Below are 72,089 nucleotides of genomic sequence, written 5' to 3' on the forward strand. Positions count from 1 at the left end.
CCTGCAAAAGTGTCACAGAACTTTACTGTTGCAGAGTTATTAACTGTGGCAGAGCAGGTATTTCCCAGGCAGGAAAGAAATTGGCGCAAGGCTGCACTCAACCGTAGCTGGTTGCGTCTGATTTTTTTACGTTCTCCACGCAGCACACACGTACCCAGAGCCCTTAGGACTGACAGAGGCAGGGCAAATATACTTTCTTCCCTTTTGTTTAAAAGGATAGGCCCACTGCGTCTATTCACTGAATAATAAGTTTAATAACTGACACTGTGTTGCGGCCCTGCAAAAGTGTCACAGAACTTTACTGTTGCAGAGTTATTAACTGTGGCAGAGCAGGTATTTCCCAGGCAGGAAAGAAATTGGCGCAAGGCTGCACTCAACCGTAGCTGGTTGCGTCTGATTTTTTTACGTTCTCCACGCAGCACACACGTACCCAGAGCCCTTAGGACTGACAGAGGCAGGGCAAATATACTTTCTTCCCTTTTGTTTAAAAGGATAGGCCCACTGCGTCTATTCAATGACTAATAACTGTGTTATGGCCCTGCCTACACAATTCTGTGCCTGTAGTATCAATGGAGGGTGCAATGCTCTGCACCGCCGATTTTGAGAAAAAAAAACAAAAAACAACACAGCTAACAGCAGCCTGCACAGTACTCCACACAGTTAAATGTGGCCCTAGAAAGGACCGTTGAGGTTCTTGAAGGCTACACTCACTCCTAACACTCTCCCTGCCTAAGCACCACTTCTGTCCCTAATACCGGGTGCAATGCTCTGCACTGCCGATTTTGAGAAGAAAAAAAAATGTCTCCACTGCTAACAGCAGCCTGCACACACGTAGATGTGGCCCTAAGAAGGACCGTTGGGGTTCTTGAAGCCTACACTCACTACAAATACTCTCCCTACAGCAACTCTAATAGAACAGCACTTTCCCTCAGCTAACTCACAAGACATCTGAGGCGAGCCGCGGGAGGGGCCGACTTTTATACTCGGGTGACATCTGATCGCCCCAGCCACTCACAGCAGGGGGGTGGTATAGGGCTTGAACGTCACAGGGGGAAGTTGTAATGCCTTCCCTGTCTTTCAATTGGCCAGAAAAGCGCGCTAACGTCTCAGAGAGGAAACTGAAAGTAACCGGAACATCGCGTGGTACTCGTTACGAGTAACGAGCATCCCGAACACCGTAATATTCGCACGAATATCAAGCTCGGACGAGTACGTTCGCTCATCTCTAGCCTCATGTCTAGGGGCGGGTTTGATTTGCAAAACCCACACGGGAGATCCACAAATCAAGCCGCCCATAGGGAATCATGGATGCCTGCAAAATGATTTAAGCATGGAGATTTGTTTTGCGGACCTTTTTGGTACTGAAAACAAATCGCAGCATGCTCCATTTTCCTGCGGATCCCATACTGACAGCTTCCATTGAAGTCAATGGAAGCCATCCGATCCGTGGCACACCCGCAGTGAATGACATCACTAAGTGGCTGTGATTGGCTCATCAAGCATCGGCTGTGATTGGCTGGCTGGGGCTCGATAAGCCAATCACAGCGCTTGCTATGCTGCAGGCTGGGTATTCAAAGCCCTGTCATCAGGAAGAAGCTCAGCTGTCAGACGGGGAGGACGCAGTTTGCCGCAGCACCACAGGAGACCATCGGGACACTGCGGACCAGGTGAATATAGATTTTTTTTTTTTTAAATGCAGGATAGCTAGGTCTTATTTTTCAGGGGAGGCCTTATATTTCAAGCACAAATGCACACTAAACTAGAGCATGCTTCAGGGTTTTTTCACATGGCGTAATACACGCGCAAAAATAAAAATGAACCCATATTCTCTGTATATTGTGCGCACAGATTTTGTGTGCACAAATAAGAGTGCAAATACGTCTGAAGGCTGCTCACCGTGATAGTGATTACCGGCCAGGGAACTACGGCTCCCCGGCCGGTAATAACTCAGCGGCGCTGTTAGTGGCGCTGATCCCAGTGCACACTCTGACTTCAGTGTTTGCACCAAGATCCTCCTCCCGAGTCCTCTTCTCCTTAGTTCTGCAGGAGAGAAGAAGGGAGGAAGCTTTCCGGGTGCACACACTGATGTCAGCGTGCACCGGGATAAGCGCCGAGAAGTGGAGGAGCTGCATTGTCTACAAGGAAGAGGTAAGTTTTTGGGTTGGGGGGAAGCTATTACTACTGGCGCTACTGAGGGGGGTAACATTACTACTGCGGCTACTGTTGGGTTAATATTGCTACTGAGGGGGTTATTATTATTACTGTGGCTACTGTGGAATCACTATTACTACTGAGGGCCACTATGGAGGTCACTATTGTGACTGAAGCCACTGTGGGGGTCACTATTGCTACTGAGGCCATTGTGGGGGGGGTCACTATTGGGGCCAAAATGGGGGATGCGACTACTACTGATGCCACTGTGGGGGTCACTATTACTATTGGGGCCACAATAGAGGCCACTATTACTACTGTGGTCACAATAGGGGTTACTATTGGGGACAATATTGGGGTCACTATTACTACTTGTGGGCATGGAGGCTCTAGTACCCTGTGGTACCACCTTTAGTTTGGATACAAGATGTGATACGCGCAAGCATGGAGGCTCTAGTACCCAGTTGTACAGGCTCTAGCTCAGATACAAGATGTGATACAGGTGGGCATGGAGGCTCTAGTACCCTGTTGTACACCTCTAAGTTGAATACAAGATGTGATAGGGACTGACATGAAGGCACTAGTAGCCTGTTGTACCACCTCTAGCTTGGATATATGATGTGATACGGTTAGGCATGGAGGCTCTACTACCCTGTTGTACTGCCTCTAGCATGGATACAAGATTTGATACAAGCAGGCATGGGGGGGTCTAGTACCCTGTTGTACTACCTCTAACCTGGAAACAAGATGTAATACGGGCAAGTATGGAGGCTCTAGTACCCTGTTGTACCACCTCTAGCATGGATACAAGATGTAATACAGGAGGGCATGGAGGCGCTAGTACCCTGTTGTACAGCCTCTAGCTTGGATACAAGATGTGATATGGACAGGCACGGAGGCTCTAGTACCCTGTTGTACCACCTCTAGCTTGAATACACAATGTGATATGGGCGAGCATGGAGGCATACAGGTTCCGTATGGTATCTTTCACATAACACTCCACATTTGCTGTAACTGAGCCTCTAGATCGTGTAAACTTGTAGGCTGTCGTAGTTGGCATCCCAGATGGTCTCATACATGTTCTATTGGCGATAAATCTGATGCCCGGGCAGTCATCGAAATGTGACAGTGTTGTGGGGGCTTCTGTGACATCCCTGTGTGTGTGGCTGAGCATTAGCCTGCTAGAAAATATACAGGAGACGTACCATGCTTCCCCAAAAATAAGACCTACCCTGATTTTCGGGGGGTGGGGGCTAGAAATAAAAGCCCTCCCCTGAAAATAAACCCTAGCTACACTAGCTAGAAAAAAAAACGCAACACTCACCTAGCCGGCGGCATCAAAGTCCCTTGCACTGGTCTCGGGTGCTGCAGTAGGCTGCCGTGTTCTCCGCGCTGACAGCATTCTCTTACTGGTAACGGGGCTTTGAATATCCCTCCAGCAAATGATTTCTGTGATTGGATCACGAGCGCCATTGGTTTAGCCGATCAGAGCTGGCGTTCGATCATTCAGTGAATGACATCACTGAATGGCTGTGATTGGAACATCGAGTGTCGGCTCTGATTGACTCAGCCACAGTGCTGCTTGTGATCCAATTAAGGCACTCGCTTGCTGGAGATGGGTTATTCAAAACCCTGTTACCAGGAAGAGAATGCTGTCAGTGCGGAGACCAGCCCGAGGCACCGAGACGCCGTCAGCTAGGTAAGTAGAAGACCCCCCCCAAAAAAATAAGACACTGTGCCTCTTTTAACCCCTTGAGTGGCGGGTTTCCTACCACCCTGTCGTGCCCACCAGGGCGGGTTTTTTAAAATGGTCTAATCATTGCATTTCAACTAATTTTGCAGTTGCGTCTCAAGAGCCATAACTTTTTCATTTTTCCATTGACATGGCCATATAAGGGCTTGTTTTTTGCGGGACAACTTGTGATTTTTAAACAGGGGGGAGGAAAAAAGAAATGGAGAAAAAAGAAATAAAGGGGCCATGTCATTAAGGGGTTAAATAATGTATTAACTTCCTTCTCTGGGTCATTACGATGCATGGATACCACATGTGTGATTGTATTTCGATTTTTTACAAAGTAAAGGGAGACAAGTGTTTTTATAATTTTTAACTTTTTTTTTTTTTTTTTTTTTAATTTTTTTTTTTTGTCCCTTTAGGGGACTTCCACAGGAACCCATCAGGACCCCTGATCACATTCCGGGGGTCCGATGGTGACAGCCCTTTACATGCTGCAGTGACAGCCCTTTACATGCTGCAGTCACATAGACTGCAGCATGTAAAGGGTTAACACAGCAGAGATCGGAGGTTTTCTCTGATCTCTGCTGTTAGAGCTGGTACCTAGGTGTCCTCTCACAGCCAAGCACCAAGCTCTCCCTGCCACAGAGACCATCGGCTTGCTTCTGACAAGCCGATGGTCTCTATGGCAACCTGTAAACAAAGCAGGGAGATTTCCGGCAGATCGGCAATATCTTCTGCTGGTTTTTCAAAGCCCTTGCACTGCTCTGTGTGGGTCTGTGCAGGCAGAGCACACTGTCACAGCTTGTGGCATTGTGCTCTGCAGCTCCCATAGTGATACATAGCCCGGAAATCTTCCGGGCTTTATCGCTATGGGCAGTGGAGCTCGTCCCGGAAAATTTCCGGGCGTGCCACTCAAGGGGTTAAGGCAAAAATTTATATAAGACTGTGTCTTATTTTCAGGGAAACACCGTAAAACTTATACCAGCTGTACATATCTATTTATATACAAGAGAAATGAGTTCTCTGCAACCCTATCTTACTGCGTGCTCACACATCGTATCTCCCTTTGTTTTCAGTGGGGCTGGTGGCAGCATCGTACAATGTGCTAGGTGCACGTGATGCAATGCACGGTTTCCCCATTGTCGGCCATCGCGAAGGATTGCTACTTCCCCAGAGTGACGCGAGACGTTTTTGATAAAAAAAATGCCTTGCATCTGTGGCAAAATCTCAGGTTGGCGAGCGCAATATTGGGCTGTGATTCACGGCCCTATATTGAACTAATCTCTGTGAAATTAGCCTAAGGGGCTTCAAACAAAGTTTTATGTAGTCCAGGAAATGAGTCATGTTTGGAAAGCTTATGCTAAGGGTCTAGATCCTGTATGTACATTCATTTTGCAGCTGTAGGCAACACCAGGGGCGTACCTAAAGGCTCAGGGGCCCAGGTGCAAAAGTTCAGCTCGGGCCCCCCCCAGGCCCTTTTCCCCCTCGCCCCGTAGCTATGCTGAGGGCCAATGTCCACACGCCGATTTTATTTATAAAATCCACATGTGGACCCGCACCGGAGATCCGTGCATCTTGCTGCCCATAGGGATGCATTGGCATCGCTAGGGCAGCTAAAAGCATGCAGATGGGATTCCTTCCCAGAGTGCGGGTCACACGCACAGGAAGAAATCGCAGCATGCTCTATTTTCCTGCGGATCTGCCACACAGACGGCTCCCGCGGCTTCCACTGAAGCCCATCGAAGCTGTTCGTATCCGCGGCACAGCCGCAGCTGTTTTTGTGCTGTGCCGCGGATACGCAGGAGAACAGGAGATTTTTTTAAATATTGGTGCACATGCACGCGGCACGCTGCCGGCGTGCCGAGCATGTCCATCGACCGGAAGAAAGAAGATCAGGCCTGCACAGAGGGAAGCCCCGCAGTGTCCAGAGAGGTAAGTATAATGTATTTTCCCTCTCCACGTCCGCGGGCATGTACGGATTTCATTGCGGGATTCAGCAGTGAAATCCGTGCATGCAAGTGGGCATGCGGCCTAGGAGTGAGAGATAGATAGATAGACAGATATGAGATACATAAATAGGAGATAGATAGATAGTTATGAGATAGATATGAGATAGATATGAGATAGATAGATAGGAGATAGATAGACAGATAGATAGATATATGGGATAGATAGATAAGAGATAGATATATGGGATAGATACATGATCGATAGGAGATAGATAGGAGATAGATAGATATATGAGATAGATACATGATAGGAGATAGATAGGAGATAGATAGATATATGAGATAGATACATGATAGGAGATAGATAGATAGATATGAGATAGATAGATAGACAGACAGATAGGAGATAGATATGAGATAGATAGACAGACAGACAGAAACATAGAAAGACATACAGACAGGCAGACAAGCAGATACATACCCTGGTGCCCAGACTACCTCTCTGCTGAGGAGAGCAGCTCTACACATTGTCGGCAGGACTGAAGCAGCAGGGAGATGACATCATCCCTTCTCCACTCTATGGCTTGCTGTGCTGTGCCCGTGTGCGGTGAGTCTGCTTCTGTGTTCTCTCTGCTCTTTCCCCCACCCCCTCCTCTTCCCCTGTCTTCTCTTCAAGTCCTCCCCTTCCCTTCTCCTACTCTACTCTCTGGCTAGTGCTGTCGGCCGGCCGGACCGCACTAACTTAGCAAGCGGTGGCTGACAGCGCAAAGTGAAAGTAAAGCAGTATATGCTGGAGGGGGGCCCTGGCACCCCCTGCCAGTATGCCTATGGGCAACACGGTTTACGTATGGCTGCAGCTATAGGGGAGGGGGGGGGGGGGGCGAGCTGAACTTTTGCACCCAGGCCCCTGAGCCCATTGTTATGCCCATGCTTAAGACTAACATCTTTGTTTGCTGTGTGCAAATGAACATGCTTTGCAGGTGCAGAGTATAGTAAAATACGCCGATACACATGCAAAAAAAGCATAGTTCATTCAACAAAAACGTTACTTTAAAGTGCGCTCAAATACACTTACTCATGTGTGAAGCTGGCCTTAGACTTCAGAATATTACTTAAAGGGGTTGTCCCGCGGCAGCAAGTGGGTCTATACACTTCTGTATGGCCATAATAATGCACTTTGTAATGTACATTGTGCATTAATTATGAGCCATACAGAAGTTATAAAAAGTTTTTCACTTACCTGTTCCGTTGCTGGCGTCCTCGTCTCCATGGTTGCCGTCTAATTTTCGCCGTCTAATGGCCAAATTAGACGCGCTTGCGCAGTCCGGGTCTTCTTGTCTTCTCAATGGGGCTCCGTGTAGCTCCGCCCCGTCACGTGCCGATTCCAGCCAATCAGGAGGCTGGAATCGGCAATGGACCGCACAGAAGAGCTGCGGTCCACGGAGGGAGAAGATCCCGGCGGCCATCTTCAACCGGTAAGTAAGAAGTCACCGGAGCGCGGGGATTCAGGTAAGCGCTGTGCTGTTTTTTTTTTAAGTCCCTGCATTGGGGTTGTCTCGCGCCGAACAGGGGGGAGGGTTGAAAAAAAAAAAAAAACGTTTCGGCGCGGGACAACCCCTTTAAATGAGTATTCAGGAGACGCCTAGAGTGATTGCACACTGAGCTGTCAGGGAGCTCCACTGTCGAATAGCATACAGAATGGGAGTAACCTGCAATGCATGAGAATACACCCAAGCTTGATTTGCAGGAATGCTGCCATCCAATAGGTGGCGCTGCAGAGCTATTGTTCATCTTCCTTATTTGCATATATTTCCCAGAGGAGCATGCATGACCTTATAAGTCTTCTCACTCCCCTTCTAGGTGCTCTCCTTAAGGAGTGATGATACTGCTCCTCACCCAAATTCTGAAGATAAACGCTTTAATATTTTTTATAACTACCAATTGAAGATTTTTTTTTAACACAAAAATAACTATAATACAGTAAAAAATTCTATTCAAATGTGACCGTAGCCTTTAAAGCCTGTCAGCTGCATATTTGTTAATATAAAAAGAAAACTCAACCCATTCCACCATTCCCACAGGAAATTTGAATTTCTGAAGCCCTTTTGCTGCAGTGTCCCATTAATTCTGCAGAGAGGGGCATCGGTGGCACACATTGCGCTCAGTACTCAACCAGAAGATGCTGAAACCTACAGAGGCAGCGCACTATGCGGAATCTCTGAACGAGATTATCCCTGATCTCTTCAACAAGATCCAGGAACTGAAAGCAGAAAGTCCATCGGGGCGCACAGTTGAAAACGTTGCCGGATTGATGTATAAATTTGCCTTTGAAAGTAAGTACAGAGATTGCTTATTCATTAAAGGGGTATTCTTATGTTAAGCATATATTAAGCCATAAATGGCTCACAGGTATGTGTCCTAACTCTGGGACCCCAACCTACTTTGAGAATGGTGGTCTGGTGACCCTAGTTCATCAGTTCCCATTCTGCTTGACAAAGGCCGTTTGCAATGGCCGAAACATTGCGTGTATTTTACTGAGGATGGAATACAGGGAAAGAACCTGTTTTATTGCACCTAAGTGTGTCTGCTGCCATTCGTATAGGATTTCGAGATTTGTGACAAGTGGAGGATTGGAATCCATCTTCCGGAAGTGTCTGTGCAGCAAAAACCTCCCCTTGTGCAAGGGTATTCGGTTTGTGCTGCAGGCGTCTGATTTGGATAGGTATAGGTACTGTCATATTTGAGACTCGTATTGGGTGTTTGAAAAAAGAGATTCCAGAGGAAACCCAAAAATTCATAAATTCTATCGGCATTATGCTAGAAAGTCAGAATGTATTAGAACGACTTCCAAGCTGGCTCACATATAGGCTGCCTTACTGGAGAAGATTTCTGGAGTCCTGCGATATAATATTCAATTATGGTAAGTAAAACTGCATCATGTGACCATAAAAGTAGTAACTATAAATGTAGATAATTCAATTGTCTATGGAATCGAAATGAATTGTTGGTCATTTTATGGATCGTTCTCCTCCATACAGATCTACTGATTAGTGTTGCCTTTAGTTCACTCAGGCTCATGGTAGTGTCAGATTTTGCAATATCAGGCCAAGGAGTTCTTGGGCAGTCTTGTTCTTCCATCGATTATTTCCAGCCTTCTCAAGTGAATAGCAGTGCATGCCATGGCCCCAGTAGGATAACGTAGCCCAAGTAGGATAATTCCTGCTTGATGATCTTGGCTTTTAGGGAGGTATTTCGCTTGATGCAATCCAGGACCAGGTCATTTTTACTGTCCATTAAATGCCCAACGGTCTCCTACAACACCACAATTCAAATGTGTTGCTCTCTCTTCTATCTCCATCATCATCTAAGTCTCAAACCCATAGGTATCTATGGGGAGGACAACCGCATTGACTAGCCTGCTTTAGTTGGATTGCTGATGTCCCTACTTTTCTAGGTGGCAGTCATGCTCACCCATTGCTTCCTTTCAGGGACAAATCCTCTCTTGGTTTCAGATATTGTGTCCCCATTTCTGTCAATCTTGAAATCATGGAAAATAAAGCCCTACTCTGTTGTCGATTTCTTCATTGTAGAACTTTATGCTGCATGTTCCATTTTTGGAAGTCTCATAACCTTTGTGTTCTTGATGTTCAATCGCAATCCAATCTTTTCACTTTCTTCTTGAACTTAAAGGGGTTGTCCCGAGAAAGCAAGTGGGGTTATACACTTCTGTATGGCCATATTAATGCACTTTGTAATATACATCGCGCATTAAATATGAGCCATACAGAAGTTATTCACTTACCTGCTCCGTTGCTGGCGTCCCCGTCTCCATGGATCCGTCCAATTCTGATGTCTTCTTGCTTTTTTAGACGCGCTTGCGCTGTGCGGTCTTCTCCCCTTCTGCTTGGTCCAGGCATGAGCGGCGTTCTGGCTCCGCCCACTTCTACGCATCATCGCGTAGCTCCGCCCCGTCATGTGTGCCGATTCCAGCCAATCAGGAGGCTGGAATCGGCAATGGAACGCACAGAGCCCATGGTGCACCATGGGAGAAGACCCGCGGTGCACCATGGGAGAAAACCGCAGTGCATCCCTGGGAAAGGGCCGGCGGCCATCTTAGGGAAAAGATTTTTTAAAGTCCTTATTTCGTTGGATCGGTAAGTAGCAAGCGGTTTAAAAACTGCTTTAATTTGCTATTTTATGCCAAGGGGGTGACAGGGGGAACGGGGTAAGGTAAAATTTTGAGGTTTGCCGCGAGACAACCCCTTTAAAGGATAAGTCGTTCCAGACCTTTTCTACTTTCAGCCAGTAGGGTAGTGTCATTGCCATATCTCAGATTGTTGTTTGTACCACCAATCTTAAAGGGGCTACCCAGGCAGCACCTGCCGGGATGCACAGGGGTTGGAGCGGAAGTGCTGCTTTGACCCCTCTGTAGTGGTCAGCGCTCATAGTCAATGGGAGCTGCAATTACAAGAGCAACTCCCATTGATGTCAATGAGGGCTGTGCTTGCAATTAGAAGCGTTGACCACTACACAGGGGTCAGAGCTTATGCCTCTACTCCGACCGCAGCGTATCCAGGCAGGCACTGCCTGGATAACTCCTTTAAGGCCAATTTTGATGTCTTCTGGAATTTATTTTTTTTATGGCTGCTTTTGTGTACAGGTTGACGATTGGTGATGATAGAATGCAACCTCGTCTTGTTCTTCTCCATACCACCATATGCAGTTCTCGGGGTCCTTTCACACAAAACGGAATAGGCCGCACAACGCAAGCCAAAGTAAACTTCACACCAAAATCTACCAGCCACCTGCAGATTTTGATGTGGAATTCCGCAGCTGTGGATTTGGCTGCGTCCTGCAGAGTAATTACGTCCCGTGTGAAAGGTCCCTCTCTGTGGCTTCTTGCCCCAAATAAAGTGATCAGGTCAGCTGGATATTTAGACAACTAATGAAAAAGTTAGGAAAAAAAAATGTCTAAACTTGTTGTATTAGTACTAATGAACCATTAATTATCATCTAAATTTTTAAAAATGTAGATTTTTTTGGATAAATGTCCGCAAAAATCTAATTGTGAACTAGCTTTAATTTCTACTAGTATATCTATATTATCACTTGGAATTTCAGGGACAAATCTAATTAATAAGAAAATAAAGGACATTGAAGGACGCTTGCAGCGCGGTGAGGACTTGGGAGAAGCTTATCTCACATATCTGCTCACTAATGGAAATATGAATGTAAAAGAGGTGTATGGGGCTCTGCCAGAGATGCTGCAAGCTGGCGTGGACACGGTTTGTAATCTTTGGATGGTAGTTGTAGTTAGAGGCATAATTTAAAGCCCCTGAGCCTCCACCAGTCATGTGCCAAAAAAGTGCAGCAACCATGTCATGGTTCATGCGATACGCAAGCAGATTGTCTTCCTCCGCTGACCTTTCCTTGCACTAGTGAAAAAGCAACTTTGCATAAAGTAGTAAAAAAAATGCAATCTCAGATTCAAGCCTTCCAGCTTTCTGATACATGATGATTGCATAGAGTCTCTTTTAAAGGTTTTGGAAAAATGACAGAATGTGGAAATTTGAAACATACTCACCATCCAACAGGATTTTGGAATTCTTTCAAGCGTATCGTCCATCGCTTCCAAGAGTCAAAATGCGAGTTTTTTTGGCCTGCAAGAGAAAAACATAAGATCATGTCAGTAAAGACATAGGAAGATAAGGGCATTATAGGAATCTATTGAAATCAAAGTATTTAATATAGATACATTGTATACTTACTTTGGCTTAGTGTTCACAAATGATGAATGCAGGCCTCAAATGTTCTTCAAGTAGCTTGCTATTGTACTCAAGCTTGATGGAAGGTCCAAAATGTCTTCTAATATCCAAAGGTGGAAGATGCTCCTCCGAAAGACACAGCAGAACCCTTCCATGGCTCCACAAAAGTGCAGCAACCATGTCATGGTTCATGCGATACGCAAGTAGTAAACGCCCAAAGCTGTGTGCATGCACAACATTTCGGAGAACCTTTCCACTCTCATTCCCGAAGAGGAAAGGGGTACGAGAGGGATGCAATACCACTGGGCCCTGGTGAAAAAAGTGATGCTAAAGTTCCTATCTGACAGCGCTAGTGGCAGAAGACGCAGTTCCGAGGGCCAAGTAGCAGGGGAGGCGCAGGGATCAGGCAGCATGTCCAGCACAGGCATGGGAACACTCTCCAAGGCCTTTGCCAGCTTTATGGCTCCCCAGCAAGACTGTGTCACCACTCGCCAGTCAAGGCTGAGTCGGAGGGAGCACTGTAAAAAGATGGTGAGTGAGTATGTAGCCGATCGTACCACCATCCTCTGGGATGCCTCTGCTCCGTACAACTACTGGGTGTCAAAGCTGGGCACGTGGCATGAACTAGCGCTGTACTCCCTGGAAGTTCTGGCCTACCCTGCCGCTACCGTCTTGTCAGAGAGGGTGTTTAGTGCAGCTGGGTGAATCATCACGGATAAGCGTACCCGCCTGTCAACTGCCAGTGCTGACAGGCTTACACTCATAAAGATGAACAAAGCCTGGATTTCCCCAGACTTCTCTTCTCCACCGGCGGAGAGCAGTGGAACCTAATGATTCTTTTCACCACAACTGGAGAAAAAAGCATTCTCTATCACCAGAAAAAAGAGGGAATTAGCTTTGTCAATCACTCTCGGATATTATTACTCCTCTTCCTCCTACTCCTCCTCCTAAAACAGCATGTCATCACGCTGAACTGCCAATTTTTCTGAGGCCCAAAAGGCTCTGTTTATAATTTTTTACAATTTTTCAAAGTTTCAAAAGTATTGATACTTTACCAAAAAACAAATTTTTTCACAGGGATGCCACCAGGATCTGTTACAAATTAAGCAACAGCGAGCTGTATCTTTAAAAAATGTTTAAGGGTTTCACCTGCCCTCGTGGTTGAGCAATTTTTCAGGGGTGCACTTGTACTCTTGGTACACCAATTTTTCTGGCCCTCGCCTGTACTGTTATCTAACTAATTTTTCCAGGCTTCGCTTACACTAATGGAACACCGATGTTTAAGGGTTCCCCGATACTCTTGCTACAGAAATGTTACTGCGGTCTGCCTATACTTCTGCTACAGGAATGTTACTGGGTTCCGCCTGATCACAGCTGCACTAGCATCGGAGTCCGCTTTATGCCCACGATTACTAAGGGTGTGAGCCGAGGTGGAGGTCCTTGGCACGGTGAAACTGCCTTGTTTGGGCTCTGTGAATTTTTTATGTGTAATACTTTCCTTGCGTTCCATTGGCTTGCCTCTGGTATGAGTGCACAAAGACTTCCCATAGCGATGTTTTACTGGTCTGGCACAAATACACTGACTGACTAGGGTAGAAATGTGGGCCGAGGTCCTTGGTGGGTTGAAACTGCCAAATTTGGACGCTGTGATTTCTGTATGCGTAATACCATCTTTAAGTTCCTTGGCCTCGCCTATGCTGTAGGTGCACAAAGTCTTCCCATTATGTTGTTTTACCTGTCTGGCACAAATACACTGACTGACTTGGGTAGGTTGCAGAATGCAGATGGCTTTACCATTGCATTGTTCAGCTATCTGACACCTACACAGAATGAATTGTGCGGGGACACATGGATTTCCCATTGCTATGTAACTTACGACACCTTGGGTCACACAAGGTGGAGACTGGGACTGAGCCTGACCCAGTGCCCGCTCACATACTTCCCACACAGAATATTGTGGGTCCTACCTCGGTCATGATTTCTTGGCCTTGTTATTCCACCTCCTCCTCCTGCTTGGGGTCAGGGGATCAGCACTGGGCAACATGTATTTGCACTTGTGTTACCACAGTTATCTAAGACACTGGTTCAGGCCAAACAAAAAAGTGTAACTGATTTAATGAGAGTTCACAGGTATACTAGCATTAGAGTCCGCTTTATGCCAACGATTGCTGAGGGTGTGGGCAAAGGACGAAGTCCTGGGGAAAATGCAACTGCACCGGGTTTGGCCTGTAGAACTTCTTCCTGGTTCATTCAGTCTTTGGAACGATGAAAGCAACTGTAACTGATTTAATGAGATGTTCACAGGTGTACTAGCAACAGAGTCCGCTTTATGCCCACGGTTGCTGAGGGTGTGGGCAGAGGACGAAGTCCTGGGGGAAATGCAACTGCGCCAGGTTTGGCCCGTTGGAACTTCTTCCTGGTTCATCGAGTCTTTGGAGCAATGAAAGCAACTGTAACTGATTTAATGAGACGTTTACAGGTATACTAGCATTGGAGTCTGCTTTATGCCCACGATCGCTGAGGGTGTGGGCAGAGGACGAAGTCCTGGGGGAAATGCAACTGCACCGGGTTTGGCCTGTAGAACTTCTTCCTGGTTCATTCAGTCTTTGGAACGATGAAAGCAACTGTAACTGATTTAATGAGATGTTCACAGGTGTACTAGCATCAGAGTCCGGTTTATGCCCATGATTGCTGAGGGTGTGGGCAGAGGACGAAGTCCCGGGGGAAATGCAACTGCGCTGGCTTTTACCTGTGGAACTTTTTCCTGGTTCATCCAGTCTTTGGAGCGATGAAAGCAACCATAACTGATTTAATGAGACATTCACAGCTATATTAGCATTGGAGTCCGCTTTATGCCCACGATTACTGAGGGTGTGGGCAGAGGACGAAGTCCTGGGTGAAATGCAACTGCACTATCGCCCACACTTTCGAAGAGGGTCGCTGCCTGGCCCTGCCAACCCTCTGCAGTGTATGCCTCCGGTTCCTCCTCATCGCAGACGCACTTAGAAATAGACATGTGGGTGGTGTAGTTATGAAGCGAGCATGTGGCATGAGGGCAGCTGAACACTGCGCAGGGAAGCTTTTGTGTGCGCTGTGGACGTAGGGTCGTGCGGGGGGTTGGACAGGGCCAGGCAGCGACCCTACGTTGTGCCTTGCTAATGAGGGTTTGTCCCAAGTAAATTGTTAGGGGGTGACAGCAGATTCTTGCCCCCATTTTGGCTTAATAGTCGGATTTATAAAGTCGTCACTGGGACAGGGGGATGTCAGTAGGGGCTAGGACGCCGTGAAGTGCAGACATAGAGGTGTTTGAGGAGTGCAAGGCTCTTGCTAGAGGCTACAATTAAGCATAGTCTCTACCAACTCTAAGGCGTGAATGCACTTCCAGACTTCCAACTAGATAAGCACAGATTGCCCAAAACTGAGAGATATGTTACCTGAATTTCTCAGGGCTTTATCTGTACTATCTTAAGTGTATGCTCTGACGACTATCAGTCCTCCTAGCCTAAAAACGGAGCACTCTAATACTGCTGTATTAAACAGTACGATCTTTAGCCATTGGGCATAAACACTTTGGAGATGTGTGTATAAGCATCAAATACCACATCACCCACATATTTGGTGCAAGTGCTAACATCGGCTCTGATCGCAAAAAGAGGGGATATCCTTGCATAATTGAGTTACACTCCTTACCCTCTAAACTACTCCATCACAAGTACTAGAAACACTTCAGGCAATTCTGTGCCCAGGCAAATATACCACCATGTTAAATACAGTATAAATTAGTGGTATTATCGGTCGCAGGCTCCGACCACTTGTACCTCTAGAAGGACAATATAAATAATCACAAACTAACTAAATATGAGTGTTATAAGCCCTACAAACCATTTTTCATTTGGGGCATTTGAGTACAAAAGACAGAGGCTATTTGTCTTGATCCTGATGAATCGGCTCACTTATTACATCAGGGCCGTAGAAACGCGTCGATTAAATATTATTTGTCCATCATCCTTAGCCTTCTGAAATAAAATTTATACTGTTATTACCACTGTATAAATAGTAATATAACCGTATCTGTAAATCTATTAAGGGAACGGTAATTAACATCGGTATAGCGGATCACCACGATAAGGTGATATACCTACCCCCTGTCCTGCATGTTCTTTGGGTGTTTGTATGTTTATGTTCTTCTAGTTTCTTGATGTGTGCTGGGCCATTTGGTGGTGTGATATAGCTTATTTTAATTAAAGTCCTATAATAAAAGTTATATTTTAATAATAGAACAGATTATCTAATCTAATATTTCTGGGGCACTTTCACAGTGAAATAGTCGATTTGGGAGCCTCAGATGCAGCCATGCATGCTGCCCCTGCCCTTCCCTATCCGTTTCTGTGGTGTTTCCATGACTTTTTGATGTTTTCCAGTGTTTCACAAGTCATGACCTATGCGGAGCATCGGTCCCATACAAAAATGCTCGAGTCGCCCATTGACTTCAATAGGGTTCGTTACTCGAAACAAGCTCTCGAGCATTGCGAAAAGTTCGACTCGAGCAACGAGCACCTGAGCATTTTGGTGCTCGCTCATCTCTATTTATGATCAATTTGTTGGCATTTGTAAACCTACTACATTATCACTGTAATAACAATAATAAACTTTATTTGAATAGCGCCAACGTATTCAACAGCACTTTGTATGTTGAGTAAGAAGAACTGTTTCCACTTCATGGTCTCAATCTGGGTAACGGGCTGTCAATTCAGTTCTTGCACCAATAACAACTTCTAATATTCCACTGTTTTATTCTAACATGGTCCACAGTTCTTCTGTGAATATAAAGCTTTTGCCACAATTTTCTGTCACAATATTGCTTTCTAATTACTTGCATAACGGAAGCTCTAATGTTTGGTCTCTGTCTTTTTCTAGTAGTATAGTGTCTTATACCAAGATGATCATTGTTAACTTACATATTAAATCTAGTGATGGGAAAAGAAGGGCTTTCTACATCTGCTCATCTCATCCTATAGTCCTCACCATGTACTATGTATGGCACATGGATGTCTGCCTACCTAATATCATCAATTAAACTGACCAATTCTGTCCTATATACAACTATTACTGCTATGCTAAACCCTATGCTATATTATGCTAAACCCTCTAATAAACAGCATACGGAATAAAAATGTAAAGGAGAAGAAGAATAAGGTGATAAAGTAGTAGCAGAAGAAGCATAAAAGGAGAAGAAAAATGAAAGTGAATAAGATTTCCTCCTCCTCTTCCTCTTCTTCTTCATCATCTTCATCTTTTATCATCTTCTTCATCTTCATCCTCTTCATCTTTTATCATCTTCTTCATCTTCATCCTCTTCATCTTCATCCTCTACATCTTCATCTTCAGCCTCTTCATCTTCATCTTCTTCGTCTTCTTCTTCATCTTCTTCTTCATCTTCTTCTTCTTCGTCTTCTTCTTCATCTTCTTCTTCATCTTCTTCTTCATCTTCTTCTTCATCTTCTTCGTCTTCATCTTCTTCGTCTTCGTCTTCATCTTCTTCGTCTTCTTCTTCTTCGTCTTCTTCTTCTTCTTCGTCTTCTTCTTCTTCTTCCTCTTCATCCTCTTCATCTTCATCTTCTTCTTCATCTTCATCCTCTTCATCCTCTTCATCTTCATCCTCTTCATCCTCTTCATCCTCTTCATCCTCTTCATCCTCTTCATCCTCATCTTCATCTTCATCCTCTTCATCCTCATCTTCATCTTCATCCTCTTCATCTTTATCTTCATCTTCATCCTCTTCATCTTTATCTTCATCTTCATCCTCTTCATCTTTATTTTCATCCTCATCTTCTTCATCTTCATCATCTTCATCCTCTTCATCTTCATCCCCTTCGTCATCCTCTTCATCTTCATCCTCTTCATCTTCATCCTCTTCATCTTCATCATCCTCTTCATCCTCATCTTCATCTTCATCCTCTTCATCCTCATCTTCATCTTCATCCTCTTCATCTTTATCTTCATCTTCATCCTCTTCATCTTTATCTTCATCTTCATCCTCTTCATCTTTATTTTCATCCTCATCTTCTTCATCTTCATCATCTTCATCCTCTTCATCTTCATCCCCTTCGTCATCCTCTTCATCTTCATCCTCTTCATCTTCATCCTCTTCATCTTCATCTTCATCATCCTCTTCATCTTCATCTTCTTCGTCTTCATCCTCTTCATCCTCATCCTCTTCATCCTCATCCTCTTCATCCTCATCCTCTTCATCCTCATCCTCTTCATCTTCATCCTCTTCATCTTCATCCTCTTCATCTTCATCCTCTTCATCCTCATCCTCTTCATCTTCATCCTCTTCATCCTCATCCTCTTCATCTTCATCCTCTTCATCCTCATCCTCTTCATCTTCATCCTCTTCATCTTCATCTTCATCCTCATCCTCTTCATCTTCATCCTCTTCATCTTCATCCTCTTCATCTTCATCCTCTTCATCTTCATCTTCATCCTCTTCATCCTCATCCTCTTCATCTTCATCCTCTTCATCCTCTTCATCTTCATCCTCTTCATCTTCATCCTCTTCATCTTCATCTTCATCCTCTTCATCCTCTTCATCTTCATCTTCGTCATCTTCGTCCTCTTCATCTTCGTCCTCTTCATCTTCTTCATCTTCATCCTCTTCATCTTCATCCTCTTCATCTTCAGCCTCTTCATCTTCAGCCTCTTCATCTTCAGCCTCTTCATCTTCTTCATTTTCATCCTCTTCATTTTCATCATTTTCATCCTCTTCATTTTCATCATCTTCATCCTCTTCATCTTCGTCCTCTTCATCTTCGTCCTCTTCATCTTCGTCCTCTTCATCTTCGTCCTCTTCATCTTCGTCCTCTTCATCTTCGTCCTCTTCATCTCCGTCCTCTTCATCTCCGTCCTCTTCATCTCCGTCCTCTTCATCTCCGTCCTCTTCATCTCCGTCCTCTTCATCTCCGTCCTCTTCATCTCCGTCCTCTTCATCTCCGTCCTCTTCATCTCCGTCCTCTTCATCTCCGTCCTCTTCATCTCCGTCCTCTTCATCTTCGTCCTCTTCATCTTCGTCCTCTTCATCTTTTTCATCTTCATTTTCCACATCTTCATCTTCATCCCCTTCGTCTTCATCTTCATCCTCTTCATCTTCATCTTCTTCCTCTTCTTCCTCTTCATCGTCTTCTTCCTCTTCATCGTCTTCTTCCTCTTCTTCCTCTTCATCGTCTTCATCCTCTTCATCTCCATCCTCTTCATCTCCGTCCTCTTCATCTTCATCTTCCTCTTCATCTTCGTCCTCTTCATCTTCGTCCTCTTCATCCTCTTCATCTTCATTTTCCACATCTTCGTCTTCATCTTCATCCCCTTCGTCTTCATCTTCATCCCCTTCGTCTTCATCTTCATCCCCTTCGTCTTCATCTTCATCCTCTTCGTCTTCATCTTCTTCCTCTTCATCGTCTTCATCGTCTTCATCCTCTTCATCCTCTTCATCCTCTTCATCCTCTTCATCCTCTTCATCCTCTTCATCTTCATCCTCATTTTCCGTTGTTAGCACTGCTTCTTTGCAGTGCTGAAGTTTTAGGTTCAAACTTGACCATGGACAACATCTGGATGGAATTTTTCAAAGTCCATGCAGATGTTATACTACTTGGGATTTAAATAGAGATGAGCGAGCATGCTTGGATAAAGCAGTTACTCGAGCGAGCATCGCTCTTCTCGAGTAACTGCTTACTGGTTCGGGGGGGCGGCCTGGGTGAGCAGGGCGGCGGGTGTTTGTGAGGGGTAGAGAGAGAGAACTTTCTCACTCTCCCCTCCCCATTTATTCAATGACCAGCCTTATATAAATACAGTATAGGAGCATCAAGAAGGAAGTAATATTGATAGTAGTCATGAAAGCAAATCCATTTCATCCTCTTGGATCAGCAAAGTTCTACCCTGATGAGATGCTTCTTCTATAGATTCCTGGCCATATCCATACCTTATGGACTATGAAAGAAAGGAAAAATATATTTTCTGTGGAGTTACTCTTTAAATAAATACTCATATCTTAGGAAATATAACTTAATTTTACAAAATATGTCGTTTTTTATTTTATTTTATTCTAGATTTATCCAATAGAAAATCAGATTTCAAGTTGTAACAATAAAAACATCACAAACATAAATGTAACAAGAAAAATAGTAAAACTAAAAATGTAAAGAATAAAAAATATGAATAATAATGGCATTAAAATGTAACAATTAAACAATATGGTAAAAATGAAAAGAATTAAGAAGGATAGTTTTTATTAGCTTAAGGGCTTAGTTACATGGGTGCATCAGCGCCCGTGTTCCTGCACGAAAAGGACGGCCGCACTTCAGCACGAACGTCTTCTGCAGCGCCGGAAAAAAGAACACATGACCGGCAATGGAGCCGGTCACATGTTCCTTCTTCCGGCGCTGCAGAGATTCGTCTGCATCTGCAGTGCGGCCGTCTTTTAGTGCAGGAACACAGGCGCCGATGCGCCCATGTGACTAAGCCCTAATACTGTATCAATCATGCTAATAAAGTCAAGGAATACAAAATGTTGTGGTAATTAATTACCGTAATCATTCCAGCATGAATAATTGATAAAAGGGATTTGGTCTATGATATGACATTAATTTAATTAATTTGGATGTTAATAAACTTAATAGATGATGGATAATTTAAAAACCATCTGTAGCCCACAATTTATAAAAGGCAGTATAATAAGATCTCCAGATGCTTATAATCCATTTTATTTTATATTTATATTTGTCTGAATTGCAGCAAAGGGAGAAGAAACAAAAACAACATTTTAATTACCAAACTGTCGGTCCTACCTGCAAAAAATCCCATAGCACCGTTGTACGCTCACTACACAGTATATATACAGCACCTCATTCATATCATGGGAACTGCCAAAATGAACCACATCAAAATACATTCAGAGGTAAGATAATCCTAAAGAGTGCAGATAACCTGAGTAAGTGATTAAAGTGCCACCATAAATATGTGTGCATTGTAGGCTGTATACCATTCAGAAGAAAGATTCTGTTTAAAAGATGTTTAAATCTTCAAAAAATGCCTAGAGCCAACCTTACGGCCGATAAACACCTTTGTAAAACCTTTTTTTTTTTACTTAAATGCATATTTTTTTAAATGTATGCTTTATCTTAAAATCTTTATTTCTAGTTTATTTAATTATTTTTGGAATTTGATTGCTTGAATCCTTTACTGTTAGGGTAAATTAATTAAAACATATAATATGAAAACATTGTGTTTTTTCTTAATAATAAATGTGAAAAGGTTTTAAAAGCTTAGAAATATTGGCTTTAAGTAATGTAATTAAGGTCTCTTTCACACAAGCGTGTTTTACGAGCATTAACGAAGCGTGAAAAGGTCCTGCTGTAAAGATTGCATGAATGGGCTATTGCAGATTTTTACTATTATATTTTTGTATTTTACTTTTTGAAGTTTAAACAATAGTAACAATCATCAGTTTTAATTGCTTTTTTCCTATATAATGAATTTTCTCTACCTAATATTGTATGACCAGATTTTTCATTGCATGCTTAGAGTGAAGTTTAGCAAAATCAGGTTTGTTCTTTTTATAGTTTTCAGAAATTTTCTTTTCAAAGTTAGACTTACTGATGGGTGTTTCTTCATGGACAGAGCCTGAAACGTGAGATTCAAATACAGCTGCAAAACAAAGTCATCGAAATCTACCCGTCTGAAAAGCTTTAAAAAGCCATTGCTAAGACTCTAGGATTCCAGTAAACAACAGCGAAAGACATTATCCTTAAAAAGAGTAAACTTGGAATAGTGGTGAACCTTCCCAGAAGTTGGATTGATAAGTCATCCGGGAAGTCACAAAGAACCCAAACATCTAAAGAACTGCAGGACTTAATTGTCTCAGGTAAGGTCAATGTACACAATTCCACAACAAGAAAGACGCTGGGGAAAAATGGCTTCCATAGAAATGTTGCAAGGTGCAAACCATTGCTGACCAAAAATGACACAAAGGCTTATCTCGCCTTTGTCAAAAAACACGTAAATCATCCATAAGACTTTTGGGATAAAATTCTGGGGACATAATGAGACAAAGATGGTACTTTTTGGAAGACATGGGTCCCTTACATCTGCCATAAAGCTAACACTGTATTCCACAATAACAACATCATACCAAAAGCCAAATATAGTGATGGGGGTCTGATGGTCATGGGGTGGTTTGCTTCTGCAGTATCTGGACAACATGTCATAATATTAGTGATTTGGTTTTGAATAAATCTTTATATTCAGTAATGATTTTATGGAAGCCACATTTTGTGTGCACTTGTGCTGTCTTCATCTTATATTAAATGTGACAAAATTAGCAAAAATAAAAAAAAATGTTGTGGAAATACTTTTTCACAACACTGTACATGCCTTTTTTTTACAGGCAGAGCACATGGAAAATTACACATATAAGTTCTTTATTTTGACTTTTACTGCACATGAGGCAAATAAGCCATTTTTATCCTTTTTATTTATCCTGCTATATGTGACTGGACTACTTGCTAATTCCACTACCATTATGGTAATATATAATCATCAGCACTTACACACCCCCATGTATCTATTCCTGTGCAATTTATCCATTGTTGACATTTGCTACACAACTCTTACAGTCCCGAAATTGGTTCACATGTTATTGAGTGGTAACTATTCATTGTCTTTCACTCAATGTTTCATCCAGATGTTCTTCTTCCTCCAAGTGGCTGCAACGGAGGATCTACTGCTCTTCATTATGGCTTATGATCGATATGTTGCTATTTGTAAACCTCTACACTATCATCGGATGTTGAGTAATAAAAACTGTATACTGTTCTTGTTTGTCATTTGGGTAATTGGATGCTTAAATTCTATTGTTGTGACACTGACTACATCAAATGTACCATTGTGTTATTCTAATACAATCTCGCAGTTCTACTGTGAATTCAAAGCTTTTGTCAAAATTTCCTGCCCCAATGCAGGTTTACTAGTATTTGCCAACATGGAAGCTGTGCTATTCGGGCTCTGTCCTTTTCTGTGCAGTATAATATCTTATATTAAGGTCATCATCGTTATTTTACATATTAAATCTAGTGATGGGAGAAGGAAGGCTTTCTCTACCTGCTCATCCCACCTCATAGTCCTCACCATGTTTTATGGCACTTGGACATCTGCATATCTAATACCACGATTAAAAGATCCCCGGGTCTTCGAAATGACGTTTGCTATATTGTACTTAATTGTTACTCCCATGTTAAACCCTCTGATTTACAGTGTACGGAATAAAGATGTAAAAAGGGCCCTTCTGAAAATGTTGGGGTGCAAAGCCAGAGAAGATCAGCGTCAATCTTTAGGGTGATATGCTTAGATTTGATCAGAGAAGTCTTTTGAGGGGTCATGATAAAACCTTCTGACCGTTTCTAATTCAATAACATGGACTCGTTGATCTTTGTCGTGTGCTAATTATTGATCCAGCAAACTTCCCAAAATAATTGTTTACCTCTCACTATATTCATCAAAAATATATGACTCGATCAAAAACAGTTATCTAAAATGTGCTGTAGAAGATCAAACTAAGGGCTAAAATTGTGCAAGATTTGTCCATTGTGAGACACACAAATCTCGCACAAATATGAAACCCATTCTTTTGAATGGGTTCATTCACATTTGAGATGTTTTCCTGCATAGCACCGCATTGCGATGCTGCACAGAAAACAAATGGCAGCATGTTCTTTCTTTTAGCAATATCGCCCGTTGTTTTCAATGGGGCCGGCGGCAGCAATGCCGGCCAAATTGAAATTAATGGGAGGATATCGCGAAATAGCCCGCAGGGCTGAAGAAATCCCCCATAGCAAGCAGAGGGGAAGGGGCGAAGCTACAGGGGATCTATTTGGAGAGATAGGGGGTGGGACTAGAAGGCTTCTCTGAGAGTGGTGGTGGTGCTAGAGGGGGTTCTCTTAGTGATTCCTCTCTAGCCAAGAGGGGGTGGGGCTAGAGGGATCCATTCTCTAGTCATGCACGCTCTCCAGTCATGCCCCCTCCTGTCCCCGTTCTCAGGAAAGCCCTGGTGGAGCCCTCTAGCCCTGCCTCCCTATTACTCCAAATATGGGGAGATCTTTAGGAAATCATCTGTAGCTCCACCTCCCTCTCTCTCCTTGCTATGGGGATTCCTTCAGCTCTGCAGGGATGCGAGGCTTCGTCCATGTAAAAATGCCTCACATCCAGGGGTTTTCAGAAGGACTGTGAGTGCAATATTGGGCCTTAAAGAATGGCCGGATATTGCCCTTGCCAGTGTGCAGGAGCTCTAAAGGTTGGCTTGAGTATGATCTGGACATAAGGTTTGTGTTTTAGTATAAATTGAAGGGATTAATATGATGTGGATCTACACTAAAATCAACATCATATGCCATGGATTTTGAGGCAGATTTGCTGCAAAATGTTTCCATTGCAAAAAATCTACAGCAAATTACTTGTAAACACCCCCTTAGAAGGGAAAAGGATATTCAAAGAAGAATTGCTTGGATTATTCTTTAGAAATGTCTTTGTTTTTCTACTTAATAGCTTTAATTCTCGGATTCTCAACTATTAATAAATTCCTGAATCTGCTAACAGCACACGGCTAAATTGAAGGGATTAATATGATGTGTATCTACGGTATATTCCGGCATATAAGACGACCCCTCAACTGTCGCCTTATACGCTGGGAAAACGGTGTAGGAAAAAAAAAGTAGTGCTCACCTCCCACGGCGTTCTGCGGTGCTGCTGCAGGCTGCCGCTCCCTCCTCCTCGCCGACAGAGCATTGCTTTCTGGATTCGGGGCTTGAAATCCCCGCCTCCAAAAAGCTAATGCTATGATTAACTAACTCAAGGGGCGTCAGCCAATGAAAGCTGGTGCTGCGTTAGCAAATCATAGCCATTCAATGATGTCACTGAATGGCTGTGATTGGTTGACGCCGCCTGAGTTAGCCAATCACAGCATTAGTTTTCTGGAGGTGGGGATTTCAAGCCCCGCTTCCAGAAAGCAATGCTCTGTCGGCGAGGAGGAGGGAGCAACAGCCTGCAGCAGCACCGCAGAACGCCGTGGGAGGTGAGTGCTGTGTTTTTTTTTTTTCCCGGACAACGGTATACCCGGCATATAAGATGACCCCCGACTGCAGAGCAGATTTTTCAGGGTTAATAGGTCGTCTTTTACGCCGGAATATACGGTACACTAAAATCAACATCGTATGGCATGAATTTTGAGGCAGATTTGCTGCAAAATGTTTCCACTGCAAAAAATCTACAGCAAATTATTTGTAAACACCCCCTTAGATGGGAAAAGGATATTCGAAGAAGAATTGCTTGGATTATTCTTTAGAAATGTCTTTGTTTTTCTGCTTAATAGCTTTAATTCTCGGATTCTCAAGTATTAAGAAATTCCTGAATCTGCTAACAGCACACTGCTAAAATCGATAGGTCTATATTATTGGATGAAAAAAGTTCAGGTTTTGTCATGACATGTCCAAGAATACATCCCTTATAATGGGATACTGTTAATCGCATCAATATCATTGGTAGAACCACCATTGTAGCAACCATAGTGGCTGCAATGGGAACTGTGGCACCAAGAATGTCCAGCATGCCAGAGTTTGACTCCTGCATTGGGCAGCATCAGGTCCTTTTTTTTACACTGGCTAACTTTAGGTAGTTTAGAAAAGTAGGCGTTAGTGCAGTCTTTTGTGTGTATACATTAACCATACACACTGTGCTGCACCAAGTATACATTGGCAATGTATTCCATGTAACCGTATACACTAACTGTACTCCCTATATACTGTGCTTTACTCCATATAAAAGTATACACTAATCCTGCACCACATATACACTGTGCTGAAACCATATTACTGAATACACAGACCCTACACCCCATGTCTTTGCAGAGCCCTGTAATTGACTTTTACCATAGAGCAGCTGCAACAAAGAAGACTCCAGAAGACAGCACTGCTACGTTAACCCGTTGGATGCCGTGGTCATGTAGGTGGTTGGATGGAGAAAGGGTTCCCTCTGTAACTCCATTGGTGACAGAATTATATAAGTGAAAAACAGATCACATTGTGCAGTCACCTAATGGAACTAAGAAAAAGATTTAATAAAAGTTTAATAAAGTTTATTTAAGAAAAAGTGTTCATAGTGTTTTTTGCAGAAAAAGGGTTGTTATTTTACAAAAGTATACAAAAAATACATATAAAACCTGGTTACCTCTAAACATTGGTATTATAGTGTTTTCCTTTATCTGATTTCTCTTATACACAGAACCTTTGGCAAATGTGTCATTTTTCAATCATCACACTAGAATTATTACCAGTGTCCTACATGAGGGGGATCTGGAATAAATGTGTACAGACAGGCATCAATTGGCTGCCTGGGACACCTGCCTCCCAGCTGACCAATCCATCCACATACCCACAGAAAAATGTTCATGTCAGCATCCAGCGCCAAAATCCCACTGAGCATACACCGGAATATGGATCATGTGGGCTGGGGATAATGCCGTGCAAAATCTAAAACTGGGCCCCCAATTATAAAGCTTCATTGATAGTATGTGTTTGTAATATGGGGAAGAGAAATTTTATGGGCCCCCTAGGGCATCTGGGCACAGGTGCGACTGCACCCCCTAGACAACACCAAGGTCCTAATTCGGCACGGCTGGTGAGCTGTGACAGTACCCATACTCTGAGGAGGTCCCCAGTTTACTGGGATTCCTCTCTTAAAAAGATGATCTGCATTAACATCAGCAGCAGGAACCCAAGTTCTCAGGGCTTAGTCACACGGGCGCATCAGCACCCATGTTACTGCAGGAAGAAGACAGCTGCACTTCAGGATGGACGTCTCTCTGCAGCGCCAGATGAAAGAACATGTGACCGGCTTAATTGCTGGTCATGTGTTCTTTCTTCGGTGCTGCGGGGAATCGTCCGTCCTGAAGTGCGCCCGTCTTCTTCCTGCACTAAGGGCTCAGTCACACGGCGCCGATGTGCCCGTGTGACTAAGCCTCCAGGACAATATCCATGTCAGTGTAGAAAATATTGTCAAGAAATCCTAAGACACAACAAATAGAGATGAGCGAGCACCAAAATGCTCGGGTGCTCATTACTCGAGACGAACTTTTCGTGATGCTCAAGGGTCCGTTTCGAGTAACGAACCCCATTGAAGTCAATGGGCGACCGGAGCATTTTTGTATATCGCCAATGCTAGCTAAGGTTTTCATTTGTGAAAATCTGCAAAACCCAAGAAAGTGCTGGAAACGACACAGAAACAGATAGGGCAGGCGAGGGGCTACATGTTGGGCTGCATCTCAAGTTCCCAGGTCCCACTATTAAGCCACAATAGTGGCAAGAGTGCCCCCCCCCCTCCCAACAATATTTACTTCTGAAAAACTCTCATTAGCAAGGCATACCTTAGCTAAGCACCACACTACCTCCAACAAAGCACAATCACTGCCTGCATGACACTCCGCTGCCACTTCTCCTGGGTAACATGCTGCCCAACCCCCCCCGCACGACCCAGTGTCCACAGTGCACACCAAAGTGTCCCTGTGCAGCCTTCAGCTGCCCTCATGCCACACGCTGGCCTCATAGCCACACCACCCTCATGTCTATTTATAAGTGCGTCTGCCATGAGGAGGAACCGCAGGCACACACTGCAGAGGGTTGGCACGGCCAGGCAGCGACCCTCTTTAAAAGGGGCGGGGCGATAGCCCATAATGCTGTACAGAAGCAATGAGAAATCGAATCCTGTGCCACCTCCATCTGGAGCTGCAAACGTGGGCATAGCAATGGGGAACCCATGTGCCACACACTATTCATTCTGTCAAGGTGTCCGAATGCCCCAGTCAGACCGGGGTTTTCTATAAATAGTCACAGGCAGGTACAACTCCGCAATGGGAATTCCGTGTGCATCCACAGCATGGGTGGCTCCCTGGAACCCACCGGCTGTACATAAATGTATCCCATTGCAGTGCCCTGGACAACAGAGCTAACGTCAGATTAAATGCAGGTGGGCTTCGGCCCACACTGCATGCCCCAGTCTGACCGGGGTTTTTAATACATAGACAGTGGCAGGTACAAATCCCTCATGTGAAGTCCCTGTGGACCCACAGCATGGGTGGGTCCCAGGAAGCCACCGGCGGTACATAAATATATCCCATTGCATTGCCCATCACAGCTAAGGTAACGTCAGGTTTAATGCAGGTGGGCTTCGGCCCACACTGCATGCCCCAGTCAGACTGGGGTTCTTTAGAAGTGGACACATGCAGTTACAACTCCGTGTGGACCGACAGCATGGGTGGGTGCCAGGAAGCCACCAGCGGTACATAAATGTATCCCATTGCATTGCCCATCACAGCTGAGGTAACGTCCGATTTAATGCAGGTGGTCTTCGGCCCACATTGCATGCCCCAGTCTGACCAGGGTTTTTAATACATAGACACTGGCAGGTACAAACCCCTAATGTGAAGTCCCTGTGGACCCACAGCATGGGTGGCTCCCTGGAACCCATCGGCGGTACATAAATGTATCCCATTGCAGTGCCCTGCTCAGCACAGCTAACGTCACATACAATACAGGTGTGCTTCGGCCCACAGTGCATGCCCCAGTCAGACTGGTAATATGTACCTTAACAGTAACCGCGTTGGTGGGAATGTGGTGGCGACTGCCGACCTAGTGGCGCGGTTTTATTTAGTTGGTTTTCGGAATGTGACCAGGATTAAGTGGACCGTGGCGGGGGGATGGGGGGGTGGGGCTCTCTTGTTGTGTCGGTAAAGGTGAAATACTTGGACTGCCACCAGACGGACCAATGCAAAGGTATTTGCCAAGAATGTTTTCTTTGTTGGAGGAAGGGGGGGGGGATGTTTTTGAGGCACTACGTGTCCTCTCCACGTGTCCGTGGTTTTATGCACCTTAACAGTAACCGCGTTGGTGGGAAATGGCCTCGCCGCCATCATGTCTTTGGGAAACCTCCATTTCCACACCCCAGTGACATAGCATTAGCCGCGGTATAGGTAGAGCCCAGAATTAGTAACATTTCAGCGGTAGCATTAGGGACAGGCCCCAGTAACATATCACTAGCAGCATTATAGGGGGAGCACAGTATTAGTTCCATTTCAGTAGTAGTAGCAGTCCAGACAGGCCCCAGTAACAATTCCAAAGCACCAGTATAGGGGGAGCACAGTATTAGTTCCATTTCAGTAGTAGTAGCAGTCAAGACAGGCCACAGTAACATTCCCGTTGCAGCAGTTTAGGGAGATAACAGTCTCTTTCACATTTCAGTAGTTGCAGTATAGACAAGGCCCCAGTTACATTTATGTTTATGTAGCAAAAGTGTAGGCCAACCCCACACACCTTGCTGTACCATGAGTGCAGGCGAAGCCCATACAAATTACTAGGATCACACTGTAGGCGAGGGCCCAAAAAATTGGTGTACCAACAGTACTAATGTACCTCAGAAATATTGCCCATGCCCAACCAAGAGGGCAGGTGAAACCCATTAATCGCTTTGGTTAATGTGGCTTAATTTGTAACTAGGCCTGTAGGCAGCCCAGTTAAAATAAAAATTGGTTCAGGTGCAAGTTTCAACGCTTTAATGAGAATTGAAACGTATAAACATTGTTTACAAAAGTAATATGACTGAGCCTTGTGGGCCTAAGAAAAATTGCTCGTTCGGCGTGATTACGTGAGGTTTCAGGAGGAGGAGCAGGAGGAGGAGGATGAATATAATACACAGATTGGTGAAGCTAAAAGGTCCACGTTTTTGATGGTGATAGAGATCGATGCTTCCATCCGCGGGTGCAGCCTACGAATTGTTTAAGTACCGCTGCTGTCCGCTGGTGGAGAAGAGAAGTCTGGGGAAATCCAGGCTTTGTTCATCTTTATGAGTGTAAGCCTGTCGGCACTGTCGGTTGACAGGCGGGTACGCTTAACCGTGATGATTCCCCCAGCCGCACTAAACACCCTCTCTGACAAGACACTAGCCGCAGGACAAGCAAGCACCTCCAGTGCATACAGTGCGAGTTCAGGCCACGTGTCCAGCTTCGACACCCAGTAGTTGTAGGGGGCAGAGGCGTCACGGAGGACGGTCGTGCGATCGGCTACGTACTCCCTCACCATCCTTTTACAGTGCTCCCTCCGACTCTGCCTTGACTGGGGAGCGGTGACACAGTCTTGCTGGGGAGCCATAAAGCTGGCAAAGGCCTTGGAGAGTGTTCCCCTGCCTGCGCTGTACATGCTGCCTGATCTCCGCACCTCCCCTGCTACCTGGCCCTCGGAACTGCGCCTTCTGCCACTAGCGCTGTCGGATGGGAATTTTACCATCAGTTTGTCCGCCAGGGTCCTGTGGTATAGCATCACTCTCGAACCCCTTTCCTCTTTGGGTATGAGAGTGGAAAGGTTCTCCTTTTACCGTGGGTCGAGCAGTGTGTACACCCAGTAATCCGTAGTGGCCAGAATGAGTGTAACGAGAGGGTCACGAGAAAGGCATCCTAACATGATGTCTGCCATGTGTGCCAGGGTACCTGTACGCAACACATGACTGTCCTCACTAGGAAGATCACTTTCAGGATCCTCCTCCTCCTCTGGTCATACACGCTGAAAGGATGACAGGCAAGCAGCATGGGTACCCTCAGCAGTGGGCCAAGCTGTCTCTTCCCCCTCCTCCTCATGCTCCTCCCCCTCCTCCTCCTCAACGTGCTGAGATATAGATATGAGGGTGCTCTGACTATCCAGCGACATACTGTCTTCCCCCGCCTCCGTTTCCGAGTGCAAAGCGTCTGCCTTTATGCTTTGCAGGGAACTTCTCAAGAGGCATAGCAGAGGAATGGTGATGCTAATGATTGCAGCATCGCAGCTCACCATCTGGGTAGACTCCTCAAAGTTTCCAAGGACTTGGCAGATGTCTGCCAACCAGGCCCACTCTTCTGTAAAGAATTGAGGAGGCTGACTCCCACTATGCCGCCCATGTTGGAGTTGGTATTCCACTATAGCTCTACGCTGCTCATAGAGCCTGGCCAATATGTGGAGCGTAGAGTTCCACCATGTGGGCACGTCGCACAGCAGTCGGTGCACTGGCAGAATAAACCGATGTTGCAGCGTCCGTCTTGGACTTGCGGAAATGTGCGGTGAACCAGCGCACCTTTCCGATCAGGTCTGACAAGCGTGGGTAGCTTTTCAGAAAGCACTGAACCACCAAATTAAAGACGTGGGCCAGGCATGGCAGGTGCGTGAGGTTGCCGAGCTGCAGAGCCGCCACCAGGTTACGGTCGTTGTCACACACGACCATGCCCGGTTGGAGGCTCAGCGGCGAAAACCAGCGGTCGGTCTGCTCTGTCAGACCCTGCAGCAGTTTGTGGGCCGTGTGTCTCTTCTCTCCTAAGCTGAGTAGTTTCAGCACGGCCTGCTGGCGCTTGCCCACCGCTGTGCTGCCACCCTGCGCGACACCGACTGGTGGCGACGTGCTGCTGCTGACACATTTTGATTGCGAGACAGAGGTTGCGTAGGAGGAGGAGGGTGGTTTAGTGGAGGAAGCATACACCGCTGCAGATACCAGCACCGAGCTGGGGCCCGCAATTCTGGGGGTGGGTAGGACGTGAGCGGTCCCAGGCTCTGACTCGGTCCCAGCCTCCACTAAATTCACCCAATGTGCCGTTAGGGAGATATAGTGGCCCTGCCCGCCTGTGCTTGTCCACGTGTCCGTTGTTAAGTGGACCTTGCCAGTAACCACGTTGGTGAGGGCGAATACAATGTTGCGGGAGACGTGGTCGTGCAGGGCTGGGACGGCACATCGGGAAAAGTAGTGGCGACTGGGAACAGAGTAGCGCGGGGCCGCCGCCACCATCATGTTTTTGAAAGCCTCCGTTTCCACAACCCTATACGGCAGCATCTCCAGGCTGATCAATTTGGCTATGTGCACGTTTAACGCTTGAGCGTGCGGGTGCATGGCTGCGTACTTGCGCTTGCGCTCAAACAGTTGCGCTAGCGACGGCTGGACGGTGTGCTGAGAGACATTGGTGGATGGGGCCGAGGACAGCGGAGGTGAGGGTGTGGGTGCAGGCCGGGAGACGGTAGTGCCTGTGTCCTGAGAGGGGGGTTGGATCTCAGTGGCAGGTTGGGGCACAGGGGGAGAGGCAGTGGTGCAAACCGGAGGCGGTGAACGGCCTTCGTCCCACCTTGTGGGGTGCTTGGCCATCATATGCCTGCGCATGCTGGTGGTGGTGAGGCTGGTGGTGGTGGCTCCCCGGCTGATCTTGGCGGGACAAACCTTGCACACCACAGTTCGTCGGTCGTCTGCACTCTCAGTGAAAAACTGCCAGACCTTTGAGCAGCTCGGCCTCTGCAGGGTGGCATGGCGCGAGGGGGCGCTTTGGGAAACAGTTGGTGGATTATTCGGTCTGGCCCTGCCTCTACCCCTGGCCACCGCACTGCCTCTTCCAACCTGCCCCGCTGCTGCACTTGCCTCCCCCTCTGAAGACCTGTCCTCAGTAGGCTTAGCAAACCAGGTGGGGTCAGTCACCTCATCGTCCAGCTGCTCTTCCTCCGAATCCTCAGTGCGCTCCTCCCTCGGACTTACTGCCCTTACTACTACCTCACTGATAGACAAATGTGTCTCATCATCATCGTCCTCCTCACCCACTGAAAGCTCTTGAGACAGTTGCCTCATCCCCCGGACCCCGGGAACTTTCCAAAGGTTCGGCATCGGTCACGACAAACTCCTCCGGTGGGATAGGAACCATTGCTGCCCATTCTGGGCAGGGGCCCGAGAACAGTTCCTAGGAGTCTGCCTGCTCCTCAGAATGTGTCATTGTAATGGAGTGAGGAGGCTGGGAGGAAGGAGGAGCAGCAGCCAGAGGATTCAGAGTTGCAGCAGTGGACGGCGTAGAAGTCTGGGTGGTCGATAGATTGCTGGATGCACTTTCTGCCATCCACGACAGGACCTGCTCACGCTGCTCATTTTCTAATAAAGGTCTACCGCGTGGACCCATTAATTGTGAGATGAATCTGGGGACCCCTGAAACTTGCCTCTCTCCTAATCCCGCAGCAGTCGGCTGCGATACACCTGGATCAGAAGCTCGGCCTGTGCCCACACCCTGACTTGGGCCTCCGCGTCCACGTCCTCTAGGCCTACCCCTAGCCCTCAGCATGGTGTATTACGAGTAGAGCAGAAACAGAACGCTGTAATTAAATGTGTCGCTTATTGGCCTGTGGTTGGAGGCTGACTTCGCTTACGGAACGCACAGCAGAGCCAGGAAACAATTTTGCGCATGCCTGTAGTGAGACGTAGGTGCGCATCACTCAGCTAGTGTAATTCACAGCGCAGAAGCAGTCAAGTCGCCAAAGGGCAGTGGTACGCCTTAAGTATTTGGCTTCCCTTTTTTTAAATGGTGAGCTGAAACAGCAGACAGATACTGTATGCAGCGTATATTATGTTTACTGTTTCCCTCTGGCGCTATCACGGCGGTGATGTAACGGAGACAGCAGAGCCAGGAAACAATTTTGCGCACGTCTGTAGTGAGACGTAGGTGCCTAGGACTGAGCTAGTGGAATTCACAGCGGAGAAGCAGTCAAGTCGCCAAAGGGCAGTGGTACGCCTTAAGTATTTGGCTTCCCTTTTTTTAAATGGTAAGCTGAAACAGCAGACAGATACTGTATGCAGCGTATATTATGTTTACTGTTTCCCTCTGGCGCTATCACGGTGGTGATGTAACGGAGACAGCAGAGCCAGGAAACAATTTTGCGCACGTCTGTAGTGAGACGTAGGTGCATAGGACTGAGCTAGTGGAATTCACAGCGCAGAAGCAGTCAAGTCGCCAAAGGGCAGTGGTACGCCTAAAGTATTTGGCTTCCCTTTTTTTAAATGGTGAGCTGAAACAGCAGACAGATACAGTATGCAGCGTATATTATGTTTACTGTTTCCCTCTGGCGCTATCACGGCGGTGATGTAATGGAGACAGCAGAGCCAGGAAACAATTTTGTGCACGCCTGTAGTGAGACGTAGGTGCCTAGGACTGAGCTAGTGGAATTCACAGCGCAGAAGCAGTCAAATCACCAAAGGGCAGTGGTACGCCTTAAGTATTTGGTTTCCCTTTTTTTAAATGGTGAGCTGAAACAGCAGACAGATACTGTATGCAGCGTATATTATGTTTACTGTTTCCCTCTGGCGCTATCACGGTGGTGATGTAATGGAGACAGCAGAGCCAGGAAACAATTTTGCACACGCCTGTAGTGAGACGTAGGTGCGTAGGACTGAGCTAGTGGAATTCACAGTGCAGAAGCAGTCAAGTCGCCAAAGGGCAGTAGTACGCCTTAAGTATTTGGCTTCCCTTTTTTTAAAAGGTGAGCTGAAACAGCAGACAGATACTGTATGCAGCGTATATCTTGTATACTCTTTCCCTCTGGCGCTATCACGGCGGTGATGTAACAGGCACAGCAGAGCCAGGAAACAATTTTGCGCAAGCCTGCTGTAATGCTTAGCTGGGTATTAATTAGCGACTACTACCCCCAGCAGACATGCAGTACACTGAAGACGGTCACAGGCAGCCCAAATATAGTATTTTTCCCCAATTTTTTTGAAAAAGCCCACTGCCTATATAGACAGTATATCTCTTTCACCTTTCCCACTGTCCCTGCCTCACCAGTACTGCCCCTATACTGAGTAAAATGACTGCAGACTGAGGACGCAATGGTCTGCACGCCCGATATACAAAAAAAAAAAAGATGTGGCCCTAAGAAGGACCGTTGGGGTTTTTCAAGCCTAAAATAACACCTAACGCTCTCCCTATAGCAGCAGCATCACCAGCACTTTCCCTGATCTCTGTCAGAATGCATCTGTGGCGAGCCGCGGGCGGGGCAGATTTTAATACTCGGGTGACACCTGATCTCCCCAGCCACTCACTGCAGGGGGGTGGTATAGGGCTGGAACGTCACAGGAGGAAGTTGTAATGCCTTCCATGTCTTTCTATTGGCCAGAAAAGCGTGCTAATGTCTCAGAGATGAAAGTGAAAGTAACTCGAACATCTCGTGGTACTCGTCTCGAGTAACGAGCATCTCGAACACCCTAATACTCGAACGAGTATCAAGTTCGGACGAGTACGCTCGCTCATCTCTAACAACAAATCAACAATTTGACAAATTTTGTACAACAGATTGACATCCACCAATACTGGAGTAGAAAGGGATGCCCCCTGAACAGGAGGTATATATTTCTTGATTGCAGATTAATGAAAAACATCAGAGATTTCGAATGAAGGAGGAACATCCAATTTAAAAGAAGATGGATCAATACTTTCCTTGATTCCTTGTAGTGTGAAGACGACTTTCACTTTGCAACTATGGACATTACAGCTTTATATTCTAACATCTGACACAATTTACGTCGGGCTTATGTTGATTATTTTCTGTCACAGAATCCCACGGTTCCAATTCATCAAAAAGGAATTTTTGCCTGGCTGTTTAAAAACTATTTTACATAATATATAATAACATTTTTTGTATAATGATCATTGTTTTATTACCAGAGGATTGGCAATGCGATGGTTCTAAAGTAGCCCACGTGTATGCCAACCTCTTTATAGGTGTCTTTGAGAAAATATTTATTACGCCAATTCATTGACATATAGAAAAGCTAACTCTCAACAGCAGATAGATTGATGATTTCCTTGGTTTGGAAGGGTGAAAAGAGTTCATTAAGGGATTATTTTGAAAAATCAATTCCAATAGTTGGGGAATTTAATTATTATTGGATTATGAGGACAGTATTATTTATTTGGATATTAATATATTTCATGAGGGTCATGGAATTAGAACATCCACTTTTTAAGCCAAAAATGATATTACTGCTTGCATGAAATGAACAATAAGAGAGTTAATTATCGTTCATCGTTCAATCATTGGCTGCATTTACACTGAACAATTATTATTCATTTTCACTTGTTTAAACTATTTTTTGAGTGATAACCGCTCAATGCAGAAGAACCTTAACTATTCACCTCCTGAAAGTCAATAATTTTGTTGTAATTACCAATACAAGTCTCTCAGGTCTCGATTTAGATTAAAGGATTCACCTCCAAATTACTCAAATGCAGAACTGGTGTGGAGTTAGAGTTCCTGGGAGAATCTAAGAATATCCATTTAGCTTTTTTCTATTGGTTCCTGATGAGGTTGTAACAAAAACGTGTTGAACCAGAACTAGTAAAAAAATTGGGATATAGAGCCAATGTATCATCAGGAGATTTGAAACTAGTATGATTTTCACCAACTTTCTTATTAAAGAGTGAGGTCATTTAGGAGGGGCTGTTTTAACATTAGTCCTTTGCTAGAACTGGGGAATTATTTTGCTCCCTAGTCTAAATGATCTTTTGCAATAATCACCCCAGGGAGAATTGTGTTGCTTTAAGCTATAGTAGTTGTAGGCACTAACGGTGCGTGTCCTTATAGTATGCATGTAGTAGCCTGTGGCCTTATGCATTTGACTCATGAATTTGGTAAAGTCAGGCACACTACTATAGCTCATACTAGTTCTTACTGGAGAAGTCCAATTAACAGAGGCAATATTTCACAGCTCAATGAAGCTTAAAGGATCTGTTTCTAATGTCTTGATTAGAGATGAGCGAGTGCCCAAATGCTCATGTCCGCATTATTCAAGTCGAGTTTTTCGTAAAATTCGAGAGCTCTACTCGAGTAACAACCCCCATTGACTACAATAGGAGTCTCTCTCTCTCAGATTTATTCCTTGAATTTGATGTTTATGTTGGTCAAAATTCACAGTCCGTTCAGTATAAAATCTCTTCTATCATACAGGGCGACCACATCATGCTTCTAAAGAATCACAACCCCACTGACAATTTCTACATTCTTCCATACCTCATCAAAGCTGAAGCAAATTCTCCGATTTCCGCTGGGTTTGTATTAATTTACATCTTCAAACTGATGTGGAATGGGGATGCCATCATGGTCTTTACTATGAATTCCCATTTACACATCTACGTGTAACTATTCCTCTGTAATCGATCATTGGTGGATATGTGCAACACAACAGTCACTGTCCCTGTGCTGCTGGACATTTTGTTGTCCAGGGACTACATGGGCAACAAAACTCAGGGCTTGAGTGGGATAAAAAGCACCCCTGGTACACAGACTCCACCATCCCACCATACCATATCACCCCTGCCCCATATTGCGTAAAAATAGTGATGCTCAATGCATGATGCGACAAATTTTGCTTTACTCTTTGAGCTAAAAGTTTCATTGACTGTTATCATTTGATTAATTCAACAGATCATGACTTCTCCACTTTTCCTAATTAAGGCTCAGCAGCATGTATAGAATGTCCTGTTACAGGTCAGTGTCAGAATGGTTAGGAGGCGGTACTTGTAGGATTAATATGTAGATTATTAACAACAGATTTTCTGCCTGACTGGTTAAAGTATGTGCATGCGGTGCCTGAAATATAGTTCACTTCAGAAAATTGTCCCTAGAGTAATAGTCAAATTGCTTTTGCAGCTTAATGTTTTAATACATGGATGTACCTAGACCTTGCGGGAATGTGTGCATCATTCCAAGTTACCACGGGAGGTGGTGAGTCCTCCTTCAATGGAAGTGTTCACACAAAGGCTGGATAAATATCTGTCTGGGATGATTTAGTGAACCCTGCACTGAGCAGGGAGTTGGACCCTATGACCCTGGAGGTCCCTTCCAACTCTACCACTCTACCATTCTATGACTCTGGCTGTGCCACCACTATTTTAATGGTTTGTATGCTTCGTGTTACCAATAAGGATGATCTATTCATATTTAGTGATCTATATATATTATTTTATTGGCAATAGCCACTGATTTAATACACAGACATTTAAAAATTAAACACTAAGGAAAATCTGACAATGGAAAATAGTATTATCCATTAGCTTAATATGTATACCCATCACACAATACAACATATTGAGGTGATTATTTAAACATAGTTCCACCAGCATGAGCAACTGATACAAGATGTTTAAGGTCCTTTTACATGGGTTGACTGCCTGACTGTCACCCCTGTGCTTACACATGAGTGATAGTCGTTCAAGGGAATGGAGGCAGAGTCGGCCAGGGTCATACCGGCCCACCCACCTCCATTCACAGTAAACAGAAAAATCTTGAATATTAAGCGACTGCTGTTTCCATAGGCAAATAGTCAGTGTGCACAGGACAATTATCGCTAAAATTCACTGTGCTAGTCTATAATATGGCATTAATGGAATTAACTTGGAGATTTAACAGGGTTAAACATGGGTTATTTAAAAACTGATGTAATACAGAAAAAAATAACTGCAATAAGATCCCCAGATGCTTATCATTAACTCTATTTTATATTTATATTTGACTGAATTGTAGCAGCGGGAAAAGAAACAAAAACATTTTAATTGCCAAATTGTTGATTTTTGCCCTACAGAAAATCCCATAGCGCCGTTGTACGCTCACTACTGTGTATATATACAGGTATCTCATCTTTATCATATGGGTACTGGCAAAATTATATTCACAGGTAACAATCTTAACATTGCAGATATCTCTATCAAATGACTAAAATGATACAATGAATATGTCTACATCGAAGGCTATATGCTGTCCAGAGGAAATATTATAACAAAATATTTAACATTTTTGAAAGCAGAAATTACTGGAGTCAAATTTTAATCTATTAACTCAACATTTGAAAGAACTATGGGACAAAAGCTTTATGCCGTTTTGCAGGTTTCATTGGATACCATTAAGGCATTTGATAGCATAGATTAGAGTTTCTTATAGAAAATTTGATATTGTACATGATTTTATGAAATGGGTTATACTTTTATATTGCAATCCTTGTTCACGTATTGCATAAATGCTGATTTGATTGATTCTTTTCCTTTACCTAGCTGAACTGACAAGGGTGTCCTCCCTCGAATTAATCATTTGGTAATAATGGTTATGGATGGGATGATATAAAAAGTTATGGATGTTTGGGAAATAAGGATAGAATATCTTTTTTTTTTTAATGTTGACAATGTTTTGATTTTTCTTGAGAAAAAGGAAACATTCCTCTATATATTTCAAAGTTTTGAAAGACTTGTCTTTTTTTTTTGATACCTAAGAATTAAGCCACCTAAGTGGGTGTTATTGCGTCTTGACAAGGATATGTTATGATCAACTCTAGAGATGAGCGAGCGTGCTCGTTTAAGAATACTACTCGAGTAGCAGTCTTTTCGAGTAACTGTGTACTCACCAGAGCAACATGTGGGGGGTAGAGAGGGGCAGCGGGGGGTAGAGATCTCTCTTACTCTCCCCCCGCTCCCTCCCGCCGCCCCCCTACATGCTGCTCTGACGAGTACACAGTTACTCGAAAAGACTGCAACTTTCTCGAGTAGCAGGCTTAAACGAGCATGCTCGCTCATCTCTAATCAACTCTAAGATTGGGGATGCTTTTGATTAGTGATAATTTTGAATATTTGAATATTTTTTGTCTCAAAAAAGTGATAGAAATGTTGCAATATGAATTGATATGGGCCGAGGAGCATGCAAATGAGTCAAGTTTACAAAAGGCATTCTGGAAGCACAGGGTGGATTTTCTTTTCCAAATATGCAATTGTACTTTCTCCCATCATACATAAGTTCTTGGCTTGCTGGTGTGTAGGGGACAGCATGAAAAAATATCTAACATTACAGAATCAGATAAACTGTCACATGGGATAATTAAGGAATAATCCTTATGTAAAAGGTTAGAAACAACATTAAGTGTAGAGATGAGCAAGCATACTTGCTAAGGTAAATTACTCGAGTGAGTATTGCCATTTTCGAGTACATGCCCGCTTGTGCCAAAAGATTCGGCCGGCGGGGGTGAGCGGTGAGTTGCGGGAGTGAGCATGGGGTTGCAGGGGGGGGGGGGAGAGAGAGATCTCCCCCCGTTCCTCCCCGCTCTCCCCCGCCAGCCCCCGAATCTTTTGGCACGACCGGGCATGTACTCAAAAATGGCAATACTCGCTCCAGTAATTCACCTTAGTGAGAACGCTTGCTCATCTCTAAGTGCTTTTTTTAAAAGAGGCCTTTGGTACACAGCCCAATATGGCACAACTCCAACTTTAATGGATTTTCTTGTTCTTGAAAGTGTAGAATTTAGGGGGAAAATTGTGTGTCTTTCATGTCCCATCTGTTGCAGAATGGAAACTTTAAGTCATTTTGATGTTTTACAATATCCACTGGTAAAGCCATATTTAGAATGGAAGTATTAATTAAAGGTGGCACATTTTTATTTACTGCCATAAAACACAGAAAAGCAAATCTTTTCTCAGATATATTTAGGTACATACTTAAAGTTTACACTGATAGGATCATTTTTTTCAGGGGCTGTATATTGGAGAGGCAAATTAATGGTGCATGTTGGAGTCTGATTTTGAAAAATATTTGAATTCTTTTATTCTGTGCCAATTTAATTGTATGATACAATTCAATATAGTATATAATCTGTACTATACGATATGTCAGCCTTTCTGGGAAAGATTAGAAGAAGAAATATTGTCCTTGAATTCAATTTTTTTTCTTCTTTTTTATCTCTTTTCTTAATTGTCCATGCCAGAGTGGGGGAGATCTTAGATGGGATAAACAAATGCATGTATTGTTATTTTATATGATGTTTATTTGGAGATATGAATATATTTATTAAAAACAGAAAAAAATCTAAAGTAATCATAGATTTCTAAATTTTTATTTTTAATTTTATTTATTACATTTTACTTTTTTTTTTTTAATTGACACCTTTGAAATTAGCAAGTTTGGCCAACTTGAATCCAATATGCCTGGCCAGTTTTAGTAATTTAAAATTGTAAAAAAACATGCGATTGATTTTATCTTTCTTCAAACTTATTATTCTTCATGAATCTGCAAAATGTTAAAAGTACATTTTTTTATTCAAACGTTCAAAGAAAACCATATCCAAATTAATGATATGCATGGCACGTGCCTTTGTCTTACAGGAATACCTCATGGAGAATTACACATATCAGTTTTTTGTTTTAACCTTTACTACAAATGAAAAGAATAAGCCCTTTTTATCATTTTTCTTTGTCATGATATACCTGACAGGATTCCTTATTAATTTGGCCACCATTGCTGTGATATATACTGATCCGCATTTACACACCCCTATGTATCTATTCCTGTGCAATTTATCCATTATTGACATCTGCTACACAACTCTTACCGTCCCAAAGCTGGTTTACATGTTACTGAGTGGTGACTATACATTGTCCTTCACTCAATGCTTCATCCAGATGTACTTTTTCAGCCATGTGGCTACTGCAGAGGACCTCTTGCTGTTCGTGATGGCGTATGATCGATATGTTGCCATTTGTAACCCTCTACATTATCATCACATTTTAAGTAAGAAGACCTGTATCCTGTTCTTGATAATTGTCTGGGCCATTGGTTTCTTTAACTCAATTTCTGGGACATTGACTGCATCTAATATACCATTGTGTTTTTCTAACACAGTCTCACAATTCTACTGTGAATTCAAAGCTTTTGTCAAAATTTCCTGCCTCAATGCTGGTTTACTAGTATTTGCCAACATGGAAGCTGTACTATTCGGGCTCTGTCCTTTTCTGTTCAGTATAATATCTTACATTAAGGTCATCATTGTTATTTTACATATTAAATCTAGTGATGGGAGAAGGAAGGCTTTCTCCACCTGCTCATCCCACCTCATAGTTCTCACTATGTTCTATGGCTCCTGGACTTCTTCATATCTAATTCCACGATTAGAGGATCCCCGGGTCTTCGAAATGACTTTTTCTATTTTGTACTTAATCATTACTCCCATGTTAAACCCTCTGATATACACTGTTCGGAATAAAGATGTTAAGAAGGCTATGCTGAAAATGGTTGAATGCAAATAGGATTGCACATCTTAATCAGATGGGCAATAAAATCATTCTGATTTTCACCAAATCAGATGAAGTAAGTCCAAACTGATTTTTGACAAAAATCACTGGAAGATCAAATTTCCCATGATGCTTGCTGCGGGGGTCTGGGTGCAGTCAATCAGTAGCTAGGGTGCCCAGATGATGTCACCAAACATGTCCTCCATTCTGCTTATGGGACTATTACAAATCTCTGTTTGTGGCCTCAGCCGTCATTTATAGTTGCCAGTCCATCCACTACAAATTATTTGCAGAACTAATGCAGCTAGCAGTGAGGTTTGGAGAATTCAACTACACTGTGCCAAACAGGGACAGTAGACAAATATTGTGTGGTCTCCTACTCTGACATATCATGCAGCCCAAGGATTGCAGCTTATTTAGTGGGTGGACATTTTTTTGGTAATATGAAACAAAAAGAAACCCAAACAGGAAAATAGAAAATAAACACAATGCATGTCAGCCCCCTCAGACATTGCTCAGTCACGAGTCTGGCCACTACAAATTATTTGTAGGCTTACACAGCTAGCAATGGTTTTCTGCAAACTACAAAATTTGCTGAAAATGTACATAAAACTACTCTAAAAAGAAAACCAAAAAAGGACTAAGTAAAAAAATATTAAAAGGAAACAAAGAAAACAAGGGATAGAGATGTGTCAGTTGTAGTACTGCTACTGCTCTCCTTTTCTGCTTCCACCATGTTTCCTCCCCCTATTTCCCCCCAAATAACAACTATGTCGATATGGAGATACAAAGTTACAGCTCTTATGTTTCCAAGACGGGCACACTCTGCTCTTAAGGTGCTATTGCTGTTGTTGGTGCTGCCTCTGTTCTCTTTCTCTTGCTTCCACCATGTTTCAGCCTCTTCCTCCTTTTCTCAAAATGAAAGTTTTCTAAAGCACAAGAAACAGCTGTAGAGCTACAGCTTTTCCTTGGAGAAGGTCCGTACTTGGCTGTTCTGTTCACCTGGTAGTATTTGTATTTGCAAACCTTATGATATTGCTCTTAAAACAAGCACCACACCTACTGTCTCCCTTGGTGTCATTTTGGGTAATTCTACTGCTGCTTCTTGGAAGAGAAGGAGTAGAAAGGTAGCTCTTCAGCTCTTACTTGGAGCGCACCTATATTTGAGGCTTGTATTCGCCTGGCAGAATTTGTCCTTGTAAAATTTATGATGTTGCTTTTAAAATGAGCAGCCCCGCTGCTGTCTTCCTTGGTGCAGTTTGCGATCTAGAAGACTCTATATGAGCCTTCATTTGTGTTCAGTGACACTTGTGTGCTATAATTGACCCGTACACTACTGTACACTATTTTGACCAATGTTTGGGAGGAGCACAGTTTTCCCCAGATGTTTGGCTCTATTACCATGCAATCTGGGGAGATTTGGTTGCATGAGGTACCTTCTGGAAGGCAAATAAGTAAAACCGGTTTTTACTTTCTAATAATTTTAATGGGTGTCGGAATCAGGCATCCTGATTAGAGATGAGCGAACGTACTCATAATGAGTACTTACGCACCCGAGTACCGCCATTTTCGAGTACTTCAGTACTTGCGCGTAAAGATTCGGGGGGCGCCGGGGGGCGGGGAGAGGCGCGGCGGTGCGGGGGGTAGCAGCGGGGAACAGGCGGGAGCCGTCTCTCTCTCCCTCTCCCCCCCACTCCCCGCCGCAACCCCCCGCGCCGCCACGGCGCCCCCCGAATTTTTTCGCCCGAGTACGGAAGTACTCGAAAATCGCGGTATTCGGGCGAAAAAGGGGCGGGGCCGAGCACGTTCGCTCATCTCTAATCCTGATTCATTATGATATTTGTGAAATTGGCCAAGTAACTACATTGATTAATTATTCCACTAATTGTTCCTTACTAGATGCAAAGTCAATCTTTAACCCCTTAGTGACGAAGCCTGTTTGCGCCTTAGTGACTGAACCAAATTTTGGAAATCTAGCATAGCATAACTCCGTAAAGGTTTTGCATATCCCAGTGATTCTGATATTGTTTTTTCGCCACATGTTGCCCTTCATTTAGGTGGTAAAATTAGACCAATAGAACTGTGTATATTTATTAAAAGCGCCACTATTGGGAAAATTCTGAAAAAAAGAAGCATTTTTTCACATTTTCAATTGCAATATGTCAAATATGTGCAAACATACTGTATACAAGATATATATTTCCATCTGTTTACTTTATTCTGGGTGCACACTTTAAAAAAACTTTCATTCTTTTTTAACCATTTAGAAGACATACCAATTTAACATTGATTATCAACATTTTGAGGAACACTTTGTTTTCCTGCACCAAGCCAAGATTACGAAGGCTCATAGGTGTCAGACTGATATATACCCTCACAAATAACCCCATTTTAAAAACTACACCCCTTAGTGTATTCACTGAGGGGTGTTATGAGTATTTTGACCCCACAGTTTTTTTTTTGCAGGAGTTAATGCAATTTAGAGAAGAAAAAAAAAAAGTCATATTTTTTAATATGAATGAAGGTGGAGTGGGTCCTTGGGGATTATTCCGGCTCACCCATTTGCATTCACAGTAAGCAGGCAGTTGTTCATCATTCTCATTCAACATTATGTCATTGCATGCATTTGCAATGAATAATAATTGTTTAGATTCTAAGTAGATCGCAGGAATCTGAACAATTATCAGCCCGTGTAAAAGCACCTTAATGACTCTTTCACACTGAACGAGAACCTCACGATTCACTCATGCAGTCAGTTTAGACAGGCAAATCATCATTGGGAATTATGAAATTCCTGTTCAGTGTTTCACATTACTATGTGAAACAATAAACGATCAGTGTCTAAATGCAATGAGAAGCCAAGGAGCCAACAATGATTTATACCAGCTAACACTGAATGACGAACAAGAACTGCACAATTCTAGTTCGTCCTTCAGTCAATGGCTCCCATTTCAACTAAACATTTATCATTCACTTTCATTTCTTTGAATTATTTTTAGAGCAATAATAATTTTGTCTAATTGCACCTTAAGCCCAAGATCATTAGCAGAGGGCACAGATGAAGTGGTAGACAGAGATAAGAGTGCGGATACAGGGTGGTGCAGTACTGTGAAGAGCTTTATGGGTGAGAGTGATGAGTTTCATTTATATTCTATATTGGATGGGCAACCAAGTTTTACTTAGGACAAGTCCTTGGACATATTGTGATGAAACCATCTGACCAATTGTAAATTCCCCATAGTATTCTAAACACTAAACAGGAAAAAGGGGCGATTTACAAGCAAACAATCAATCATGTAAACTTCTAGATATAAAGTAGCTACAGACCCTCATAGTGATACTTTATATGTTCATATGATTAATGATTTATTCATCAATCTCTCCTATTTCCTGTTAAGGGTCCTACATACTGGGAGATATTTACATTTTTTTAACTTCCCACATGTTCATTGTTTTCATTAGCTGTCATGTTGTAGTGTAAGTTTTGAATTACATCTCCATTGTAATGTTAAAGGGGTTGTCCCGCGCCGAAACGGGTTTTTTTTTTTTTAAACCCCCCCCCCCCCCGTTCGGCGTGAGACAACCCCGATGCAGGGGTTAAAAAAACAAACCGGAGAGTGCTTACCTGAATCCCGGCGGTCCGGCGTCTTCATACTCACCTGCTGAATATGGCCGCCGGGATCCTCTCTCTCTGTGGACCGCAGGGCTTCTGTGCGGTCCATTGCCGATTTCAGCCTCCTGATTGGCTGGAATCGGCACGTGACGGGGCGGAGCTACACGGAGCCGGCATTCTGCATGAGCGGCCCCATTGAAGACAGCAGAAGACCCGGACTGCGCAAGCGCGTCTAATTTGGCCATCAGAGGCAACCATGGAGACGAGGACGCCAGCAACGGAGCAGGTAAGTATAAAACTTTTTATAACTTCTGTATGGCTCATAATTAATGCACAATGTACATTACAAAGTGCATTAATATGGCCATACAGAAGTGTATAGACCCACTTGCTGCCGCGGGACAACCCCTTTAAGGGACTTGCTTACATACAACATTACTTATATCGTATATTGTATATGCAGTTCCTGCATACATCATGACTATGCCTTGTTTTTCAATTGGCTTTATGAAATGGTATACTAATAAAGATGTACTTCTATTATTATAGTTTGTTATTCTGTGTATTATGTATAAGTTGTATATATGTTTCCTATGCAGTTAAAAGGAAAAAAGTATACAGACATATACTAGCCCAAGATCTGCCAAAAGGACACTCTTTAGGCCTCTGATGGATAAATGCATTTGACATATGCACTTTGCATGGCATATATGCCAAATTTAGGACACTGGACAGAGCCAAAACCTAAAAATAAATTACAAAAGGGAACAGAAGGAAAACATTTCACAAATGTTCAATTTTTTTAGCTGACCAACACCTGAGGGCTTCATAGAGGAGCGTGGCTTAGGATAACTTTACACTTCATTCAGATAGTTGCTTAGAAAAGCCACTGAGGGTTATGAACAATGGTTTGAAAGCTTTTACACAAAGCGCTTATATTAGTTGTTCCCCAAGATATTGTTCATAGGGATATCTCCATGCAAATTTATTCACAGGTCGTTCAAATCCGTCTAATTATGACTTCGCACCACACAACACTTGGTGTAAATCTGCTCTTGCATCCCTGTATTAGTATATCTGTAAGCATGTCCAACTTCTGTGGTTTTTCTGTTTAGAAATGACAATTATTTTTCTGCATAAAAAATAATATTTTTTATTTTAATGTGCAGTTATGACATTTGTATCTTATTTACCATAATCACTTTCATTATAATTACATCAATGCTTTGAGATTTGGAACAGTTAATCTGTGTCTCAGATTTTTTCATTTGAGGTCAACTTCCCCAACAAGGTGTTTATATAAAATGATATATGCCCTCAATATTTCCAAGTTGTTTTGAACTTTTCTAAAATGCTCTGTGCATGAGATCTAATCTTCTGTCTTGTATTCTCACCAGTGTATGAGATACTGCAATGAATTGCAAACAAGAGTCTAAAATCTTTTGAATTTCCAATAGCAAATTACTATCAACAATAACAGATGGAGACTGAATAGCATCATGGATCTGATGATGATCTTAAAGGGGTTTCCCCATGACTTAAAATTACTTCACAACAAGTCTGTCCTCCTTGGTTGTTACTGTCCAGGACATGTGACTGCTGCAACCAATTACTGTCTATTCAAAGTCACTGATATGGCCACTGATTGGCTGTAGCAGTCACATGTCTTAGTCAGCAACACCCAGGAAGGACAGAGTGGTTTTAAAGTAATTTTAAGTCATGGAAAAAAAACCTTAACACTACAAGATGTAAATTTACATCCTGGCTTTGGATTATTTAATGAAACAGGACTTAAATGTATGTCCTGTGGATGGTGCAGGATCAGAATAGAGCCCACGCCCTCCTGCAGCGGGAGCCAGCCTTGACTGACAGCTGAACTCCTGCTGCTACAACAGGGATTGATGAGAACAGCGGTTAATCCCCTACATGCTGCGATCAATGTACATTGCGGCATGGAAAGGGTTCACAGAGGGAGCGTGCTCCCTGTGACATCATCAACCTTTAGCAAAGTAATCGTGGAGGGCCAATGGGTTGCCATGGTAACCGGACTCCAGACACTGGTGTCTGGGCCTGCCATGGCCTACGATCACTATTGCAAGCGATAAGGCATTGCAGTACAGAAGTACTGTTTACTTTATTCTGGAAGCACATTATTAAAACTTAGTTTTTTTTTTAACAATTAAGCAGACGTACAAATTTAACATTAGTTATTAAAATTTTGAAGAACATCTTGTTTTTATACACCAAGCCAAGATTGCAAAGGCTCATAGGTGTCAGAATCATAGATAGCCCCACAAAAAATACACATCTTAATGTATTCACCGAGGGGTGTCGTGAGTATTTTGCTCCCACGGTTTCTTTTCACAAGTTAATGCAATTTAGTGGAGAAAAATTAAAATTTCATATTTTTGCAAATATGTAATTTTAAAGACAGTTTTTTTCTATAGTGCACATGAAAATGAGGATTTGCACCCCTAAATGGATACCATTTTTGTCCTGTGTTCAGAAACATACCCATTGTAGCCCCAGTCTGCTTACTGGACACATGGCTGGGCCTATAATGGAGGGAATACCCATTGGACTTCATGGCACAACTGAATAAATTCGAGGCCCCATTGCTCACTTGTGCAGCAAAAAAAATTGACTCCCTAAAATTAATCCCACCCCCACCCCTCTTTTTGGCATTCCCTAAATCTTAGATAAAAGTAATAATGTAAAGTGTGTGGTATGTCTGAAAACAGTAGTAATTATGGATGCCTGATTGGGATGGGCACATGGGGCAATAAAACCGGGTATCCCTCCTCCTCAGTGGCACTTTTTTGGGGGGTATTTCTTGAGCTTAGTGACAGGGATGGGGTGTAAAAAGTGTCCCTCTGTGAGGCTTATAAGCTTGCTGAGCTGTGGTGGATATACACAGAAGGTGCTCAACAAGCTGCTCCTGGAACTGCCGGAGGGAGAGCATTCTCGGGGCTTCTTGTAAATTTCGTAGGCATTACAGGTAGTGATCAAAATAATGCTGGGCTCACACGACCGTATGTGGAATCCGCTTGCGAGTCCCGCAGTGGATCCTAGCTGTGGCCCTGCGAATGGCCACGTAATATACTGCATATAACTATATACTCACACAGGCGGTCACACACAGTGCACCTTTTTTTGTTTATATTTCCCACACCGCAGATTAGCGATGATGCAGGTACCCTCAGTCCGTAGTTTCGTATGGGTTGCGGATATATCCGCGTCCATAGAGCACAATGTGCTTTATGTTACGGATATGTGCAGTAAAATAAAACATGCTGAGTTGTGTTTTCTGTGAGTGAATTTCATAATTCTGACCCGCTAAATGTGAGCGGAAATGTTTAATCCAATGCATTTGATTAATTTGAGTATTACGGCGGATCAAACACATGCGGAATCCGCAATTCCTATCTGGTCACGTGAGACCAGCCTAGGGTAGGTCCATGGAGGATGATCATGTTGGAGTTAAAATGTGGAGGCCTCTAGTAAAAAGTTTCATCTCCCCTCACCGATGCGATCGGTGAGGGGAGATTAAGCTTCCACTTTTTAAAAAAATTATTACGCGATCACCATTATTCATTAGATAACGGCAATAATGCAACCGGGGACTGTTCACCGTGGCCGTTGGTCAGTGCTCCAGGCTCTCGGCTACCTTTAGTAGATTTTAAATTTCCCTAGCTCTCCCCAACTTCTGCACTTGCGTTCACCATTTTGCACTGAAGCTGGGGAAAGGTTCATGGATAAGGATCCCATCTGGAGACATCACCGGAGGCCTCAGGTAAGTAATTTCACCTCTCATCAGGGATCCGATCTGTGACGGGAGGTGAAACAAAATTTTTTTTTACTTTTACATGATCGCCGTTATCCATTGGATAACGGCAATCACATGACCAGGGACCTCATACTACTCCCCCCCATCCCCAGTGAAATCTCCAGGCTTTCGGCTACGTTTCATAGCCAGGAGCAGGAAAATTTTAAATTACCTCGGCAATCTTCAGCTTATGCGCATGCGTCCATTATTTTCCCTGATTTTTTAAAAAGCTTTTTTTTACTTTTCATGATTGCCTTTATTCATTGGACAATGACGATAATGTGACCGGGGAATGCATACCGGTGACATCTCTCTGCTCTTGGCTAGTCATGAAAACAGAAGACAGCGTCAGATCGTGGAAGGACCAACACGCCGTGGGACGGAAGTGAGTACTTTCAGCTCCACTCATGGATCTGGTCCATGAGGGGAGCTAAAACTTTGACTTATTTTAACTTTTTTTTACACTATTATGCGATCACTGTTATCCATTTGACAACAGCGATCGCTTGATCAGGGGTCGCTCACTTCGACCCCTGATGACAGCTCCAGGCTCTCACCTACCACCAGCAGCCGATAGCAGGGAGATGTTGCCCGCACAGAGCCCGTGGCTTTAATCCAGAGGGCGAGCGTGTTTTTACGGCACTGGGGATTAAAGCCCAGAAACCCAGGATGCAAAAACACTTATGGGTGGTCACATAGGGGCTAAAGGGAACTTTTCCAGAGCCAAGAAGTATGACCAATCCTCTTTTCTATCTGAAACAAAATATTGCTCCATGATTCAATCTTTTCTTCTGCCCATTAGTTTCAGGATTTAAAGAGATTTAAAGATCTCAAAGAGAATGTCACAAAATTGATACAAATTTCGCCAAGGTTCAAGACTATATTAACTGGAAATTCATGCAATTTTACAATATTGCCAATTGGCACTTGGAAGTCCTGGTAAAGCTAGTAAGTGAAATATTTTACTAAATCTGTTGTCAACCACCTAAACAATAATATTTCCACCTGAACTCAGTAGATTCATGACAAATTCCATAGATAAATGAGACAAAGGTATCTTCAGAACTAGAAATGGTAACAATTCTCCTGCTGGAGGGGTTCAAAAAGACTAATGCCCCTTTTACACTGGCTGAGAATCTCACAATGCTCATTTGCCCAAGCGAACAAGATGGTGACGTCATGACCAGCTTGTTCATGCTTGGGCAGCCTGGTTATATTGCCCAATTCTTGGGCACTAATTGTTCAGTGTTTCACATTCTAATGAGAGGACCAAAATCACTATTCTGTTGGCCAAAATGAATGTCAGTAGCTCCTAGAAACCTGCAAGAAAAAACTTCCAGACAGGGTATCAGCCTTAACATTTTTACTTTCTGTGGCTACAAAAACGAAACAAGAGAAAAACAAGCACCCACAGGGTTGACTCTAGGTAAAGAGGGTCCGGTGAGCTGTGTTTATACCCATAGGGTCCCCTGTTCCAGTGCTGTGCCCTCATAACTAAGGGCCTCTGGGTGGCCAGTCATAGGGGTCTGACTTCATCCTGGTTGATAAAATGCCCGCTTATGAAGACCACCAGCTGTGGAAAGATGCTCTTTCCCAGCCAGGGAGTCAGCTCGAGTACAATCACAATCACAATTACTGAGGCCATGGTAAAAAGAAAAACTCTATAACATGGCATCCTAAGAACTGAGGGACACTTACAGTTCACATTAAACATAGAGCCCAACATGCTGCAACAGCAACTTTTGCAGCATGTTGCCTTGAAATCGAAAGCAACATTGTTCTGTTAGATAGCCTCCGATTACTTAGATGAGTTATTAGCTTGAACAGTTACAAACACTCTTAACAAACGAGTAATTGTTTAACAAGGGTAGTCTCTACTACTAGTGATAGAAGTTTGATAGAAACACTCACATATATGTATAATCTTGTTCCTTAGTAGTCACCTTGGTTGTTGAGAAAGTCCCCAAAGTCCAAATGCCTTTCTAGTCTTCAAAGCTTAAGTAGAGGGTGGTTTCCACTACAGAACGAGGACTCAACAAGTTAGACCGCAGCAGAGCATGGCTCAGCACAGACTCGAGATGCTTAGTACATGTATATTCACACATATAGGGGGTTCTTACATAAAGCTGTTCACTAGAGTCAGCTTGGTAGCTGGGTTCCGGCATTTGCAACAGGGCCATATTAGAGGGCTTGGTACAGGAGTCCAACGGGTAGTCAAACATATCCATCTCCTACTTCAGTCTAGCAATCCAGCTAGGAGGAAACCTGCTTCCTGTGTCTGGCTGAAAACATGCTCTCCTGCAGCCAATGAACATCAGCATATATTCGGCTATGGGGACATAATTTGCACATACAAAATAGCCACAAAAGGGCAACACAATACAAAATGAAGGATGCTGTTGAACAGTAACCCTCCTTCACCCCCGAGAAATCAGCACGTGCACACAGCATGCCTCAGAAGGCTATCTTCACACACTCTCTCATTGATCTCTATAGGAGAGCCAATACATGCATTGCCATTTGAAAAAATTTCACAAAATTTTCTTTTAAAAGGGTGGTTTATGCCTGTTTTTGGCCAAGAGAGAGAGCATAAAAATGGCCCAGGGCATTGACCGGGCACATATGCATACTTGTCAACTATCCCAGAACATCCAGACAGCTTCAGGAAAAAAGGGAGACCTCTCAGACTCTCAAAGACATTGTCAAGTCTTTTGGACACGGCTAAAGGCTCCTGGGAGTTCTGCAGAAACTTGCCCTTTGCCATGGCACTAGATGCTGCATCATCAGGCTTAGCTCCAATATCTGGTTGTATGAATTGTAGATGCTGCCTTTCTAGGATATATATTCTTTTATGGTGGTAAGGTTTGATTGTTTTCAGTAAGAGAAACTAAGTAATCTTGTAGATATCATATCTTGGAATGGCTAGCAAAAATACATGATGTTACAGCAAGCTTTCGGGTCTTCTATTGATCCTTCCTAAAACAAAAAAAACTGGTTTGGATGGGAAACATATATAATATACAAATGCAGAGACGACACCCCTCTTGATTTAAATACAAAGATTCACACACAGAAATTTGAGACTGTTTTGCACTCAAAACTCCAAACACCAGACCAGCTGAGCTAAAAGTTAAATACTTAATCAGTCCACTGAGCTTAGGAATGTGACAGTTTTATGATGTGTATTATCTCTTCTTCAACCTGCATATAGAAGATGAAACAATACATATGCAGCCCCAATCATTGGATAGCAACATTTTTACAAGTTAATTTCTGAATTTTTATGCAGTTTATGACTAGTCATCAGTGTCCTTCACTTGTGTTACTTGTTCCTCCGTTTAGCAGTCTGACTGTCTGCATGTTGATGGATAAGTGGTGTCCATACCTGCCCTCTCGTATCAGTATTCACACTTATTCAGCTCTTCTTCCCAATTTCTCTCTCTCTCTCTCGTGATACTCGAGTCAATTGCATTTCCTTCAGCGCATGTTTAGCGCCATTTTCTAGCCAATAGACATGCGGGGAAGGCATTACAACTTCCTGCTGTGATGTGCCAGCCCTCTCCCCCACCACAATAGTGAGTGGCTGGGCCGATCAGGTGACCGCAGAGTACTTAAACTTGTCCCGCCAGCGGCTCGCCTCAGACGCATGCTGGCAGAGGTTAGTAAAAGTGCTGCTTATACAAGGATAATGTTAGCGTAAGATCCTGTCTTTAAGAACCCAACGCTCCTTCTTAGGGCTACTGCTCATCGTGTGCATTACTGTTGTGGCTGGCTGGGAGCAGTAGTGCACCAACTTTTGTATTACACATCTAGGCCTGTTCCCACCCTTTCAGTAATAGCGTTCTCAGCCTGCAGTGCCGTACAACCAGTTCTCATCGTGACACTGCACTCTAAAATTTCCTAGCCTACTGCAAAGTAGTTCAGTTAAACCGTTCTGTGTGTGCTGTGTATAACGAGTTTAGGGACAGAGCTGCTTCTATAGGGAAAGTTATACAGTCCGGATCCCCCGTACAAGAACCCCACGCTCCTTCATAGGGCTACATCTCACCGTGTGCTTTACAGTTGTGGCTGGCTGGGAGCAGTAGTGCATCAATTTTTGTATTACACATCTAGGCCTATTCCCAGCCTTGCAGTTATAGCGTTCTCAGCCTACAGTGCTGTACAACGAGCTCACACTGTGAAACTACACTCTAAAATTTCATAGCCTACTGCAAAGTAGTTCAGTTATATCATTCTGTGTGCAGTGCATAACGCAAAGTTTAGGGACACAGCGACTTCTATATGGAAAGTTTTACAGAACTCCTGATCCTCTGTGCAAAAACCCCAATGGTCCTTCTTAGGGCTACATCTGACCATGTGCTTTACAGTTGTGGCTGGGAGCAGTAGTGCACCTACTTTTGTATTACGCATCTAGGCCTGTTCCCAGCCTTTCAGTTATACCGTTCTCAGCCTACAGTGCATTAGACAGAGGTCTCACCGCTAAACAGTATTGTAATATTTCCTGGGCCACTGAAAAATATTTCAGTTATACCGTTCTATGTCTGCAGTGCATTAGAAAGAGGTCTCACCGCGAAACAGTACTGTAATATTTCCTGGGCCACTGCAAACTATTTCAGTTATAGTGTTCTATGTCTGCAGTGCATTAGACAGAGGTCTCACCGCGAAACAGTACTGTAATATTTCCTGGGCCACTGCAAAGTATTACTTAAACTTGTCTCTCCTCAGACGCATGCTGGCAGAGGTTAGGGAAAGTGCTGCTGCTTATACAAGGATAGTGTTAGCGTAGGATCCTGTCTTCAAGAACCTCAACAGTCCTTCTTAGGGATACTCCTCATCGTGTGCATTACTGTTGTGGCTGGCTGGGAGCAGTAGTGCATCAATTTTTGTATTACGCATCTAGGCCTGTTCCCAGCCTTTCAGTAATAGTGTTTTCAGCCTGCAGGGCTGTCCAACCAGCTCTCACCGTGAAACTGCACTCTAACATTTCCTAGCCTACTGCAAACTACTTTAATTATACCATTCTGTGTCTGCAGTGCATTAGACAGAGGTCTCACCGCTAAACAGTACTGTAATATTTCCTGGGCCACTGCAAAGTATTTCAGCTCTGCTACTGTGCAGAGCGTCTCACAATATGCTTTCTTTGGTGGGGTCGAGATAGCCACAGTTACCAGCACTATCCATTGGCTTTAGAGTCTTCTCCCACTCCATACAGCCTCTCTTATCTACAAGACTCTGCGAGCGGTAAATTACCCGCAGGTATCAGCGCAAGATAGCTGGTTAATTTTTTCAAGTCACAGCATAGAGCCTCCGCTATCTACAAGTCTCTGTGTGCGGTGAATTAGCCACAGTTGTCAGTGCTGTACAGTGGGGTAATTTATTTGGGCCCTGCTCTATTATTAATTCGCCATGATGAGGAGTAGGGGTAAGGGTCGAGGACGCGGGCGTCAAAGTGAGGGTGTGGGCACAGGCCGAGTTCCTGGGTGTGGTGAATCACAGCCGGCTGCTGGGGATTAGGAGAGAGGCAAGTTTATGGGCTTCCCAGCTTCATATCACAATTTACGGGTCCGCGTGGTAGACCTTTATTACAAACAGAGTAGTGCAAGCAGGTCCTGTCGTGGATGGCAGAAAACGCATCCAGCAATGGATCGACCAGACAGTCTTCTACGCAGTCCACTACTCCCGGCCTAGGGACTGCAACTCTGAATCCTCTGGCTGCTCCACCTTCCTCCCAGCCTCCTCACTCCATTAAAATGACAGATTCTGAGCAGGCAGATTCCCAGGAACTGTTCTCGGGTCCCTGTCATGAGTGGGAAAAAATGGTTCCTCTCTCACCTGAGGAGTTTGTAGTGACGGATGCCCAACCTTTGGAAAGTTCCTGAAGTCCGGGTGATGAGGCTGAGGGCTTCCGGCAACTGTCAAGAGCTTTTTGTGGATGAGGATGATGAGACACAGTTGTCTGTCAGTGAGGTAGTAGTAAGGACAGTAAGTCCAAGGGAGGAGCGCACAGAGGATTCGGAGGAAAAGCAGCTGGACGATGAGGTGACTGACCCCACCTGGTTTGCTAAGCTTACTGAGGATGGGGCTTCAGAGGGGGAGGCAAGTGCAGCAGCAGGAGAGGTTGGAAGAGGCAGTGGAGTGGCCAGGGGTAGAGGCAGGGCCAGAGCGAAGAATCCCCCAACTGTTTCCCACAGCACCCCCTCACGGCAAGCCTCCGTGCAGAGGGCTAGGTGTTCAAAGGTGTGGATGTTTTTAATGAGAGCGCGGACGACCGACGAACAGTGGTGTGCAACCTGTGTAGCACCAAGATCAGCCGGGAAGCCACCACTACCAGCCTGACTACCGCCAGCATGCGCAGGCCAAGCACCCCAAAGGTGGCCATTCACCGCACCCAGTTCACACCACTGCCTCTTCCCCTGTGCCACAACCTGGCACACAGATCCAATCCCCCTCCCAGGACACAAGCAAAAGCGCCTCCTGGCCTGCACCCTCACCTCCACTGTCCTCCACTCCATCCAGCAATGTCTCTCAGCGCAGCGTTCAGCTGTCGCTAACACAAGCGTTGGAGCGAAAGTGCAAATAAGCCGCCACCCACCCACATGCACAAGCTTTAAACATGCACATTGCCAAATTAATCAGCCTGGAGATGCTGCCATACAGGCTTGTGGAAACGGAGGCTTTCAAAAACATGATGGTCCCCAGTCGCCACTATTTTTCCTGGTGTGTCATCCCCACCCTACATCAGCACGTCTCCCGCAACATTAATCGTGCCCTCACCAACGTGGTAACTGGGAAGGTCCACTTAATCACGGACACGTGGACAAGTACTGGCAGGCAGGGCCACTATATCTCCCTGACGGCACATTGGCTGAACTTGTTGGAGGTTGGGACCGAATCAGAGCCTGGGACCGCTCACGTCCTACCCACACCCAGAATAACGGGTCCTACCTTGGTGCTGGTATCTGCGGCATTTTATGCCACCTCCTCCAAACTCTCCCCCTCCTCTGACACCTCTATCTCTCAATTAAGAAGTGTGAGCAGGTCGCCAGCAGTCGTAGCACGCAGCGTGGTGGCACGGCTGGGGGAAAGCGTCAGCAAGCCGTGCTGAAACTAATCAGCTTAGGTGACAGGAGGCACATGGCCCCGGAGCTGCTGCAGGGTCTGACAGAGCAGACCAACCTCTGGCCTTCACCGCTGAGCCTCAAACCGGGCATGGTCATGTGTGACAATGGCCATCACCTTGTGGCGGCTTTGCAGCTCGGCAGCCTCACACATGTGCCATGCCTGGCACACGTCTTCAATCTGGTGGTTCAGTGGTTTCTGAAAAACTACCCTCACTTGTCTGACGTGCTCGGCAAGGTGCGCCACGTCTGCGCACATTTCAACAAGTCCACCACGGACCCTGCCACCCTGAGAACCCTGCAACGTCGGTTTCAGCTGTCAGAGCACCGACTGCTGTGCGACGTGCCCACATGGTGGAATTCTACGCTGCACATGTTGGCCAGCCTGTACGAGCAGTGTAGAGCAATAGTGGAATACCAGCTGCAACATGGGCGGCAGAGTGGTAGTTAGCCTCTGCAATTCTTTACTGAGCAGTGGGCATGGATTGCAGATATCTGCCAGGTCCTCGAAAACTTTGAGGAGTCTACCCAGATTGTGAGCGGCGATGCGGCCATCATTAGCATTACCATCCCGCTGCTTTGCCTGCTGAGAAGTTCGCTGCTAAGCATAGAGGCCGACTCTCAGCGGTTGGACCAGGAGATGGGGGATGACAGTATGTCGATTGCCAGACCACCCTCATGTCTGTATCTCACCGCGTTTTGGAGGAGGAGGAGGAGGAGCAGGAGGAGGAAGGGAAAGAGACAGCTGGGCACACTGCAGAGGGTACCCATGCTGCTTTCCTCTCATCTGTTCCGCGTGTATGGGCTGAAGAGGAGGAGGAGGGGGAGAATCCTGAAAGTCATCTTCCTAGTGAGGACAGCGATTTGTTGCGTACTGGGACCCTGGCACACATGGCTGACATCATGTTAGGCTGCGTTTGCCGTAACCCTCGCGTTAGACGCATTCTGGCCAACACGGATTACTGGGTGTACACCCTTCTAGACCCACGGTATAAGGAGAACCTTTCCACTCTCAACTCTCATTCCCAAAGAGGAAAGGGGTACGAGAGTGATGCAATACCAGAGGGTCAGAGAGGGTGTTTAGTGCTGCTGAAGGGATCATCACGGATAAGCGTACCCACCTGTTAACTGACAGCGCCGACATGCTTACCCTCATAAAGATGAACAAAGGCTGGATTTCCCCAGACTTCTCTTTTCGACCGGTGGAAAGCAGCGGATCCTAAAGTATATTTTCGCTGCAACAGGAGAAAAATGCATCCTCTATCACCCCAAAAAAGGGGAGAATTAGCTTTGTGTATCCCTCTCGGATATTATTATTCCTCCTCCTAAAACAGCATGTCATTACACTGAACTGCAAATTTCTATGCGGCCCAAAAGGTTCTGTTTAAAAGTTTTAAAATTTAAACTTAAAGCAATTTTTGTGGAAGGCTGCCTCCAGGCTCTGCTACAAGTTAATCAATAACGAGCTGTATCTTTAAAAAATGTTTATGGGTTTCAACTGCCCTCGGCGTTCAGCAATTTTTCAGGGGTACAGTTGTACTCTTGGTACACCAATTTTTCAGGCCATTGCCAATACTGTTAGCAAACTAATTTTTCCGGGGTTCGCCTATACTCTTGGTTAACAAATTTTTACAGGTGTTCGCCTATACTATTGGTACACCAATGTTTCAGGGGTTTACCTATACTCTTGGTACACCAATGTTACAGGGGTCCGCCAATACTCCTGCTACAGAAATGTTACTGGGGTCCGCCTATACAGTTGCTACTGAAAGGTTTGAGGGGTTTGCCTATACTCTTGCTACTGAAATGTTACAGGGGTCCGCCTATACTCTTGCTACAGAAGTGTTACTGGGGTCCAAATATACAGTTGCTACTAAAAGGTTTGAGGGGTTCGCCTATACTCTTGCTACAGAAATGTTACAGGGGTCCGCCTATACTCTTGCTACAAAAATGTTACTGGGGTCAGTCTATACTCTTGCTAGTAAAAGTTTGAGGGGTCCGCCTATACTCTTGCTACTGAAATGTTACTGGGATCCGCCTATACTTTTGCTACAGAAAATTTTACTGGGGTCCGCCTATACTCTTGCTACAGAAATGTTACTGGGTTTCGCTTAAAAAATTTTGCTACAGAAATGTTACTGGTGTCTGCCTATACAGTTGCTACTGAAAGGTTTGAAAGGTTCGCCTATACTTTTCCTACTGAAATGTTACAGGGGTCCACCTATAATCTTGCTATGGAAATGTAACTGGGGTCCGCCTATACAGTTGCTACAGAAATGTTACCGGGGTCTGCCTATACAGTTGTTACTAAAAGGTTTGAGGGGTTCGCCTATACTTTTGCTACAGAAATGTAACTGAGGTCCGTCTATACAGTTGCTGCTGAAAGGTTTGAAAGGTTTGCCTATACTCTTGCTACTGAAATTTTACAGGGGTCTGCCTATATTTTTGCTACAGAAATGTTACAGGGATCCGCCTATACTCTTGCTACAGAAATGTTACTGGGGTCAGCCAATACAGTTGCTACTGAAAGATTTGTGGGCTTCGCCCATACTTTTGCTACAGAAATGTCACTGGGGTCCGCCTATACTCTTGCTACAGAAATGTTACTGGGGTCCGCCTATTCAGTTGCTACTAAAAGGTTTGAAGGGTTCGCCTATACTTTTGCTACAGAAATGTTACTGGGGTCTGCCTATATTCTTGCTACAGAAATGTTACTGGGGTCCACCTATAATCTTGCTACAGAAATGTTACTGGGGTCCAACTATACAGTTGCTACTGAAAAGTTTGAGGGGTTCGCCTATACTCTTGCTACAGAAATGTTACAGGGGTCTGCCTATACTCTTGCTACAAAAATGTTACTGGGGTCAGTCTATACTCTTGCTATTAAAAGTTTGAGGGGTCCGCCTATACTCTTGCTACTGAAATGTTACTGGGATCCGCCTATACTTTTGCTACAGAAAATTTTACTGGGGTCCGCCTATACTCTTGCTACAGAAATGTTACTGGGTTTCGCTTAAAAAATTTTGCTACAGAAATGTTACTGGTGTCTGCCTATACATTTGCTACTGAAAGGTTTGAAAGGTTTGCCTATACTCTTGCTACTGAAATGTTACAGGGGTCCACCTATAATCTTGCTATGGAAATGTTACTGGGGTCCGCCTATACAGTTGCTACAGAAATGTTACTGGGGTCTGCCTATACAGTTGTTACTGAAAGGTTTGAGGGGTTCGCCTATACTTTTGCTACAGAAATGTTACTGGGGTCCGCCTATACTCTTGCTACAAAATTGTTACTGGAGTCCAAATATACAGTTGCTACTAAAAGGTTTGAGCGGTTCGTCTATACTCTTGCTACAGAAATGTTACAGGGGTCCGCCTATACTCTTGCTACAAAAATGTTACTGGGGTCAGTCTATACTCTTGCTATTAAAAGTTTGAGGGGTCCGCCTATACTCTTGCTACTGAAATGTTACTGGGATCCGCCTATACTTTTGCTACAGAAAATTTTACTGGGGTCCGCCTATACTCTTGCTACAGAAATGTTACTGGGTTACGCTTAAAAAATTTTGCTACAGAAATGTTACTGGTGTCTGCCTATACAGTTGCTACTGAAAGGTTTGAAAGGTTCGCCTGTACTCTTGCTACTGAAATGTTACAGGGGTCCACCTATAATCTTGCTATGGAAATGTTACTGGGGTACGCCTATACAGTTGCTACAGAAGTGTTACTGGGGTCTGCCTATACAGTTGCTACTGAAAGGTTTGAGGGGTTCGCCTATACTTTTGCTACAGAAATGTCACTGAGGTACGCCTATACAGTTGCTACAGAAATGTTACTGGGGTCTGCCTATACAGTTGTTACTGAAAGGTTTGAGGGGTTCGCCTATACTTTTGCTACAGAAATGTAACTGAGGTCCGTCTATACAGTTGCTGCTGAAAGGTTTGAAAGGTTTGCCTATACTCTTGCTACTGAAATTTTACAGGGGTCTGCCTATATTTTTGCTACAGAAATGTTACAGGGATCCGCCTATACTCTTGCTACAGAAATGTTACTGGGGTCAGCCAATACAGTTGCTACTGAAAGATTTGTGGGCTTCGCCCATACTTTTGCTACAGAAATGTCACTGGGGTCCGTCTATACTCTTGCTACAGAAATGTTACTGGGGTCCGCCTATTCAGTTGCTATTAAAAGGTTTGAAGGGTTCGCCTATACTTTTGCTACAGAAATGTTACTGGGGTCTGCCTATATTCTTGCTACAGAAATGTTACAGGGGTCCGCCTATACTCTTGCTACAGAAATGTTACTGGGGTCCGCCTATACAGTTGCTACTGAAAGGTTTGAGGCGTTCGCCTATAATTTTCCTACAGAAATGTTATTAGGGTCTGCCTATACTCTTGCTACAGAAATGTTACCGTGGTCAGTCTATACTCTTGCTATTAAAAGTTTGAGGGTTTCGCCTATACTTTTGCTACAGAAATGTTACTGGGGTCCGCCTATACTCTTGCTACAGAAATGTTACTGGAGTCCAAATATACAGTTGCTACTAAAAGGTTTGAGCGGTTCGCCTATACTCTTGCTACAGAAATGTTACAGGGGTCCGCCTATACTCTTGCTATAAAAATGTTACTGGGGTCAGTCTATACTCTTGCTATTAAAAGTGTGAGGGGTCCGCCTATACTCTTGCTACTGAAATGTTACTGGGGTCCGCCTATACTCTTGCTACAGAAATGTTACTGAGGTTCTGCCTATGCTGTGGGTGCACAAAAACTTCCCATTGTGGTGTTTTACCTGTCTGGCACAAATACACTGACTGACTAGGGCAGAAATGTGGCCCGAGGCCCTTGGTGTGGTGAAACTGTGCCGTGTTTGGGCACTTTATTTTCCTCATGTGTAATACCATCTTTCAGTCCTTTGGGCTCGCCTATGCTATGGGTGCACAAAGACTTCCTATTGCGGTGTTTTACCTGTATGTTACAAATACACTGAATGACTGGAGAAGAAATGTGGGCTGAAGCCCATGGCAGGGTTAAACTCTGCCATGTTTGGGCACTCTGCTTTCTTCCTGTGTAATACCATCTCTGTGCACCCACAGCATAGGTGAGCCCAAGGTTCTCAAATACCTCCCTTTGCGATGTTAAGCTATCTGACACCTACACAGAATTAATTGTGTGGGGCCACATGGATTTCCCATTGCTATTTAACTCACCGCACCTTGGGTCACACAAGGTGGAGGCTGGGACAGAGCCTGATCCTGGGCCCACTCACGTGCTTCCCACACAGAGTATTGCTGCATTGTGGAGATGTGTAGAAGTGCTGGCACCTAAGTTCCCTTTATGTCCACGTTTGCGGCTCCTGACAATTTTGTGACGGAGGTGGCACGGGATTGGAATGATGATCGTACGTCAATTTATCATCAATTCTCAACAGTATTGTGGGCTATTGCGTATACTTTCAAAGGGGGTCGCTGCCTGGCCCTGCCAACCCTCTGCAGTGTGTTTTTCCGGTTCCTCCTTATCACAGTCGCACTTATAAATCGACATGAGGGTGGTGTGGCTATGAAGCAAGCATGTGGCATGAAGGCAGCTGAACGCTGTGCAGGGAAAATTTTGTGTGCGCTGTGTACGCAGGGTCGTGTGGGGGGTTGGACAGCAATGCCAGCATGTAAGCCAGGAGAAGAGGCAGCGGTGTCACCCGCAGGCAGTAATTGTTTTAGGTGCAGGTAATGTGGTGCTTTGCTAAGATGTGCCAGCGAGTGTACCTTGCTAATGAGGGTTTGTCCCAGGTAAATTGTTAGCGGGGTGACCGCCAGGCTCTTGCCCCTATTTTGGCTTAATAGTGGGACCTGGGAGCCTCAGATGCAGCCATGCATGCTGCCCCTGCCCTTCGGTATCCGCTTCTGTGGTGTTTCCATGACTTTCTGATGTTTTGAGGTGTTTGACAAGTCATCACCTATGCGGAGCATCAGTCCTATACAAAAATGCTCGACTCCCCCATTGACTTCAATGGGGTTCGTTACTCGAAACGAGCTCTCGAGCATTCCGAAAAGTTCGACTTGAGCAACAAGCACCTGAGCATTTTGGTGCTTGCTTATCTCTAATTAAAACAAACATCCCGCATGACAAATTATTAATAACATATAATATTCTTCACTTATTGTGATAAGCAAGAATGGAATTTGTGTGGATTATCTCTCCACTTTGATGATTACTTCAAGTTGTGCTTGGTGTCACTGTAGCTTTTCAATAGACAATTGATCTTATTTGGCACCTCCCTGAGACAGGGGGCATGGTGTCAGTATGATTAATAGAAAATAGAGAAATAAATCTCTTAATATCCCTAGGTCCTGGTCTGACGCGTTTCACTCCCCGTAGAGCTCTTCAGGAACTGGATATGCCTCTAATGTCAATATATATGCTTGTCTGCTATAATACCTTGTGCTTGTGCCAAATTTCATGTTTCTATGACATCGGGAAGTTGAAGAATTAGTGGCGAGTCAGTCAGTGAGTGAGTCAGTTAGTCAGTTAGTGAGTGAGGGCTTTTGTCTTTATATATATAGATGTCTCCTCCAACATTCAGTTTGTATATAGGATCGGGCAGTGCTGCCCACTTCTTTTAACATGCTGATGGAAATTGGCCCGCAATATGTATGCTTTGTTACTATTCAGACCAACACCACCAGCATGTACAAACTAACTACCCTATTCTCAGATTTCACTTTGAATAATCCAGCTGGAAATATTAATTAGACTACCACAAGGTTTTCTGTTCTGTGATCTTATCTTAAGATATGTCCTGCCAAAACTTACTAACGAGCTTCACAGGATGTATCTAAAGGCTAACATCTGGAGAGTGAAGGGCAAATTGATAAGAAAATATATCAAACCGCTATATTAATTGTACTTTTAATTGTATTTGGCATAAAACCACTCGCTTTGTAAATTCCTATAAAGATTGAACGCATGGTATAATAAACTAGAATGCATTTCAAATAGCATCATACTCTGTGTGTGTCTGCATTACTCTTGACCGGTCAAGTCATATCACTTTAATTTGAAGTCTGGCAGCATATAATGAAACTATTGTATTTCCAATTCAAACTGACGCCCAACTGTGGGGATCGAGATGACTAAAGGATGATCATTGGACTCCGATTCTCGGATCACAAAGGAGAACAACCCGGATCCACAGACTGAAAAACAGTGCTGTAATAAGGTAAGACATTATCTTGCCAATCTTATCTGTGTTTCCTGGTTAATCTTTTCTCCAGATCTGAGGGAAGGTGTGCATGCTTCCTTGTAATACCTTGAGTCCATAAAAACCTATGGGCTGAGTTTGCTGTTTGGGTGGGAAAAATTTGCATGATAGTGGGGTTTTGTTTCTGTTTTTGTTTCATTCTATTGGTAGCCTGTAAAATATGGGAAAAGTCAAAATATTGTGACTCTTTAACCTATCTCTGAAGAGCACGATGTAAAACCAGGGAAGCCATAATAAAAGGGGGAAAAAACAATAAGTTTAGGAACCACTGCAGAGCCTCTTATAGGTATAAGAGAAGTAGTACAGGTGGAAGGGGAAAAGGGACAAGGCTAGAAAAATAGGACAGTAAAAATCAAACAGACCAAGGTATGCTTCTGTTTTGTCCTTATTGCGTGATTGTTTACATATGAGTGAGTGACTGAGATGAGCTAAACTGATCTGTGAAACTTGACCTCTAGGATGCAAATATAAATCTTTGTGCCCACGTTAACAGAACTATCAGATCAGCAAGGCAGTGAGGAGTCCCTGCCGCGAGGGCACTGAGTCTGGACAGGACCCCCTGCGGTTTCATTGTATATCTCAAGGGCCAGGAGATTGTTTTATGTGTATGAGTGTATAAGAACAATAAGCCCCTTGGTGTACATAAGCCGCCAGCCATGGGCAATATTGCTGGTAAAAAGGATAAGCTATGGAAGACTGCAAGGGAAATAGTGGAACAAAGAGAAGGCAAGGATGCAGTAGGTAAAGGATGTAATAAATTGTTAGAGCGGGTGGGGTATCAGGAGACAGGAGTACTAGACCCCCAGCATTGGGACAGGTTTGCAAAAAGTCATGCGGGATAGATAAAAGATAAGGGATTATTGTAAATGTTGAACAGTTGGCTAAAAGTGAGTAAATATGTAGAAGAAGCAGGATATCAGCAGAAAGATTTCAAAGAACACACATATTATGCTCCCCCGTTGTCTGGTCAGCTCCTTGTACTTCCACCCCATCCTCTGCCTCCTTCTCTGTCCCCTTCACCCCCACCCTATGCCAAGCCATCCGTTCCCCACAGGCTGAAGGGATGGACCTGCTGGCATTGTGGACAACAGAATCCAGACCTCTGCGATACCTGTCTGGTCTGCGGTGCCCCTCACCATAGGCCAGTATGAGGGATTTATCTGGTTGTGATACGGAGTCAGGCAGTCCATACAGGAACCGGTCAGGGTGACATGAGTCAAAGAGGTGACCAGGGGGGAATGGGGCAAATCTGAATGTATCAACCTTCTTTGGAGGTGCCAAGGGAATGCCTCTCCCCACCCGTGGTTATGGAATAATAGGAATGCAGCATTATAGACCAAGGACATCCCAGGAGTATATGTCACTTATACAACAGCTACCAGACCCTATTGCCAGACCCATGCCATTTTATAGGCAAATGGTCCAGATCCAGAACACATACAATGCTACATGGCAGGATCTCACGCCCCTAACTGCCCTAAAAGCAGGAGAAGCTGTAGGGAGTATTATAAATGATAACATGAATAGACATTGTGGTCAACCTGCAGCCCAAAGGAATGTTCTCCACCATGACTCCTGTGTCACATACCTGGTGGGGGCCACAGCATGGGCCAAAGAAAAATTACAGGAATCCTTCCTATCTCTGACCAACGTTGTACAGGACAAAGGAGATAGTATTGAGACTTTCTTCTCAAAACTCCAGACTAGATGGGCTGACTTAGGCTACAAAGGTATAGGAGAAATGGGGGACACCATGCTCGCATTAGCATTTGTAGACGGTCTTAAACTATCTATTATTAAAATGCTGCAGGATTGCAAGCCTGAATGGTGACAAACTGCAGCATCAGTACTTCTGTGGGCAGCCAAGGGCATAGAGCTAAATGAGAGAATAGAAAAGACTGCCCCCAGTAAACATGTCATGGTGGCCCAAGGAGGAGGTAACAGAATCCATGACAAGAAACGGAGTAGCAAGGCAACATAGCTTCAAATGTCACTTTTGTGGAAAGCCTGGTCATTTTAAACGTGATTGTAAAATATTTCTGAAACAGAAACAGTGTCCTGACAACAGCCTCCTCCTCCTTCCCCAGAGGATCAGGCATGAAAAACAGGCGACGCCCTGCCCCTGTTCCCTGTCACTGTAGAAGTAGAAGGCGTGGCAATCTACATAAAAGGGGAAGTTTTGCATTAGGAAGTGCCATTCCTTATAGATAAGGGGCATCATATACCTCCACCCCTTTAGACAATCAAGCACAGAATCTGCTGTGGGGTTGGGAGGGAAACCTGTAATGTTACAAGAAACTGAACCCCTTCCACTAAAATTCAGGGGACAAACAGTAATGGCTAAACTGCTGCTCAGTGATGACATTCCCACTTTTGTACTGGGTACAGATATTCTGCAAGCCCTCTCCGCATCCATCTGGTTTACACCGGATGGATCGGTGCAGGTTGAGACCTCGGGTTCCAATACAGAGTCTTTTTGTAAGGCTACGGCCCTTTTGGTAGACCCCATTCATGTGTTTGTTCTGACAGCCGCTGAAAAAAACAGCTCTCTGTGGTTGCTGACAAATTGTGGGCTAGCTCTGAGACAGACATAGGGAAATTACCCGTTTTGCCTATGATGGTATATCTCAAGCCAGGATATACCAGTCCTAGAGTCAAACAGTACCCCCCCAGTTTCCCACAAGAAAATGCTATTGGGGGACAGGTGGAGGACTTAGTCCAAATTGGGGCCTTGCACGAGACACACTCTCCTGCAAACACCCTTTTGTTTCCAGTAAAGCAGAAGACGCTGAAGGGTCAGCCAGACACCTACCGCATGGTCCATGACCTGTGTGATGTAAACAAATTAATGGTGTTGAACACACCTGTAGTGCTCAACCCCAATACTTTACTGGCCGAGGTACCACCCACTGCCACCTACTTCACAGTGGTGGACCTCACAAACACCTTTTTCAATGTGCTCCTCCACCCTGACTGTCAATACCTTTTTGCCTTCACCTTTAAAGGTAAACAGTATGCGGGGACAGTTCTCCCACAGGGAGCTCAAAACTCTCCAAATATGTACACCCAAGACCTCCAATCAGTGATATAAGGGTCGGCGCTCGCACCTGGGGTGGTACTTCTGTAGTATGTTGATGATCTCTTGCTGTGTGCTGATGATTTGGAAACCTGCCAACAGGCCACAATTTCACTGTTAATTTTTCTTGCACAAAATGGCTGGGCTGTAAAGCCTCCAAAGACAAACACCAACTCTGCAAAACAAAGGTTGTTTTTCTTGGTTATTGCTGAGCCCAAGGAACTAGACATCTGACAGAGGAACGAAAGGCTGCAGTCCAGGTCATACCCGTACCTACATCTGTTGCCAAACTACGCACCTTTCAGGGCCTTGCTTTATACTGCTGCCCATGGATCCAGTCTGCTTCCTCTCTTATGCAACCACTCTATGACTGTCATTTAATCCTCTTTTTATCTCTCCCCCCTAAAGCAACAGACAACTTTTATACTCTAAAACTCTCCATTCTCAGCTCTCCAGCCTTGGGTATTCCCAACTACACTTTACCCTTTACTCTTTTCTGTACTGAACTTTTTGGCCATGCGACAGCAGTATTGACACAAAAGCACAGAGGATGACCAGGGCCACTTGCATGCTACTCCATGAGGCTGGATCCAGTGGCTCAAGGAGCTCCCTCATGTGTTCGTGCGGTGGCAGCAGTATAGGCAATGGTTGACAAATCTTCTGAGTTGGTATTAGACTATCCCCTAGTGGTTCTTACACCTCATGACATCCATAGCATACTCACACAAGTGCAACCAAAGCACTTATCTCTGGCCCGTCAAATCTGGTTACAATGTGCCCTTCTCATGCCTTCTAACATCTCTTTTCAACGATGCACTACTTTGAACACGGCTATTTTTTTTTCCAATGGAGTATCTGGCTTTAAATGGGGAAGGAGGAGATATGGGCACTGCAGACCAGTTACTTTTAAATTCTTTGCAGCAAGACTCTGAATTATTTGATGTAGAACATCAACATGAATGTGTAGCATTGATGCAACAAGAAACTGCAGGTTTTGAATCAGTTACTGAAACTCCTCTTGACAATGCACACTTTGAGCTTTTTGTAGATTGTTCACAGTACCAGGTTGGGGACGGACGTTTCCACACCGGATATGCAGTCGTCATGTAACATGACATTCTAAAAGCAGAAGCTCTGCCTCCGCATGTTTCAGCACAAGAAGCGGAACTAAAGGCCCTCACTGAAGCGTGTAAAGTGGCAGAAGGTAAGACGGCAAATGTTTACACTGACTCAAGGTATGCATTTGGCACAGCTCATGATTACGACCCAATGTGGAAGGCCAGACAGTTTCTTACCTCAGCAGGACAACCAATTAAGAATGGTGCAGCGGTACAGAGTCTCATGGAAGCCCTCCTGCTACCAGACAAAGTAGCGGTCCACAAGGTAAAAGCTCACACCAGAGATGACACCAGTGAAGCCAGAAGAAATCCCCCCGCAGACCACATAGCAAAGGCAGTGGCCCTCAAGCCGTGGAAGAAAAAAGAAAAGAAGATATTGACAACACAAGTCAGAGACAAAAACTTGAACATTGATAAAAATTTGGATATTGACAAAAACTTGGACATTGATAAAAACTTGGACATTGACAAACTTGGGCATTTACGTATAAGATAATGACCGGCAGCATAGGCGGATGTGCAAGGATACAAAAAAACTCCTTTATTGCCCCATTACACAGATAGTGATGTTTCGGCCTATGTGGCCTTCCTGAGGAAACCTCGCTATCTGTGTAATGGGGCAATAAAGAAGTTTTTTTGTATCCTTGCATATCCACCTATGCTGCCGGTCATTATCTTATACAGACTTGTACTTGGAACCTTTTGTTTTTTTGGTTCTGACTCGGCTTGGCATATATCAGCCTGACCCCAGGAAGGGTTAAATTTTTTGCTGCTGGTGGACTATATCTATGTGAAAAACCTGGGCATTGACATGTTAAGGACTTTACAATTACAAGCCGGCAAGGAAAAAAAGGATAAATGGACTAAAATGGGAGCGGCAAAACAGGACGGAGTATGGCAAATGGCAGGCAAAGCCAGCCTACCACAACCTCTGTGCCCCATGATGGCCCAGTAGATTCCTGGAAAGACTCACCTGTCGAAAGCAGCAATGATGTCAATGCTTGAACGAGGATGGATGGCCCCTGGATTCTCTGTAGCTGCTGCATCATTTGTCCAATCTTGCATGATCTGTGCCATAAGCAATCTGGGACAGAAGGTAAAGGTGCCACAAAAACACTCACCTAGACCACTCTACCCGTTTCAGAGTTTGCAAATTGACTACATTCAGCTCCCACCTGTTGGGAAGTACGAATACATTCATGTTGCCATTGATGTCTTTTCAGGTTGGGTTGAGACCTACCTGGTTACAAAGGAAACTGCGCAGATAGCTGCAAAGAAGCTCATGAATGAGGTAATCTGCTGTTATGGGGTACCGGAAGTAATTGAGTCAGACAGGTACACACTTCACAGGTGAAAAAATGCAAAATATCATGTCTGCTCTGGGTGTGTCCCAAGCCTTTCACACACCTTATCACCCACAGAGTAATGGAAAAGTAGAAAGGATGAACGGTACCCTAAAGTTGAAAATACAAAAAGCAATGAAAGAAACAGGCAAACCTTGGACTGAATGCCTTCCATTAGCCCTTTTCTCAGTTAGGTACATACCTAATAGGAAAACAGGATTGTCTCCCCATGAAATTTTGTTTGGCAGTGTGCCAAAACTGGGCCTGTACTTTCCACAACAACTGCAGGAACAGTTTGGAACACTGACTGAGTATGTGTGCTCCCTGAACGTTTGAAAGTAACACACGATCAAGTATTTTCTTCCATTCCAGATCCAGATTCTGTGGAAGGGACACACGTTCTACAACCCAGAGATTGGGTGGTGACAAAGAGACATGTCAAAAAGGTCTTGGAACCAAGGTTTGATGGCCCATATCAAGTACTGCTCAAACCAGTACTGCCATCAAGCTAGAGGGTGAAACCAACTGAATACACGCATCACATTGCAAAAAGGTTCACAGACCAAAGGAAAAATGAAATTGTCTGTAATAATAGTGTGCCTCATGACAGTGCTGATGGTCTGCACAATCACGCCAGGTTCACAATTGCAACTGGTGCATGAGAGTAAAGGAGGGGTTTTGAAAGCAGAGTGGGGGTGGGCAAACCATACCAGTGTCCAGAAACAAGATGAGTTTACATGAAAAAGTAATCATAGATGCACAATAGCAAATCTGACTTTTGGAGATATCACCAGCTAATACATCCCCATCACAGGGTTTAATGGTCGTGTATACGTGGTACAGGATGGAAAACATCCTTGGATGAACATAGTCAGCACAGTTAACATTCAATGTCACAAACTAACCCCAGAATGTGTAGCCAATACAGATAGATGCCTTAGAATAAAAAGAGAATGGTATGACACGCTCCTCGGAGGAATACGGACAGGAATGGGAGTTTTGAACTCCATAGACTTGGAAGTAATGAAGAACAAGATGGTGGGAGTAGGACAGCATGTGTCTAACCTAGTCAACCTCCAGGCAAAACGGATGCCTTCTATATTTCTTCCGCAACACTTGGCACTAGGGTATGATAAAGATGTATTGACTCTCTTTAACCTAAGTTTCGCAGTACAAAATTATTTGTTTGTAAATATGAGTAAATACATAGACTATACACAATGAACTTATAATACATATATATGATTCATGAGAAGGATAAAGCACAATCACATTTAATGACGAATATTGAAAGAATATGGAGGAATATTCTCAGAGATGTGATTCCAGCAGGGTCTTGGATACTGCCCAAGGCCGAAAGCCTGGAATGCTCAAATAAGTATTGCACCGGGCAAATAACAATCTACAGGGTGAAAAATACAAGCCTGATGTGCAAGTTTGTTGTGTTACCAGTGGTATTTGGGCCACCTTTGTACCTGTTTTAGTACTGGTTCCCAGATCCACAGGTACCATGATAGATGACAAAAATAGAACACATGACACAGAGAACTGTAGAGAAACATCAGATGGTCTAGTGTGTGGTCAGAGCACTGCCACATATGAGCCACTAGCTGGTATACTCGGCTTCGCCCGAGTTAATTTGGTACTGGTGTTTATCTGGTGTTCACATGGAAACTCTTATGAAGTCGTAGTTACTTTAGAGATATCGAGGGAAAAAATATGTTCACCATTTTGCATGGTTCTTTGTGTTACCCAGGAAACACCACGTGGAGGTAACCATGCAACGTATCCTTGCTGCTCATTACACACAGGTCAGTTAGATTTTTCTCAGTATACAAGTAGATAGAAGAGAGATTTTTGTCAGACTGTATGTAAAAATGTCCACCCCTCGGATGCTATTTATTACACACAGGTAAGTTAGATTTTTCTCAGTGTATAGGCAGATAGAAGAGAGATTTTCCTCAGACTGTATGTAAAAATTTCCCTCCACAAAATGTCCACCTCTCACACGCTGCTTATTACACACAGATCAGATTCTTCTCAGTGTATAGGCAGATAGGAGAGAGATTTATCTCAGACTGTATGTGAAAATGTGACCCCACCGAATGTGTCACCTCACACACGCTGCTCAGAACACACAGATCAGATAGATTCCTCTCAGTGTATAAGCAGATAGAAGAGATTTATCTCAGACTGTATGTGAAAATGTCACCCCACAGAATGTGCCACCTCACACACGCTGCTCATAACACACAGATCAGATAGATTCCTCTCAGTGTATAGGCAGATAGGAGAGAGATTTATCTCAGACTATATGTAAAAATGTCACCCCACAGAATGTGGCATCTCTCACACGCTGCTCATGACACACAGATCAGATAGATTCCTCTTAGTGTATAGGCAGATAGGAGAGAGATTTATCTCAGACTATATGTGAAAATGTCACCCCACAGAATGTGCCACCTCACACACGCTGCTCATAACACACAGATCAGATAGATTCCTCTCAGTGTATAGGCAGATAGCAGAGAGATTTATCTCAGACTGTATGTGAAATTGTCTCCCCACAGAGTATCCACCTCACACACGCTCCTCATTTTTACCCTGAAAGGTAACGCCACTTTTAATTCAAATTTCCTAGCCCGACTGGAGGTTGCAGCCCCTTGTTATACTTAAAGGCATACTCCATCCCAGTAGTCCATGTCCACTTCCTTTTGTAGTTTACAGCCTTTCAATACATACGACAGTCAGTTTAATTCCTGTCAGTATATACTCATATTTCTAAATGCATTTTGTTTTGCTGGGAAGATAACTGTCTCATATATTGCGGGGTACAAATATATTATTAGTTTCATAACATTGGAAGGGTCATGCCAAATTCAAGTTTGTGCAGTACAGATGTGTGTTATTAGTTACATTACATAGGGGGTCACTTACTTTTATGCATAGGATTGAATAATCAAGTTGCAACCCTTTAAATTTCCAATATTTAGTACGCAAAGAATGGTCATGGCAAATTTCACATTTGTGCAGTAAAAATTTGTGTAATTATTTGTTGCATCGGGAAGTGAGAGAATTAGATTACTCTCGTAAAATTTGGATGCTAATTCTTTTGTGCTTTGAATTGAATAATGGAGGTGGGACCCATTAGCTTTTCCTATTTATGACATAATCAATGCTCATGCCAAATTTCAA

General features: G+C 44.1%; 1 protein-coding gene across 1 annotated transcript; it reads right to left on the reverse strand.

Annotated features, from left to right (window-relative positions):
- Positions 1-16,923: 16,923 nt before the first annotated feature.
- On the reverse strand, positions 16,924-51,750 carry LOC136577967 (otolith matrix protein OMM-64-like). Its single transcript, XM_066577880.1, has 3 exons — positions 51,617-51,750; positions 18,286-19,204; positions 16,924-17,769 (listed from the first exon to the last, which is right to left on the reverse strand). Exons 1-3 carry the CDS (start codon positions 51,748-51,750, stop codon positions 16,924-16,926), a joined length of 1,899 nt encoding a protein of 632 aa, XP_066433977.1.
- Positions 51,751-72,089: the final 20,339 nt, after the last annotated feature.

The sequence above is a fragment of the Eleutherodactylus coqui genome, chromosome 8 (assembly GCF_035609145.1).
Source record: "Eleutherodactylus coqui strain aEleCoq1 chromosome 8, aEleCoq1.hap1, whole genome shotgun sequence".
NCBI classification, from domain to species: Eukaryota; Metazoa; Chordata; class Amphibia; order Anura; family Eleutherodactylidae; genus Eleutherodactylus; species Eleutherodactylus coqui.

What these genes read in the sequence shown, in the direction of transcription:
- LOC136577967 (XM_066577880.1), bottom strand. Translation starts at nt 51,750, where the DNA reads ATGGCAAAGGGCAAGTTTCTGCAGAACTCCCAGGAGCCTTTAGCCGTG. An exon ending in TGTTCTGGGATAGTTGACAA is followed by an intron (nt 19,205 to 51,616) that starts GTATGCATATGT and finishes AATTCCATCCAG; the next exon opens with ATGTTGTCCATGGTCAAGTT. An exon ending in AAGAGGCTGAAGATGAAGAG is followed by an intron (nt 17,770 to 18,285) that starts GCTGAAGATGAA and finishes GAAGATGAAGAG; the next exon opens with GATGATGAAGATGAAGATGA.